The following is a 72,089-nucleotide window of genomic DNA, read 5'->3' as shown; positions in this document are numbered from 1 at the left end:
CCTCAAACTTTTTTTTTTGTTGTAGATTGATAGGTGAGTTTTTCTTACCACCATCAAATATTCTACCTCGCTCATACCGAGAATTATCTGCCATTATGAAAGATATTGGAATGGAGTATCAAACAATATATGCTTGTCCCAATGATCATATTATATATCATAAACAACATGAATTTGGAATAGAATGCCCTGAATGTCATATCAGTAGATATCGAACAAATCAAATAACAAAAAAGGTGCCTCACAAGGTTCTTCGTTATATGCCCATTATTCCACATATGCAATGATTATTCAGGTGCACTAGCTTGGCACAATTTATGGATTACCATGCACGCAATAGAAGTCAAGATGACATTATTCGAATGCCTACGGATGGCTCAGCATTTATGGACATAGAGGAAAAGTGGCCACACTTTAAAGAAGAACCTCGTAATCTCAGGCTTTCATTGGCAGCGGACGGTGTCAATCCATTTGGAGAGTTGAGATCTGTTTACTCGGTGTGGCCTATTTTTGTTATCAACAATAATATTCCTCCATGGATGTCAATAAATAGGGAGCACATAATGTTGGCAATGATTGTTCCAGGTATTTTATCATTTAATAGTCATCTACATTTAATTATAAATATTGCAGTAAAATGGTCATAATAATTATGTAATGTTTTTGTTCATTCCACTAGGCAAGTACCGAGTTAAAGATATGAATGTATATATTGAGCCTCTTATCGACGAGTTGTTGGAGTTATGGAATGGTGTGACCATGTATGACATCTCTAGAACAATAGGACAAAGACAATTTCAATTCCATGCAATGCTTGTATGGACAATACATGATGCCCCAGGGCTAACACATTTTTGTGGTACGTTATAGTGTTCAAGTTGTGCATGATAATTATAATTATAAAAATTAACAGATTTAATAGAATTATACATTATCTTGTAGGTCTTCAAACAAAGGGAAAATTTGCATGTCCAGTTTGTGGTCCAAAGATGAAATCCCGTCATTCAAAAAGTTTAGGAAAGCAAGTGTTTGATGAGTATAGGCACTTCCTTCACAAAAATCATAAGTACCGGAATACTGAAAAACATCTTTTCAATGGGAAAGAGACTACATCAAAGCCACGAAGAATGACTCCTCATTTATGGAAGTTGGAATATAATAGAATTAATCATCAAGGTAATGTCATTCCATCTAATGGTTTATGTTTGGAATTTGAATTTTTCTATCGTGTTTTGTTTACTGATGATGTAGTTGATGATACTGAAGGTCGTCAAGGCATGGATGGCCACCTTCCAAAGGGACTAAAAAGTTATCCCAGATAATTCAGTAGGTTGCCTTACTACGAGCAACTACAAATTATGCATTTGTTTGATACAATGCATATTGGAAAGAATATAACAAAGACATTATGGAAAATATTGGATGGAAGGCGTGACAAATAAAAATTTGTAGTGACATTGTGGAATCCAATCACGCAATGAAAAATGTCATTCAATCAAATAGCAAAGGAGATCAGATTAATATAAGTGCCCTTCCTTGGTTATTAACGGAGCAGCAAATCAATTCTATAAAAGAAGTCATACGAAAAATTTGATTTCCCACAGGATTTGCTGCGAACATAAACAATCTCATATCAAAGAAGAGTGAATTTGGGCCAGGGATGAAAACGCATGATTGGCATACCTTCATTAAGGTAATTTGCGTTCTTGTGTATTTACTATATATTTGTATACTGCGCATGTACTTTTCATTGTATTATGTTAGAAAACAATGAAAAGATCATTTTATAATTATTGCAGTACGTTCTACCTCTATCTCTCCCAAACCACTTTGACAATAATATCAAGCAAGTCATATATGATCTTGGAAAATACATGAGGTAAGTAGTGATGTTTGTTCAACTTGTTGTATAGATATTATATTTGCCATTTATTTTACTTGTTATGCAATATATTTGTATATTATTTTGTAAAGTCTCGTTTATATATTTTTGCGTCTTCAATCTCTTTAATTAGGTGGTTGTCATCTAAAGAAATCCACAAGGAAGATATAAAGTATTGGAAGAGAAAAATCCCTCATCTAATGTGTGAAATGCAAAAGTGTCTACCTTCAACTTTTTTCAATGCACAAGAACACTACCTCATACACCAAGTTGAGGAGATCGAATTGTGTGGACCTGTACACACTAGGTCAATGTGGATGGTTGAGAGGCACTTGAAATTTTTGAAGGCTTTGGTTCAACAAAGAGCACATCCTGAGGGTTCTATGGTGGAGGGATATATGGTATACCAAACTATGGTGTACATTACTGAAAATCTTCCTAAGTTTGCAGCAAAAATCCACGTAGATCACATTTGGGATCCCAACCCCATTAATAAATTTGAAGGGGAGCACTTGATGGGGAAAGGTAGATTGAAGAAAGTGAGAGGTAATTATAAGATGTTATTGTAGTAAATTAATTCTTCATCTTCTAAATAAATCAATTGTAAGTGGTCTATTAATTATTTGTACAGTTGGTCAGGTGTGGGATGCACTACATTTGTATATTGCAAACAATCTTGGATGATGGTGTGGATTGAACGATGCCAACATTCTGGTGGCACATTAACATGGGATGGTGTCGCTTCATTGGTTAAAGAAGCTCATCGTAATGGAGATTCCAATGTTACACAAAGGGAAATTGATTTAGCATATGGTTTAAGAGATCAACAGGTACATATAATTTAATTAATCACCCGTATGTTTATCAACTCATGATGCAATAATTTTAATATGTTAGACATATTGCAGGTCAAACACCACAAGGCTATGTGCTACAATGGTTATAAATTTCACATCAAACAGTTGGATGACATGAAGAAAACTTGTGATTCTGGGATAATTGCAATCTTTGAGGTGACCAATATTTCATCTAGAAATGAAATACATCCTCAAGTGTCTCAAAATCTATACTATGGCATTTTGGATGATATACTTGAGTGTGACTTTAATTCCTTCAAATTAGTTATGTTCGTCATCAAATGGTATAGGCTACGACTGAATATAAATGATACTGATAGAATTGTTATCGAACATGATAATGGATTTACAATGGTTAATACAAGGTCGTTTGAACGAGTTGGGGATGAGCCCTATGTTCTTCCAAGTCAATGTGAGTAGGTATTTTACTCAGAGGTTCCACATAAACCGGGTTGGTCATTTGTTTTTAGACATGATCCAAGAGGAAGGCCGATAATGTATAATGTGATGAAAGAAGAAGATACCAAAGAAGTAGAAGATGATATAGATGATCACGATCGACAGTTACTCGATGATGTTCCTGACGGAAATGTACACGAAGAAGAAGTTGATGATGATGATGGTGCTACTGCTAATGATGATGGTGATGGTGATGGTGATGGTGTCGGTGATGGTGATGATGATGATGATGATGACGACGACGACGACGATGATGATGATGATGATGATGATGATGATGATGATGATGATGATGATGATGATGATGATGATGGTCATGATGATGAGTTGGATGAAGAAGAAGATCAATGACATGAATGAAATGTATGAGATGCGATTATTATATTATCTATTTAATATTAATATCTTGATAGAAATTGATTTGACTTATATGGTTACATAAATAATTCATATGTTTTGAATTCTAATGCCATTACTTAATTAATTCATGATGCACCTCTAGCTATGTGATAGATGGTGATTTAAAATACATATGTGATGGATTACATGCTTATGATGATACATGTGACATTTTTTGAACTTTGTGTTTATTTATGGAATGTGGACTACTTATTAGCTATGTGATGGATGGTGATTTATGATACGTATGTGATGGATTACATGTTTATGATGATACATATGTGATTCTTATGATGCTCGATTACATATATGATGATACATATGTGATGCTTATGATGCTTATGATACTGCAATATTTATTGTTTGTCAAATTACAAATGTAATGCTTATGATGCTCAATTGTTGGTGCAGGAACCTGAACCCCTTTGACGAGGATCCTGCACAGTCTCATGGATCGACAGGTATAAGTCAATACACCTTATAGAAATAATATATTTTTTAAAAATTACAAGAAAAACAAACTTCCTCAGTTTTTCAAACATCAACATTAGCAACAAATCTAATACAGTTATCAACACTTGAGGCCCTAGTTGGACTTACTCAAATTTTAATCTCAACATCAACTTTATGGCTGACTTCTTCATCAATATTACCCTCATTTGCAAAATATCTATCTCATTACCAACTAACTCTCTCATTTGAGGGTGCACAGGTATCACCAAATAGGTATTTGTCAGATGTGTCTTCCTCGAGTGAGGGAAAGGCAGGAATAGAAGAGGAAAGTGAGACATGTAGTAGATCTCAAATAGGGAGATCAACTAGAGGTCAAAAGATTAGAAGAAAATTTAATAAATGCATGGAATTTTTTCTTGCTCAAGGGGGGTCATGTTCTTATGATGATGAGACCAAAGGCGACATTGAGGTGCCCTTGAGGTACAAACATCTACTGAAACAATGTGTACCCAAGGAACTTCCTCCAATAAACACTGATTTTTGTGTTAATGAGAGGATATATCGCATAGCACCTTCGTCGTTACATGGTTTGGGCCTATTTTCCATGGACAACATAAAGGTCTATTACAACAAAGTTGCTGAATTGATGGAGTTTGTTGAACCTTGTTACAATTATAATGATTGGATGCAGATTGCTCAATATAAAAAAAGTATGTGTAGGTATGCACTGTCAGCCAATTATATACAACAAAAAGATAATGATCAAAGTAAATGAGTGGCTGTATACATTGATGGAAGGCTAAAAGCAACAGGGAATATTGCAGGTTTTATAAATAGTACATGACCTAGGTCAACTAATAAGCAACCCAATTGCATATTTGAGGCACGTGAGGGAAATTGTGTGTTTGTATGTGCAATAAAATCAATAAGTGCAAGGGAAGATTTGCTAATCGATTACAATTTGAATCGTATAGATACAAACAAAGTTACTATCATGGGGGTGGTACGTACTATATATACCATTTAAGCCAACTTCCAATTAATGAATCCAATAAACCATTGTATTATTAAGTTTTTTTGCTAAGTCTATTGGTTTCATTTCGCTAACGTTTTTATATTTTTTCTTTGTCACAAGGCCACATGGATCCACCACATAGCATAGATAGGGTTGTAGGTCCCAACACTTCTATGGAGCAGGTAAACCTCATTATAATTGTACAAATTAGATAGAATCAAACTGTTACATTATGATCTTTTCTTGAGTGTTTTGAAGTAATTTTGATAGTGTTAATTATATTCTTGTCACAGATGGATGTTCAGGATAAGGGAAAGGAACCTACAGTACCTTAGCACCTCCATAGGGATGTGGGGCACTCGACAGTGTTATGCGCTGATGACATCGCACTTACCGCAAACCCTATGCAATTTGTACATAAGAATATTAGAAAAATTAGGCAAGAGATTCTTGATTTGGCAACCATAAGTCCTCAGACTGATGAGATAACAAAGAGGGTGCAACTATTGTTGACGACAATGGAAAACTTGCAAGTAAGCAGTAATGAAAGCTTTAATCATAACAAAAGTTCAATAATGGTTTATATTTTTATCTCTTTTATGTCATTAAATAAAATATGTATGTGTTGTTTTTATAGAAATTTATAGGGCCTCATCATCCTGGTGGCGATGATCAGGGTATTGCGAGTAGTTCAGGTGATGACCATGTTCTATATATTAAAACCACTCCTTTGGACTTGTGAACTTGCTTTTTTAATGTTTTACATATTTAATGTATTACTCTTCAGGTGCTGACAAGGGTCCGAGGTCGAGCCCAACTATATTGCTGACTGTAATGTTGGCAACATGTAGCATGCAAACATCGTCTATTGCACCGGCTCGTGTTGACCCACCCACTGGTGGTAGATCCCTCTTCTTCTCTCTCTTTCATTATGTGTTTATTACCCTTGAAGTGTTCTTTCTTGGAGGCATTTCATAGTGGATTCATTTAATGTGGCAGGAGATGCACATGAGGATGCGCCAGAGGTGAGTACTACTGATAACATACCATCATTTCCTGGATCTTCCCGTATTGCTAGTATGGGAATGTTGCAGGCCACATTGGTGGTGAGCGACGAAGAATTGATTCCCTTGAAGATACAAAAGGTTCAAGGTACTTTAAAAATATTATTATATATAGTCTAATTGTAATTTACTTATTGATCACTCATTTTGGACTAATGATCCCATGTTTTTTTTGTAGGAAATGATATTTTTTATAAAAATCTTAATGACATTTCATTGCAGATATTTGGGCCCACCATACGTAAAAGGTGGAACATCATACGTGAACTAATCCTTATCCACTATTTTGATTTCATATCATTGCTAGAATAGTTTTCCTTTTATCCATTTCTTGAACTATATCAAAGGTAGCTTTAGTTTCTTTCTAAATCTAACAGGTTCGTTTTTGCTTTAAAGGTGGAATGACCAAGAAAAAAAGTAAAAAGATGAACTCACAAACTGTATGGTAGGGTTGTTTGGAAATGACACATTCGACAAGAATAAGCTCCTAGAAAAAGCTGGCACATATTTGAAGTATGTGAGGGACCAATACAGGACACATTTAGAGAAGAACGTAAAGTATGAGCATCCCCCCATGATTCCAAAGAGGGAGTGGATGGACCTAATTTTGGATGCAAAGGAGAGAATTGAAAGGAAAAAAGGAAATACACCACTAGATGCCAAAAGAAGGTATGTGATACTATTAAGAATGTGAATATGTACTAATTATTCATTATATTTATATAATCTAACATATCTCAAACTTTTCATAGATTGAGTGACACGTCAAAGGCAACCAAGGCAAGACAAGAAAAGCATGGGCAACACAAACTCGGCTCTGGTGGTTATATGAAACTTGCCACACGAATTGTAAGAATCAGTAAATTAAGTATCACATCAAAATATTTATAAATTGTAAACAATTTTTTTTTTATCAAACAATACAAGCAAAATTCACAATACTAAGCAAAAATGCAGGGCTCTAAATTCAATAGAGCACCCATGGAAGATGACAAGAGAATTGGCTACCAGAAAGGCTATATAGCCGTGGCTGAATGGCTACGAGAATTGAGTGGGCAAACATGAGATTTTGATGCATCTATCACAATGGTAATTAGGCTAAATGAAAATTATTTCAAATTGAATACTTAACCAATAATCTATTTGATGTTAAGTTTCAACATAAAGTGACTTTTTTTTTTTAAATAAGAAAGCAATGATAACACTGTGCGTGACATTGCAATGCAGCATGATAATCGTGGAACAAAACCTGTACATGAAGGTCCGGATGTGCATCCTAGTAGTGGAGGTATTCATTTGCTATTCAAATTTTTTTATGTAATTATTAATACAATTAAACATCTTAAATTGAAAATTAGTGTAGTAATTAATGTAACCTTTATTGTTAATATTTTAGAGCATTTAGTCAGTGGTGACCAAGTGGAGCATGATCCAGGTAGACAACATCAGGAACGTGATGTTCCTCAATCAGGTAAAGAGGACCACTATTATTCCTTTAAACAAATTTAATTGCAATTGGTGTATTGATTAATGTAACATTTCGTATTTCAACTCCAGAGGATCTAGAGGGTTCTCAGCATGTCGAGGTTGAGGCTAGACAAAATGATGTGGAAGATGATGTGGCCCCATCAGGTAAAGAGTGTAATGGTTGTGTTCTTTAAATTAATGAAATACTTGTAACAATAATAAAAAAATGTTTTGAATTTAACCCAATTCTTTGTTATTGCAGAGGACCCCCCTTTGGTTCAGCATCCTCATCCTTTGTATAGGACTAGGCATACATCAAGAGCATGAGAAGAGGGCATAACATCTGCAGATGGGGGAAATGATGAAGAAACCGATGTTCCACTTAGTCTTTTCATAGCTTCAAAAAAAAACAAAGAAAGAAATGATTGTAATCTACCTTATTTGATAATGACTGATTTTTATGTGTAATGAATGTAATTATGTGCTAATGAATGTTCATGAATGATATGTGTTGATGATTATTGATGAATGTTGTGTTTTAATGAAAGTTAATGAATTTTATGTGTTAATGAACGTTATGTGATAATGAATGAATGTTATATTTTAATAATGGATGAAAGAATGAATGAATGTTAGATGTTAACAAGGAATTTAGAGTGATGTTAGGGGGGGGGAGGGGAGGGGCCAAATGAGCTTCCACCTTCACGTGGTTGGCCCTGTTAAGTAGAGAATATTAAACTATTCTCGAAACAAAGCGAAGCTCAATTATAAGATGTGAAATGTTTGAAAGGTGAGAGTCCACAAACAGATGTGAAATGTTTAAGTAGGCCTCCCAATGAAGTGGATCTCATAGACACGAAGAATCCTATATAGAGAATCATTGAGAGCCCTTGAAGAAGAAAATTTGAACTTCGATGAAGCAATACATGATGGAGGAATATCTTGCAAGAGGAAATCAAAGTCATTATGGTGTCATCTAGATCTGAAATGTGGTCTACTTTTCAAAAAAGTAAAGATGCTTGATATGAATGTGTCATTGATTTGACAATTTCTAATGTCTGTTAGATGACTTTGATGCTCTCAAATTGTTCTTGAAGCTTATATGGCTTGGTTCTGATCCTTATAAGCTTTTAGACTGATTTAGGCACTATGATCTCACTGCAAATTTATCATTTATTGGTTGTTCTTTTGTTGATAGTGACATTTATCACTACTTTCATCTAAGGAAGTCACTTCTTGATAGTCAAAAGGTTGCCCGAGGTCAAGTTATATCATGGAAAAATGAACACGGAAAAGAACTTCTATTTTTAAGTAACAAGGTATAGATCTACATTCTGCATGACACTTTTGTAAATCCATGCATATATTGCTCTTATATATAATTTATTTTGTTAAAGAAATGCTTGTTATTATTATTCCAAAGAGGTTTACCTCGGCTGGGCATGATTTGAAGGAAAATCTCTCCCCGCATAGGTAAGGAAAGAAAGCATCTAGATCCTACGTGTAAAACTTATATCCTTTCATAATCATGCAAGCATAACTTTCACAATAAAAGCCAAGTCTTGTCCAAAAAGTTGCAAATTCCCCATCAAATGGGGAGGTAACTCCCCCCAAAAAAGCTCGGCATCATGCCCTCTGAGGGAACTTCATTGCTGCAAACTATATTGTATGCCTTCCATGACCATTCAAGAATCCCTTAATAGTGGCCCACACTAAGAGTGGCAATATATAACTATCTAGGTACTCTAATATTCCTTCCTCCCATCCTAGTACAACATACCAATGCACAAATGACCATAGATTTGTGGATATAGATAATCCACATTCAAGTCATCTCACTATAGCCAATTGATGCAGGGGAATCTTCAAATTCAAATCATGGGATTCTTGAAGAATCAAACTCCTCTTGATTGGTTTTCAAGTTTTGAAACACATAAGGATAGTTTTGGTTTATTTTCATGTTGATGTAATAAGTCAATCCACCTTGTAAGCCTATGCCCTAGGTAGGTGTGTTATAAACCACCTTGGGTATATGGAAATTGGGGTTATTCATGCCTTGAAGGAATTTTTAGTGCATTTGAAGATTTTTAAGTGTCTTAGGGGTCAATTAGTGTCTTGGTGTGTTTAGGAGGACAAAATGTCAAAAGTTGTCAAAAGTTGTCAAGCAACTATGACAACTTTTAACCCAAAATTGCAACTTCCTCCAAACCGCCATGTTGGTTTCCAAAATCAGTTGATAACTATTGGAAGGGTCATTAAAGGTCTAAATCCAACCTTTGGCAAGGTTTTTGAAGGAAAATGAAAGTTTTGTGAACAAAGAAACCAATAAAAATCTATCTTTTTCCTGCATTTTGCTGCTATTTCCCATATTTCGTGCAGTACGGCTTTCTCCAGGGCATAAAACCTATTGAATATTAAATTCACATGTCTTACCTTTCCAATGCAACAATTTTGAGCCTCTAACTCTTCTGGAGCCATGAGAAAAGTGGTTTTTTTTTAAGGTACCCCGGATTTGACAGTCTACCTAGGGTTTGACAGCAAATATGAGTTTTTCTTGCTGATACCTCATGGGATTTGTATGGCCTTTGGGGTGAAGCAAGTGGTGAAAATTTAATTTAATATTTCCAAGACCTTTTGCAGGGAAGTGACAGGTAAAGGCGAGGGTTTGAAGTTTTAGAGGTGGGCATCTCTATGTGACCACCTTGGCTGGGTATGCATCCGACCCCACAAATGATGATAGCAGTGGAACCAAGGGCTATAACTTGGTAATTTATGTTGTATACATGTCCCCCACATGTCTCAAGTCTTACTTTGCCTAGGCAGTAGGTTTTGAGTATACTTCCTTTGTTAAGGTGGCCTAATTAGGGCTATTAGGCCTAGGAGTGAAGTTGGGTTTATAACCCTTAGACATTGGATCTGCCAAAACCCTTTTGGAATCCTTTGGAAATCACTTTAATGAAACAAAATCCACTCTCATTTGTAGAGGTCTTTTGAGAAATTAACAAGAAACCTTAAGTTTTTCAGACCGGCAGGGCTACTAGGCATGACAGGCCTAATTGTAGCAGTAGTACTAATTTTTCTCAATACATCATGTTTGATGATTGGAACAGATCTATTAACCCTATAGGATATTAAATAAAGGTATTTGAGGTCCCCATTTCCTTAGGAAGTGTGTGTCCACCTTTGGTTGGGTGTAGTGGCCTTTGAGTCCTGAGAGACTTTTGTGAGACACTGTGGGATTGGCATTGTCCAGATGGCTTAGTATGGGGAGAGGTATGAAAACAATAAAATTGAAACCAATCCAACCCTTGATGTCTTTGTAGAAGTTGTAGGGTCGTTGTTTGGGATTCTTGAGTGAAGGATCCTGTCTCAACAACAATGGCTTTGCATCACCAATGGGTGGATTAAATCCATACAACTGCGTAACTTGTAGATCTAAAACAATGACGCAAGTAAAAATCATCATCACATCAATAACTTGCAAACTGAGATACAAAGAAATACCATATGTATCTCAAGACAAAGACACCAAATCAACTCCAAATCTGATTTGCCAAACAATTCCACTAGTCAAGGAATCCATCAAGAAAATATTGTAGAGATGATGAGGGACTAATGATTGCATACCAACATCTCCTCAATGAGAAAGTTGCAAACAACCTCCTTGAATCATGCACTAAACATGCATGCAAACCCACAACTATCTTTCATCTAGAACCACCTATTGATGTTTTTTTATGCACCGCGAACACAATAAAATACCAAGGTATTCTATCATCTCTTGAACAAAGAAACTTTGAATGCTAAACAAAGTGATCAATCAAAGAAACTCCAAGGTTTACAATACGAACTATGCAACTTAATTGCATGGGATAGACTTAGTGAATATGGTGTGATTTTGCTAGAATCGCAAGGGGGCTTACATTTTTCTTGAACTCTATCGAAACTTGGACTCTACACTAACTTGCTTGGAAAATAAAAGACAAAAGAGATAAAGGGTTTAGAGATCTAATTTAATCCTAAGAATAGTGACAATAAAGGATGATGATTTGATAGAGGAATTCCATAATCAAGCTTTGCTTTGCCATGCATAAACAAGTACACAAAACTAATGCAATCTTCTAAGGAATAATGAAGGGTTTCATATCATGAACATTCATTCGAATACCCAGAACTAGTGCAATTTAAGTGAACATTCACAATTGAACTTATGCTTGATGAAGTTCAGACTAACCGTACAATGCAACTTACAACCAGCAAATTACAAATAGTATGAACAGGAATTCCATCAAGAAATCATCACATTTCTCCATTGCAATATATGAAATTTATCTAGACTTGAGAAGTAACAAGAAGCCATGCAACAAGTAGAAATTACACATAGAAATCCACCATGCTTCAATGAAGATCATGTATTAAAATCAACAAGTCTTGGCAACAATTCCTTCTTTCCTCCTACTCTACTATACTTGCTATCTAACTGCTATCTATGAACTATTAATTGTTGACTAGCAACTATTAACCTTTACAAATGAAAAGGCTAGGCCTTTTATAGACCCCCATTATAATGAATGACCCAGATTGACTATCAAATCAACAGTCGAGATAATATAGTGAAACCCTAATTAGGGCTTGTTATAACAAACTCCATTCTAGCCAATTAAATAATTACATTGAATAGGACACATGTCCACCTTGAATTCTAACCAATGAGGAAATAGGTTAGGTATGCTTGAACAAACTTTGATGCATTGAAATGTGTCACTAGCTCATTCATTAGATGAATCAAGTACGATGAACTTGGACATATCAATGTGGCTTCACTTGATTAGGTTGACGATGATTGGATGCCAACTCAACTTCCCAAGTCGATCATCACGAAGCTTATGTGATTGAGCGATATCTCTTGATACTCAACGTTATCTAGTTTTCTCAACATGATGAAGGTGGTGGGACATATTCCCAAATTGTATCATCTAGATGATCAAGTCCTTAGCTTTTGATTAATTCTTCTGAAACTATCTACTTGATCATGTTTGTGTCCTTCCATCTTCCTAATAGTTCTTGATCCTTTTATGTGACCGTGTGCTTAATGAAGTATATGTTTGATGATGCTTGGTCCTCCTTTTGTTGCATCTCCATACTGATGATGCTTGCTTCAACTTCATGGTGCATATACTTGACTTGAATGGCTTGCTTTGATGAAATCCTCTTTGAGATTCAAAAATCTACCTCTTTGTGGGGTAATTCACCTTGGTGAATATGTTTGATATAGACTTTGTAATGCCTAGGCTTGATGTAGAACCCACTTATTCTTGATCTATCCAACCTTGATCACCTTTGTAACTCTGACTTGAATACCTTGATCATTGGTGATTGATGTCTTACATATGGCCTATCGTGTTGTAGATCCCTTCATTTTAAAGCAATCCTTATTGATTTCTCCTTATTCTACTGATTGCTATTCTTGGATTTTCGAAGGTAATGCAAGATAGTCTTCTGTTTCTTCCTTGTTGAATCCTCATAATATCTTGATCATCATTTGACATTGTCCTTGTGCCTTGAGATGCTCCTTCCTTTGTATTGCATTGTTGAAAGCTTTGAATAGGTTTAGCTCCTCATGTTGCCATCCTAAACTCGTGAATCTTGGTGTTGATATTGATGTGAAAACCCTCCATGATGTCAATGTCCTCTTTCATGCCTTGAAGCCTCCTTTCATCAAGTGTCTTCATCCTTGCATTGAAGCATGATGTTGGCATGCTCTACGTGCTGGGTAAGGTGTTCTTTTCCTTGTAATGAAGTCCTCACATCCTGAAAGAAAGAAAGAACATATCGTGAATGAAATGAAAAACAAATAATGCATCACAAATAAATTTAATCTGATTTTATACCCTAATTCACAGACCTACTCCCTAATTCTTCTCCTCTTAATTGGTTGCAAATTGAATTTGATGAGCATTTGATCTTTGTTTTATATGCTTCCTTTTTACCTGTGCCTTCATTTCACCTCCATAGGTCGGCCAACCCAATAATTGTTTATTAAATTCATGAATTTACCTTCCTTATAGCTGACTTAAGGTGCTCTTCTCTTGCTGAGTGGGTTTGGACTCCTCTCATGCACAGATTTAGGTGCAAATAACAAGAAGGTTTTCATAGATTGGGGTCGACAATGTAGAAAATTACTGATTTTATCCTTTAAACGTTTGCATTTTTCCTCAAAATAAGGCCAACTTAGGGCTATTTTACCCCCGAGTGGGTTTGAAAGGCTCATATGCATAGACTAGAGGTGAGAGAGAGAGAGAGGGTGAGAGGAAGAGATAATGACCTGGAGAGGGTAGAGAAAGAGAAGTAGAGAGGGAGAGAAGAAGAGAGGGATGGAGAAAGAGACCTAGAGAGGGGAGAGAGAAGAGAGATAGTAGAGAGGGATAGAGAAGAGAGATAGAATAGAGATACCAATGCCAATCTTTTTCTATAATTTTTTTTTTTATGAAAAATTGGCCTACCGTTGAAATTCCGACATCAAAGCATAAAAATTCCGACAGAGGAGTGTCGTCGGATGCACAACATCCTCGTCAGAGCTCTCCTGGAGGCCATCGTAATTCCGACACCAAAGGGTTAAAATTACGATGGCCTCCAGGAGAGTTCCGACGAGGATGTTGTGCATCTGACGACACTCCTTTGTTGGAATTTTTACACTTTGATGTCGGAATTCCGACGGTAGCCCCAGATCGAGACGGTATTCTTTCTGGGTATGAGTATCAATGGTGGCTGTCGGAAAGGATGGGGTTGATGTCGGAATTGCGACAACCACAAGGATAGTCGGAACTTCCGACAAAAAGTTTTCGATGGCTTTTTTTGTCGGTAATGCGACAAAAATCCGTTGGAATTCCGACAATTTGCTGTCAAAATTTTGACCCGAATGTACTAGTGATATTTTATAACATCCAATTCACGTGAAATATGTGGTGGTAGACACGAAAGCGTGAGCCGCCATTAGATGACTAGGGTAGAAGTGTAGCATGATATTAAAACACGATGTACCCTTATAATAGCCAAAATATCGTACTGATAATGCCCTATGATGGACTCTACCGTGCTATGAGCTCAATTAGGATCATGAGGCGTGATAATAAGCTCTAGATGTGGGGGCTCAAGTGGGATGTGCGGCTCTGTGGTAGAAGAACAAGACAATTTTAACATTCATGTGGTATAAAAATAAGCTTTGGGTGGGATGTACAAATGGGATGTGGAGTGCTCTCTTATTAATAAGTTATGACAAGGAAGTGTTAAAAAAGTACTAACCAAGACAAGACTTGAATCATCATTTCTTTTGTACCTCTTTCATTCGAGAATTCAAATTACCCTTTCTTTTTGCATTACAAAGTTTAATAGGGGAGAGTGGTTCTTAGTGGAGTGGGTTATTTTGGAGGTTCACATGGAGTGTTGTGTGAACTGAGTTCTATGGAAAGAAGAAGAAGAAGACAATTTTAACATTCACAAGGTGTAAAAATAAGTTTTGGGTGGGATGTATAAATGGGATGTGGGGCACTCTCTTATTAATAAGTTTTGGCAAGGAAGTGTTAGAAAAGTACTAACCAAGACAAGACTTGAATTATCATTTCCTTTGTAACTCTTTCACTCAAGAATTCAAATTATCCTTTTTTTAATGCATTACAAAGTTTTATTGGCGAGAACAGTTCATAGTGGAGTGGGTTATCTTTGGGGGTTCATGTGGAGTGTCGTGTGGACCAAGTTCTATGGTAAGAAGAACAAGACAATTTTAACATTCATGTGGTATAAAAATAAGTTTTGGGTGGGATGTACAAATGGGATGTGGAGCGCTCTCTTATTGATAAGTTTTGGCAAGAAAGTGTTAAAAAAAGTACTAACCAAGACAAGACTTGAATCATTGTTTCCTTTGTACCTCTTTCACTCAAAAATTCAAACTACCCTTTTTTTATGCATTACAAAGTTTTATAGGGGAGAGTGGTTCTTAGTGGAGTGGGTTATCTTTGGGGGTTCACGTTGAGTGTTGTGTGGATTGATCTCTATGGAAAGAAGAAGACAATTTTAACATTCACGAAGTGTAAAAATAAGTCTTGGGTGGGATGTAAAAATGGGATGTGGGGCACTCTCTTATTAATAAGTTTTGGCAAGGAAGTATTAAAAAAGTACTAACCAAGAGAAGACTCGAATCATTGTTTCCTTTGTACCTATTTCACTCAAGAATTCAAATTACCCTTTTTTATGCATTACAAAGTTATATAGGGGAGAGGGGTTCATAGTGGAGTGGGTTATCTTTGGGGGTTCATGTGGAGTGTCATGTGGACCAAAAATTAATAAAAAATACACCGCCACACTGGAAATTTTCTATTCAACACAAAATTTAATCTCACATATGTGGAACCAATCTATCACATGTACAATCGAACAAGTAAAATAGTTTCCCATTTGGATGGTTGACCAATCTTAGGTCGGGACCACCTCTACTATTGTGTGGCACATGGCAGGTACATGTTCACAATGCCACATTGTGAGCAAATAAATCACCACCTATAACATCCACTTCCTCACATTTATCCTACATTGTCTACTCTTTCCCTCTCAATCATCCACATTAACTACACATCCCTTCCCATCTACAAAATTTTGATGGAAGAAAATTATAATGCATTCAAGAATTGAATGCTTCGCAACCTCACTTATGTCACTCACCCACTCCCCATTTCCTACACACATCTTCTCAATTGTTCATTTCAATAGGCACTAATAGTTGTTCAAGTCCACTCTATGTTCATTTGAATAGGCTCCAATACATCATCTGCTCTACAACATTTTCCACACCTATTATACCTAAGAAATGCTCAATGATGGTAGGTTGCTATAATGCCCCCTTTTGGGATCTTCTCTGATTTTGCAATTTATTGATCCAATTATACTTACAGTTCTTTTGGCTTGATTACTATGTAAGATTTAAATAAAAAATAATTTAAAGGTTATTAATGAGACTTGTAATAACATTAACTACCCTAATAAATAATAATATATCCTTCCTTTTTTTTATGTAAATTTCAATATGCTAATCCAAAAGAAGTTAGTTCTTTCATTCTAATGTTGACTCTAACATGCAATAGGTCTAATAGTTATATATGTTGAATGTACTATGATTATAGAATGACTCATGTTGGTTTGTGAGGGTTCTAAAATGAGAAAAACTTCCCTCTAAGGTGGGTATCATTATAGACAACTAATGGTCTTGATGATATTTTTCTATAATGTTTTTCAATTCAATAATACTTTTATCAATTTTTTCTTCAATTGAAGAAAGGTTTGGTGAGGGGGGGTTTGGGTTTTGACCTTTGTCTACCATTTAAACCTATTTGTAATTCAAAACTCAACAATTAACAATTTTTCACTAATTCCTAAAATTGATAAATGAAAACCTAAATCATATTAAAAAGTTGAATAATTTTAATAAAAATCAAAACCTCAAAAAAAAATGGAAGAAAACTAACTTATCTCTTGACTATGGTTGATTTAATCAAAAAAATTTAAATATCCAAAATAAATATTCATTCTCCTTTTTTTGAATATTTGTTTTGCATCACTCTTCTCATATATTGTGAGTCATTTTGGCAAAGTAGAAGACTTTCTTTTTACTTGTTAACTTTTACAAAATGGATATCCATTTTTTAAGAAACATATATTTATTTCTTAGAAACTTATATCCATTTTTTAAGAAAAGGATATCCATTTTGCTTTGGATTTTATCAAAGTAAAACTCACTTTTCACCTAGCCCAATCAAAAAGTCAAATATCTATTTTCAAATATTAGCTTAGTTAAAATTCTTTTTTAACCCCTATTGTCACTATTTGGCCCATAATGATACTGCACTCACCCTTTTCATTAGGTATAATATGAAGATAGTTAACCTATTGGTGATTAACTTTTAAAATATGTTTACTTGGATAATAAATTGAAAAAGACATTGATAAAACCCTAAACCCTAAAATATTTAAAATTACATTAAAAAGTTTGTCATACATACTTGAAAATTAAGCAAAGCCTATTATGCAGGGAGAAGTTGTAAAAATAATTTAGTAGGCTCTATAGTTATGGTTACCCATTCTAAAGTGCCCTCACCAATTTTCCTTACCATATGAATGCAAGGAATAATTAGCTTGTAATAAAAAAAGATATAGATGAAAGGGCTATGACATAGTGAATGGATTGTCAACCAAGGGGTCTCACCAATCAATCATGTGCATGGTGTGACTCCTTTTCACCTTGTAATTAATATTTTCCTTTACCCCTTAAAAAATACAAATATCAAAATAGTTTGGGACCTCATTGAAGACAAATTCACAACACAGTTTGACATAAATGTTAAGGCACTTCATCATTATTGTATGGGGGTTGATAAAAAATCATCCACCACCTATTTCCAACATTATTTTAAAAGGAAAGACTAATTCTAAATAAAACTAACAAACACTGCTAAAAAAAATCATTCAAATTACTAATCTAAATACAAAAGAGTAAGTAAAAAAATACAATTTGTCTTGCATGTAGATCTTATGTAGAGAAAGTACATATTGACATGAATAAATGATAGCAAATATGTCAAAAACACTCTAGATATCATGATTGACTTGAAATTTATCACCAAAATTGGTTTGAGAATGGGCCTCTCATGTAGAGTGGAATTTTTAAGTTGTACAAAATATTGTCAAAGTTTGCAAGCAAGGTGAATGAATTTAGGCATAGTGGCAATGCTTAGAATGGGTGATATCCTAATTACACAAGATGGCTTATGAAACACACATGGATGAAGAAATGTTAGTCATAAGATGTTGAAGGGAAGATTAACCATTAAAATTCAACAAAATTAAAAATATGAAGATGAGACAAACAAATTCTTTATGGACATTGAACATTGACTTAAAGATATGGCAAACTAGGGAAAGTTTGTGGTTATTCAATCTCTTGGGTACACTACAAGGCATTTTTTGAGTGATGTATCATCATACAATTAGTCTATTAGAGGATCATAACACAATACAAAAGATAAGTATTTACACAAACACATCTTTAGAGACAAATGCTAGAATTTGTGATTGTTGAATCCCACAAGCCTAGTTATCTTCTGCAAGAATACCTGTCACACATAAAGAGAAAATTGAACAACAAAGAAAATTGAAGACAATTAACAATAATTGAATGTATTGCTTTGAAATTGCTTATTGCTTATTGCTTAATTACAATGAAGGATATGACATCTTTATAAAGAAATCTAACTCTAAAGATAGAAATCTTAAATGTTGGAGTCTACAAAATAGAATGAGAGTTAAAATAGAATGCATGAATTAGTCATGTATGCACAAAAAGTATAATAGACTTATTAATGCATGAAACTCTCAAAATTCTAAACATAGTTTGTTTTTCCTACTTTGCATTATGCATGGAGATAAATATTAATTAATTATTCATAATTAATTAATTAACTAACTAATAAATGCCAATAATTAATTACTAACTAAGGCATCAATTATTTAGTGAATTAATGCAATTAAGTGAATAATTAATATCTAAATTATTTATTCCAACACCCCCCTTGAATGCACAACTGGGGGAGAGGCAAAGATATAGGAAAAAGCATGCAAAGATGAATTCATGATGAGTCCCAGCCTAAAGCCCGATGAGGTACCCATGAAAAAGCATGCAAAGATGAATGCATGATGGGTCCCGACCTAAAACCCGATGAGGTACCCATGAACAAACATGGAAGTTTCTCAGATATAGAGCAAAGGAGAAAACCTTGAATGGGAACAAAACTCCTCTCCAAAAGAGAAACAAAAGACAAACATGAAGAAACATGAAGCATGAAGAAGCTACAAACACTGTCGTAGAAAGACTGTTATGATGTTGAAAAAAGAACCTCCAGAAATAGGAATGCAAGAGTGTCGATATGGTAAGTATTCCATCTCACTGAAAAATGCATGGGTAAATAGCCGCGATGCATCTCACAGTACATAGGAATAAATACATAAGTTCTCCATCTCACGGATAATGCAAGGGTAAATGGCCCAGAATCTCCTAGTACATAGGAACAAGTACTAAATACATAAAACACTCCAACACGAAACCAAGGAAATATTAGCACCAATAGTAGAAACCCCCCCATAATGCTGACAAGGGAGAGGTATGATAGGTACTAAAAATCTAAATGTTATTCTCCATGATGCTTAAAAAATAGAGATGTGTGCCAAAAAGATGGAGCTTCGATCATTGGAGGACAAAATAGGGCTAGGGAGTCACTAATTACTTTGGCAAGAAGAGGTAGTGGGATGGAAAGCTATCTAAAAAAATGGACCTGAGATCTGGATAGAGCATTTAATCACCTTTTCAACGCCATCTTGTTTGCGAAAAACAGAGTCTGGATGCACAAGATATACCCTCGGGAGTGCAAACCGCAACTTCTGACTTCAACTGGAAAAAAAACTTGCAAAATGAAAAAAACAGAAAAATACACCTCCATCTCTGGATCGGGCTCAGAAATATCTTTCCAATGGTATATGGTTTTCCCAATTTCGACTCTGTATGACCAAGTTATGGCCAAAACAAAAAAAAACACCTCTTTTAGGGCACAAAGAGGATCAAAGAATGGCCATGCATGCTAACAATACTGCTGATGTCAGAATGATGTCATGCTGATGTCAGCAGCCAAAAATTAAAATCCCTTAAAAAATCCAATGCAAGTATAGGTACGACCGTATGAATTTTCGTGCCTTGAAAAGCATGCCAATGAAAATGTTTGCCCCCAATGCTCCCGTCACCAAAAATAGGAAAATTTGATATCAAAATTCATGGAATAAGCCTTCTGAATCCATCTGTGAGGTCCTTTTGGGCCCAAAACACTCTAAATTTTCAAGTACTCTCTAGAACAGAGAAAAACCTTCGAACTTCAAACCCTTGCAAAATATACTCTGTATATCGGATTTCAGCGAAACGAAAGATCCTAACTTTCTCGAACCTTCTCGAACTAATGGTGAGCTTCAAATTAACGTAAACAATTTTTTTTGTAAATGAAAATAATCTCCAAATAAGCGAACAAGAATCTTCAGATGTAGAGCTCATATACCATGTTAGAATTCGTGATTGTTGAATCCCACAAGCCCAGTTATCTTTTGTAAGAATACCTATCACACATAAAGAGAAAATTGAACATCAAAGAGAATTGAAAACAATTAACAATAATTGAATGTATTGCTTTGAAATTGCTTATTGCTTATTGCTTATTGCTTAATTACAATGAAGGATATGACATCCTTATAAAGACATCTAACTCTAAAGATAGAAATCCTAAATGGTGGAGTCTACAAGATAGACTGGGAGTTAAAATAGAATGCATGAATCAGTCATGTATGCACAAAAAGCACATAATAGACTAATCAATGCATGAAACTCTCGAAATTCTAAACCTGGTTTGCTTTTCCTAGTTTCCATTATGCATGGAGATAAATATTAATTAATTATTCATAATTTATTAGTTAACTACCTAATAAATGCCAATAATTAATTACTAACTAAGGTATCGATTATTTAGTGAATTAATGCAATTATGTGAATAATTAATATATGAATTATTTATTCCAACAACAAATAAGTTATCATTCTATTTATAGAGATGTAAATTGCTCAAGCAATTCTAAAAATAAATAAATCTACGCAATTACATGATGCTTTTCAATTTATATCTAATAACCTAAAATAATCATGTATTCATAACAACTCAATTAAAAAAAAATAACATAAACAATTACTTTCTAAAACCTATTTATTGCTTTCACAATATCTATTATAATCTAATATTTTTTGTTGGTGGATTTGGGTTTGGGTCTTTCCTGTAAAACTCATTTATCTTGATAGAAAACAATTACTTTCTAAAACATTATCTTGTAAAACCTAAAGAAAACAGTTTAGTTTGCATGATCTAACTTAAACCCTATTTTATAAATTAGATTATACAATCTAATTCATATATTGTGAAAATATATGTAAGAATAAAGAATAGATTATTTACCCTTTTATTGAAGGAATGTGATAATATTTAGACCGTATGTTAGAATCATGATATTAAGCTTTAGACTCAATATGAATGGAGAAAAGCCGCTTTCCAGTATTATTAAGTATCACATTCAAGAGTGGAGTTAGAAATAAACAGCAGGAATACAATGAATACATGTAATCACGTTAAAATCCCAAATCTTAACGCTAATACATATTATTATAATAAAATTCAGTAATTTCAACTACGGATTGATGTTCACAGACAACAGTCCTCGCTGTCTAAAGTGATGAAATTGTTCCATTATCCTCGCCACAACTTTCCTTCCTCCTCGATAGTTTTTCCTCTCTCTCCTGAATATGTTTGGTCATTTTCCTGGCATAAAACTCTTTGTAGATATAACGCTGAAACTTAGTTGGATGCTCATCATCAACCAGCCCATCCAGTGGATAAACCACAGAATTAGGGTTTGGATTGTGGAAAGTTACAATGGACAATCGTGTTGTGCTCGAATTCACCACTGCTCGATGATCCGCGCTCTTGAAAATGCCATTGCTTAACACCTGCTCAATCAATCGTTTAATAAAAAGAATCTTAGGGTTAGGATTGGGTTAATTGAATTTAAAAATAATAATAAAAACGAAAAAGCAAAAATCTATTTATTAATATGATTTCAAATGAATCAAGGTATTTAAATCGATATAAACATACATGCATTTGGTCTCCCAAATTCACCACAAATGCCCCCTCAATGGGTTCCACTGTCACCCAAGTTTTGCCATCGTCCTTGGTGACTTGCAGGCCACCAACTTTATCTTGAAGCAGTAAAGTTATGGTCCCTGGATCTGTGTGCCTCTTTAATCCTAGCGTCATCTCAGGTTGTGGGCATTTTGGATAGTAATTGAGGAGAAGCTTCTGTTCTGCATCCCCCAAAGCATTCTCTATGGCCTTTAATTCCACCCCCAATGCTTCCGAGATAAGCTCCAGCAACTCTCTTACTAACTCCACCATAGCATCGCTGTAATCTGCAATGGTCTTCCTAGAATACCCAAAGAGGCATGAAACACTATTTTTAAAACAAAGATAATTTAATGTTGCGATAGTTACCCTACAATATTCAGATATGAAACACTGTTTTAGGTCCTCTTTAAAGGACACAAACTTAGCATTGACTAATACATGCTGTTTCATGTAAGATCCATCCAATTTCATGCATCAACCATATTATTGTATTGTTTCTTAACTACAGCAAACAATTCTTCTTAAAATAAAGATATTTATATTTTAGTTGTTTTTAGATTTGATTGTGTAGTTTTTTTAGCATTAAAGTTTGGGATCACATTCTATGATCTATCATCATCAGAATGTTTAGAAAATTGTAAATTGATGCTTAAAAAAAAAACTACAAAATCAAATCTAAAAACAACTAAAATATTAACATGAAATCTAATGATTTTAAAGAACTATCTCATTCTATTTTCTAATATTTTGATGCAGTAGAGAATTTAAAAGCTTACTGTATGGTGGGTGGCTTAGTGGGCCAGAGATTTGTTTCGCGAGGGAGGCATCTGGTAACGTAAAGCTCTCTCCAATCCATGAGAGGGTCGTCCTTGATAAAGCTGCCATTGCCATAGCCAAGATAGGTTCCGGGCTTCATGGCATACTGTGATTTCTCCTCCAAAGGGAGGGCGAAGAAATCCATGGCGTCCTTCATGATGAGGGTGGTAAGATCCTTGGGAACTCCATGATCTACAACTTGAAATATTCCCAACTCCTGACTGGCCGTTTTCAACTGGGCTCTTATCCTCTCTCTTTCAGGGCCGTGAGAATTTGAGAGGGATATCACAGGTATTTCATTGGTGAAAACATAATGTGGAACTTTGGGACGTTCGTCCTTGTCTTTTATGTAGGTAAAGGCATTTAATGGCTGACTCTGCCATCTGAATAACACTCTCTTCTTCTGGACGTGCCATCCCAAAAGCAATACAGCTCAAATGATCTGTGTTTGCCCGTTTACCAAATTCAAGCCAAGATATCAACAATTATTTTATAACATGCAATTCACGAGATATATCTGGCGGTGGACACGAAAGCTGTGGAGATATGATGCTGAACTCTCAGCTTACTGGGAGATCCACCGTTATATTCACCATGCACCGCCATTCACCGATCAAAGCCTTGTGTTCAATGAATTCGTAGTTTAATATAGTTAATAATTTAGACAGTATGTCTTAACTGCGAGCTCTAATTCTAGCAGTTTTTTTTGTTTTTTTTAAAACTATAGTTAGCTCTTTCCACCGAATAATGCATGCTGTGCATGCTCTTTTTAAGTAGTTAATACTCTTTCAGATCTTTCGAATTCTGTTTTTAGAGGCGCTGAAAACTATTTGTTAAATAGCTCTGTAATCTTTTTGATCAAGTTGCAATAAGTGAAACAGAGTACTCTGCCTTTGTTTAGTGAATTTATCTACGATTCATTGGTGTGTGGTGTAAGTCTGAATCAATGTTCTCGGTTTTTGAGGTTATGAGCTGACTTTAAGAACAGGGGCCGTATTTTAGATTCTACAAAAGCGTGACCCGCCATTAGGGGACCAGGGGAGAAGTGTGACATGATATTAAAAGATGACGTGCCCTTATTATAGCCAAAATATCGGAGGGATAATGTTGAGGATGACTCTACCGTGCTAAAAGATGATAAGGCTTAATAATAAGCTTCGGGTAGGATGCAGAAGTGGGATGTGGGGCTCAGTCCTTCTAAGTACCTATCTTATGGGGAAAAGCAAGAAAGAGTTAAAAATGTACCATCCAAGACAAGACTTGAATCATCATTCCTACATCATAAATTTTAATAGGGGAGAGGGGTATGAGGGGGTTATCTTTGGGGTTCACGTGGAGTATTACGTGGACCAAAAATTAATTAAAAAATACACCTTCATGATTGAAATTTTTTTAATCAACACAAAAAATTATATCTCACATATGTGGAAGCAATCTATCACATGTACGTTACTCATTGGTTGGTCAAGTAAAATAGTTGTTTATTTGGATGGTTGACCGATCTTAGGTTGGGACAACCCTCGATATTATGTGGCACACTACAAGTACATGTTTGCAACACCACATTGTGAGTAGGCAATTCACCACTTATAACAAGATCCACTTCCTCGCATTTATCATGTGTCGTATGCTCCCTCCCGACAAGCCACATTAACTACAGATCCCTTCTCATATTCTGAATTTGATGGTGCCAACTTTTAATGCAATTAAACATTTAATGCTTCACCACCTTGCTTATCTCACTCACACACTCCCCATTTATTACACGCATCTTCTCAACTATTTGTTTCAATAGGCACCAATAGTTGTTTGGTTGCACTCTATGTTGATTTGAATGGGTTCCAATACATGTTTTGCTCTGCAACATTCTCCACACCTCTTTAGCCTAAGAAATGCACAACAATGGTGGGTTGTTGCTACTCCCTCCACATACTGTATGTACTGTCAAAAAGTAGTTGTCGTTGCAAAAATAGTGGGCAATGCTTGTGTCTAGAGGATGCAAATAAAAGGAAAACTTGGAAACAATACGATCGAAAAGTTTAACATCTTTTATCTCTCTGATTTGTCACCATTTAAATTCATTAAATATAAAATAGTACAATGTGTAGGTGCAGTAACTTTTGTCATGTAATGCCCGTCAAAATACCCTAGAGAAATTAAGCAACTAACATTCTAATGGAGATAAAAAAAAAATTTAAATAACATCTAATGCAACACATAACATCATCGGTGAAGTACATCCATTAATATCTAATTACTAAGTACATGAAACATATCACATACATTCATAAACCGATTACACAAGCAGAAAATTAAACATAACATCACTACCATCTTCCTAGGGCATCTCAACCTCATTACTTACTACCGACTTAAGCAACACAACTACTCTTAATCATTGCAACACTTAAGATTTCCATTACCAATGCAAAAGACACTATTTCCTAACTTCCATGATAGATGTCTCACTATCTTCTATGCCAACATGCTATGATATTCTTCCAATGCAACCCAATCCATTACTTAGTCCATTTATCAACTAATCCCGATGATCCTAAAATCCATAACCATTCCCGAGTAAGTGCACCAAGATGGTGTGCAAAAAGGGGGTATAAGTGGACACTTTTTTTCTGAAATCAGGTAAACCTGAACTTGGAGGAGAAAGTTGAGAGCCATCCACTCAAGATATGAAGATACTCAAAGAACAAAGATTGTAGTACTCTGAATCTAGTTTTCAAACAACTAATTTTTTTCAAAATTAGATAAAATTAAGGGGGTCAAATCCTTCGCACACGAAAAACATACCCTAATTTTTTTTGAAAAACATAACATAGTGTCTGACGTGCGCATCAAAAAATTCATAGTTATATTTAGTATTTTGACAAATCCTTTGGCAGAAAGATATAGAAGAGTGAGCACTAGAAGTTGTGTATTTTTTTGTTGAGTATTTGTTTTTATTATTTTTCCAATCGAGCATATCCTGAAAATTAGGTACATGTTTGTGCGCGAAGCATAACTTGCACCAAAACAACTCAAAATGCAATTTTTTTTTTAAATTGTAAAGAATCAAGTGAAATACAATAATATATAAAGTTTTTTAAATTTGGATAAGTAGATCAAAAGTTATTAAAAAAATGGTACACGTATGTTTCTGAGAACTATGGAGACACTGGTAAAAGAAATTCAATAATAATATGTTATTGTTGTTCAAATTTAAAAAAAAATTATATGGTTGGAAAGCTCAGAAGATGAGTGAAAATATGGTGGCAATTTTAGAAATACCCACTTGATGAAGTGTAAACCTGATGATGACAAATTCGAGAAACCAAGTTCATAAAACAAAACAAGTCAAAAATGAGGGAAATGGAGGGAAATCAAACTTCCAAACCACAGCTTTGTCATCCAAGCTTATTCACAAGCCTAAACAAACAAGAGAATGTACGGGATTTCTTTTGAATAAGAATTGCGTACGAGATTTTTTTTAAATAAGCAGTGCGTACGTAGTTCTAAGGAGAAAGTATCGTGTGCGCGGTTCTACCTATGATACTATAACATAAATAAATTAATGTGTATGTTTAAAATGTGTGTGTGTGTGTGTGCATACATATATGTATATGTATATGTATAATATGTATATATATAGATATTATATATATAATATGTGTATTATATATACACACACATGTATGTATATATATATATAATATGTATGTATGTGTATTATCTTTTGATATTTTATGTGTATTATATGTATATGTGTATGTACATGTATATTGATGTATATTGTCTTTTGATATCGTATTGTACAATGTATTCCTCTCTCTCTCTCTCTCTCTCTCTCTCTCTCTCTCTCTCTCTCTCTCTTTCTCTCTCTCTCTCGCAGGACCCCACATAACACTTAATGTCATCATGTAAGGTCCCTTAGCACACATATGACCCCTTAAGACCATATGATGTCCTAAGGGGTCATATGATGTTCTAACACATGTGCGGCCCCATTATGACCCTATATGACCCCCAATGATGCCATATGACCCCTTCAGACCATGTATGCTATCTTAAGGGGTCATATGATGTCTTAAGGGGTCGTATGGTGTTGTAACACATGTGTGGCTCAATTAGGACCCCACATGACCCTTAACGACATCATGTGACATCTCTTCCTCTCCCCTCATCTCCCTCCCTCACTTTTTTATTCTTCTCTCTCCCCCCTTCCCTCCCTCCCTCCCTTCCTCCCCAATCTCTGTCTCTCCCCCATCTCTCTCTCTCTCTCTCTCTCTCTCTCTCTCTCTCTCTCAGGACCCACATAACACCACATGACCCTTTAGGAGCATATGATGTCCTAAGGGGTCAAGATGGCAAGATGGCATTACGATGTCGTAAGGTGGAAAGATGAACCATTATTACAATATAAAAAGAAATACCAATACTGCTTACAAGAATAAGAAACCGGCATGCTCTCCCTCCCTCCCTTCCTCCATACCCCATCCCCCTCTCTCTCTTCTTCTCTCCCTCCCCACTCTTTCTCTCTACCTACCCCCTTTATCTCCCTTACTTTCCCATCCCCCTCTCTCTCTCTCTCTCTCTCTCTCTCTCTCTCTCTCTCTCTCTCTCTCTCTCCCTCTCTCTCCCCCTTGTGACCCCTTAGCACACCACATGACCCTTTAGGATCATATGATGTCCTAAGGGGTCATATGGTGTCCTAAGGTGGCAAGATGAACCATTATTACAATATAAATAGCAATACCAATACTTCTTATAGAAATAACAAACCAGCATGGTCCCTATCTCTTCCTTCCTCCATACCCCATCCATACACAAATTCAACTTGGTAAACAACTTCTTTATCTGAAAATTGGCTGCAAGCCTCACAAGTTGTTTATAATTGGTAAAAATTTCATTATCACTCACTTTTCTTGTGTAGAGAAAATTCAGAAACACTTTTAATTTTTCTCTTCATACCTCCTCCACTATCACTTCTACTCTTTCGTTCTCCATGAAACCTACAACCTGAAACACAATACTTTCTCCTCCCACCTCTTTCATCACTATATTTTGTTTACCCATCTCGTTATATACCACTTGGAACATAATAATCTTATCTCCCACCTCCTTTTTCACAGTCACTCCTTTCTTTTGAACCATAAGATCCCCTTCAAACATGGCCCGAAAAACATCTGACCTGTTCACCTGCCAATATATTATAAAATAAAAGACAATGGAATGTCCTTAATCTAAGATCCTCTCTCTCTCTCTCTCCTATTGAACACTAGATGTCACTAAGAGGGGGGGTGAATCAGTGATTTCCCAACTTTTCCCTTTTCTATCCTTTGTGTGTATATCGGTTAATAGATCTAACATAAAGCAGACATATCGGTTAGATGGGAGACTAACACAAATACAAGCACACATAAAAGGGACATCACATAACACCGGATGTATGAGGAAAACCCAAGATGGGAAAAACCTCGGTGAGAAGTGTTGTTGGAGACTACTGCTCTAATCCAGCCTCACAATGAAAACCTCGGTTACAACATTTAGGGCACCAACCCAAGGAGTACCACTCCTGCTTTAGGGCACCAACCCCTGCACTGAGCTCCAACTCAGTGTTTACAAAATCATATTTTGAATACAAAAGTTATCTTCTTGTTACAAAATAACTTTGTAACTCTCATGTATGTCTCTCCATCGGTTCTCTATTCACCTTTTCTATGTGACAACCTTATCTCCTAGTGCAACCCACTCTATGTTGCACCTTGCTTTCTATTGCACCTTTGCTAGTTCAGCCTCTTCTTCTCCTCTGTTGGTTCTTCTCTCTGTCAGTTCTCCAATCTTTCTATCATACCATTGTTGGCCACCTCCAGTCTAATTTTCTCAGTCAGTTGTCCGCTATCTAATTGTTGTCGATTCTTAGTTATCTTTCTCTGCAATATTTTGTAACCCTTCTCTATCGGTTCAGTCACCACCAGTGTACTCCTCTCTCAAACTCAACGGCTGGCTACCAGTTGCCTCATTGTTGTTGGTTGAACTCTTCAACCCGTTTATCACTCACACACTCAGTCTCTTCTCTAATTCTCATTGAGCACTTGACTTATTTTCTCTCACATGCAGCAACCCCAACAACATCTTTGGCTCACACTCTTATAGCAATATTTTCCCGCCTAAACGTGAGTTTGAATATTGGTACGCTATGGTTTTCGCCACGCACTGAATCTGCATCCGATTAGATCTCTGATCATCATGACATGTCATATCTAATCTGATATCATGTCCTCGATTGATGTTCAACACTCAATCAATGAGCATTGCCCATCTGTTTTCCTTCCAAACCACGTCTTCTCTCTTTTGTCGTCTGTAGCATGATTTTTGGCATTTTTTCTGGTCAATCATGTGTGTGATGCGGTTTCCTTCATCCTCTTCAATCTGCAAGATCAGTCTTTTCTGAATCTCTGTTGTTTCCTTGATCTCGACCTGCAATCCTCTTCCATGCTTGCTTGAGCTTCGCAGTCACCATAAATGTTGGACCAATCACCAACGACCTCACTGACAAATCACACCGACCTGTACATGCATGCCACTTCACATCCACGTGGCCCCTTTGTCAACATCCACCTTTTCTAAGTCTTCTATGTCGGTCCAGACAAGATCATCGACCAACCACTCAACCGGGTTCATCTACTGGTTCACTAACTTTATCAGTTATACCCTAACAGGTTTTCCTTCACCCTTGCACTTTGCTTCTCTTTCGGTGGAGCACCCAAATCGGTCAGCACGCCTTGCAACCTACCTCATGCACATCTTCATCAAATGGGAGCCTTCTGCATCTGCACTTTGTCAACATTACCGGTGGACATATTTACCAGTAAACACCTTGATGACATCATGTCATCAACCTTCAACATACTCCATCTGTCTGCATCTGCTCAAACTTGCCTTCTTCATCAATAGATCGGTTCTGCTATTAACATGTTTGTCAAAGTGACAACCATATCCTTCAATCTTTGTACCAGTAATCCATCATTGTCTACCCAGCTGATCCGGTGCATATCTCTAATCTCATGCACCTAAGGCAACTTAGTGTTTCACCAGTTCATCTAGTGTGAGCCTTCAGTCATATGCCTTTAACTCTTTTGTCTTATCTCAAAGGGCTATGATACATTCCATGCATAATAGGATATAAGCTCCACTTACCGGTGGGAGTGGATCCTTGTCATCTACACCCTGCATTGCACCAATGTGGCTTCCCTATTTGAGCATGCATATCTTCAAACAGGCACATGTGATTCGGTTAGGCACATTCACTGTCAGTCATCTCTCCAAATGGTGACTGCATCTTTATCCGGTGGGAGTCCTGTTGTTTCACATCCACACAACATACCGGTGGCCTGCACTTACTTCACCTTCAGAATTGATGTGATTTAAGTAACACTCACCCTCTTCATCACAATCAACAACCCAACACCTTGCTCTCTTATTGGTTGCCAACTATGCACTGCCAACATGTCACTTACTGGTTTGCAGTCCTTATGTCTTCAACAAAAGTCAACACTAACTTGTGTACCGGTGACTCCAATGGCCATTAAGCTAGATGAAAAACTCTTTCTTATTGGTGACCTGCTATGCTAGATGACATCAATGGCACCATTTCTAGTATTCATCAATGCCAGCATTTCTCATCAATCTCCCATACCGGTTGTCATCCTATACCGGTTGACATCATTGACAACACAATGCCAACACATCCCTCTCCCTCTCCCTCTCTCTCTTCCTCTCCCCCTTTCTCTCCCTCTCCCTCCCTCTCCCTCTCCATCCTCTCTCCAGCCCTCTCTCTCTCTCTCTCTCTCTCTCTCTCTCTCTCTCTCTCTCTCTCCCTCCCTCCCCCTCCCTCCCTCCCTCCCCCTCCCTCCCTTTTCCTTCACATTTTATTTACTACAAGTAACATGTACGGGGTACTAGGAATATGGACATTGGTCTACTAAGCTTTTTTAGGGACTAAAAGCATGCACGGGGTTACTGAACATACCACATATGCAGTTATTGAACATACTTTTAGTTGCCTAACAACCTCAATGACATCAAAAGAATTTTTTGAGGTCGTTGAAGGCCCCACTGCAACTGTTATCACGCTTTTGTGATAGTTTTATATGTAGAAGTAAGTGAAATTTTTGTTTTGAATGATTTCAAATGATTGAATTATTGTTCTTAATAGTTTGTTCAATGTTATTGTGATTTTTTAATAGTTTTGATTTAAGAAAATAATGATAATGCTTAATTTTATAGTTATTTGATTTTTTTAAGAACTTTTGTTTATATATATATATATATGTGTGTGTGTGTAAAATGATTCTATTTAGGACAACCAGTATTAACGATGGGAAAGAACAAGTGAGAAACAATGGAACAATGAGAGAAAGGAAAGACAAAGGCAACGTATGAAGAAATTACGTGACATAAGAGCAATGGGACAAGAAGGTTCGTCATCCTCAACATCTCAATTCAAATTACCAAATGAACATAATGCAATTGAAGAAGAGATCACAATGACTAATAAAACAAACGAACATACACGCAATGATGAACATACACCGGCTCTATTTGATGCGATGAATGTACCTAATGCACACAATGCACCGATGTTAACACCTCCTAGAATCATTCGTAGGAAACCAAAGTATCTAATTGACATCGATGAGAATATTTTGAATCCAATGCCCAATAAAATGAATGAACGAACTTGTAGGAGAATGGTTAAAAGAATATGGCAAAACTATTTTGAAAACTTAAATCAAACTACAAGATGCCAATTAATTGTTGAAATGATTAAAAATTTGAATTTTAGAGAGACAATGAAAATTCTAGGCCTAAGATCATCCAAAAGTAATAGCAAAAGAACTATTGTGAGAAATCTATTTGATGCATATCAAGCTATTGGTTCCAAATCATGTACTAAAGATTATAATGTTACTAGACGTGTTATTACATCAACCATAATGAATAAGAAAATAAAAAAAGATTGTTTGGTAAGAAAAACAAGTAAGTCATTAAACATAAGTAGAACAACATTACGTAAAGCATTCTATAGGCGAGAGAAAATAGAGGATCCTAACAATAATTCTATTTGGGCGTTGTCGGGTAGACTACCACGCAAAGACAAGGTTGTTCTTGATGCACTAAGAACATTAATTGAAACTTTTTGGCACGATAACACAAGGGTTTCACCTAACCAAAGAGATGTTGTTAGAACGCAAATTGGATCTAGAAATCATGAGCCACATGCCAAACACCATTTGGATATGACGAACAAAATTTTATGAAAGATTCCTTCAAATTTTTCCTCAAATAAGAATTAGTCAAAGATTTTTTGAAATGGCAAAACCTTTTTATGTTAAGATTAATCATGTATGCACCATGTGTTGTTGTAGGATGCATATTGAATTATCCATGCACTATGATATTTATCATCATATATGTTGTACTTTGCACACTAACGATGTTTTGCAGGAATGCAATATACAACCACCTCCTAAGTCACCAAGAGAATTTATTTCAAGTGTGTTATGTAAAAGAGATGATGGTTGCATTTATTATAAGATGATGTGTTTGAAAGGTTCTTGTGCTACGTGTGGTGTTTTGCAACATTTGCCAAGATGTCTACATTTGGATAGCACACATGAAATTAGTAAGAAACTAGTATCTTTTGGAAAGTACAAGACAGTGACATATGGGGTTAAAGATGGAAAAGAATTGAAGAGATGTGAGTTAGTGAAAAATGATATATGTGTAGTTGATTTTATGAGAATGTTTAAAGAGAAACTAGTTTATGAGTACATAATGCATACACATGGAGCTTGGTGGTTAGATGAGAAATTCAAGTTATGCAAGGACACATTTCCTCTTGGTACCATTGTCTCTATAGTTGATTTTGCTGAAAATTATACACTACAACCTCAAAATGAAGTGCAATCTATGCATTACCATTCTACACAAGTTTCTTTTTTTGTACACATAGCATTCATGCATGCAGATGATAGCACAGAAGAGGATAGAAAGGTTGCAAGAGAGTATCACTTCTACATAAGTGACAATCGTACACATTCATCAGAGTTTGTGAAAGGATGCTTTAAAGTTTTCTATTATATTTTAAGGGAAAGGAACATATGATACAAGCAACACATAATATGGGCAGATAATTGCACCTCGCAATTCAAAAATGCAAGGATGTTCTATTGGTTGAGTAGGATGCATGTGACAAGTGGTTACAACATTTTTTGAATTTCACTGAGGCTGGACATGGAAAAGGAGAGCACGATGGTGCAAGAGCATGCGTAAAAAGAGCCCTAGATAGAGAAGAATTGAAGTACGAAGGTGGTGCTGAGTTGATAGATGCAACAACAATTGTATGATGGTGTAACTCTACAATGGGACCAGGTAATGCAGGTACGTCAATGGTTCATAGATATTGTTTGTTGATCACTGAATCTAACATTGAAAACTATCAAGATTGTTGTACAGTTGCAGGTTCCAATGACATGAACTCATTTCGAAGTTCAAATGCAAGTTCACCGGTAATTTATACTAGACAGATTGTATGTTTTTGCTCTTTATGTATGTATTTTTTGTGGGAAGAGTGTGAATCACAAGAGTGGGTTGACAAATAGTCTTGTAGACCGTTGCTTCCCATTGATACCTATCAAATTCCCAGAGCACACTAGTTGAACCAGATGGAAGCATCAGTTGATTTCGATCATGTATCTGACCTAGTGGAACCAGGTGATTTTTTGGGTAAATTTTTTTGGCTCATTTTGTTACATCAAACATTATTTTTGGTATTAATTATCATTATATAATATGCAAGTCATGTGTACGCAATTGTTAAAGAAGAGAACAATGAAGAAGGAACAAATTACTTTTTATGTCGTTGTATTGAGCCTAAGAGAAAATTGACAACCACAATCATTGATGGAGAGGGTATTGAGTATCCAATAGGGTCTATTGTCATGACAGGCACATGGCTTAGGAGATACCCTATCAAGAATTCTGATGTTTGGTTGTTCAAGGACTTTGAAACACATAGACATATTCTTCATTTCTCCAACCTTTTTGTTGCAACAAATATTCATTTGATTAAGTATCATGGTAGACCTCATAACAAGATTTTATGGAAAGCTCATGAATCTGACCACAAGGCAATACTTGACACAATACAGGTTAGAGTCGATCCAAAAGTCTCACTTGATTGATTCTACGGTTCAGGGTAGAATGATTTTGATAATTTTTTATATATCGTTGGCGAATAGTTCTATATTCATTTTTTGTATATATAAATGCCCATGAGCTGATTTGTACATATTTAGGGGCATAATTTGTATATTTAAATGGCCATGACCTGATTTGTACATATTTAGGAGCATAATTTTGTATATTTAAATGGCGATGACCTGATTTGTACATATTTAGATACCAAATTTTGTATAATTAAATGGCGATGAGCTAATTCACACATATTTAAATGCCAAATTTTGTATATTTAAATGGTGATGAGCTAATTTGCACATATTTAAATGCCAAATTTTGTATAAAAGCCCATGAGATGATTTGTAAAACATTTTTTGAATATATGACCAGGAAGATAACTGAGATAGGTCATTGTAGATGAGACTCATGTGACCCTATAGGTTCAAACGGATCGATCATATGCATTTTTTGGACTCGGGACACTTAAGAGATCGCATTGGTAGTGTATGGCTCTCAACGTTCTAGTGCATTGGGAAGCACAACAAGAGAATTCCTAGTGTAAACTTACCCACACAGACGTGCTCGTGATGTTGGTTTGTGCCCACGACGAATGGAATCAAATCTAGCCTATCTTGCAACTTTGCATTGCATGCCACTCACAGTTTTTGCAGTAGGTGAAAAATGCTACAATTTGAAAATGCCTCTTAGTCATTAGAAACTAAGATAGGTCATTTTAGACAAGCCTCACATGACCCTATAGGTTCAAATGGATCAATTGTATGTATCTTGGATTACAAAAAATTGTCCGTCAAAGTTTGACAATTTTTTGGACTCAGGGCACTTGAGAGATCGCGTCGGTAGGGTATGGCTCTTGATGTTTCGATGCATTGGGAGGCACAATAGGAGCATGCTTAGTGTAATTTATCCCACCTTAACATTCTCATGATGTTGGTTTGTGCCCATGAAGAACGGAATCAAATCTAGCCTATCTTGCAACTTTGCATTACATGCCACTGACGGTTTTTGCAGCAGGTGAAAGAACACTACCATTTAAAAATGGCTCCAATTCGTTAGAAACCGAGATAAGTCATTGTAGATGAGCCTCATGTGACCCTATTGGTTCAAATTGATCAATCGTATGCATCTTGGATTGCAAGAAACTATCCGTCAAAGTTTGACAATTTTTTGGACTTAAGGCACTTGAGAGATCGTGTCGCTAAGGTATGGCTCTCGACATTTCGGTGAGTTGGGAGGCACAATAGGAGCATGAATAGCGTAAAAATACCCACCCAGATGGTCTTGTGATGTTGGTTTGTGCTCACAATGAACGAAATCAAATCTACCTTATCTTGCAACTTTGCATTGCATGCCACTGACGGTTTTTGTAGCAAGTGAAAAAATGCTACCATTTGAAAATGGCTCCGAGTCATCAAAAAATGAGATATGTCATTGTAGATGAGCCTCACGTGATCCTATAGGTTCAAAAGGATTGATCGTATGCATCATGGATTGTGATAAACTATTCGTCAAAGTTTGACAATTTTTTGGACTCAGGGCACTTGAGAGATCGCGTCGGTAGGGTATGGATCTCGACGTTCCAGCGTATTAGGAGGAACAAAGGGAGAATTCCTAGCGTAAACCTACCCACCCAAATGTTCTTGTGATTTTTTTTTGTGCCCATGACGAACAAAATCAAATCTAGCCTATCTTGCAACTTTGCGTTGCATGCCACTAATGGTTTTTGCAGCAGGTGAAAAATCGTTACCATTTAAAAATGGCTCTGATTCATCATAAACTGGGATAGGTCATTGTAGACAAGTCTTACGTGAACCTATAGGCTCAAATAGATTGATCGTATGCATCCTCGATTGCGAGAAACTGTCTGTCAAAGTTTGACAATTTTTTGGACTCAGGGAACTTGAGAGATAGCACCAGTAGGGTATGGCTCTCGACATTCCAGTGCATTGGGAGGAACAACAGGAGAATGCCTAGCATAAACCTACCCACCTGGATGTTCTCTTGATGTTGGTTTGTGCTCACGATGAAACTTTGACAACATTGACAACTTTGACAACAACTGAGCAACTTTGACAACAACTAAGCAACTTTTACATCTTTTATCCAAATCACCCCAAACTTTCATAAATGACTTCAAATGATCATTAATGGTCCCAAATCACCTTATTTAGATAAAACAAATGGAAAACAAGACAAAAACTAAAATTTGATGAAAGGAATCAAAAGCATCCAGTGACCATTACCACGGATCAAATCTGGCCATTGCCATTGAATTTCATTTTGATTGAGACAAAGAGTTTTGTAGGGTTAATTCAATATTTTATAAAGCTTATCAAATCATATTACACAATTTCAATGCTTTATATCATAGATTTTTGTTATTTATATTCATATTGTTGATTACATAGGCAAATATTCATTTAACTTTATAAAAGGGCAGCCACCAAATACACCGAACAAATTCTTTATAAATAATCATTTATATATATCAAAATGCACAGTAAGCAACACAATAAACAAATTCTGTATGTATCGAATATACCTATAAATATCAATGAAATGCACAATAATGAACACAATACATATTTATTGGATCGAATATCAATATTTACATATATCAAAAAGGCATATATGCCAAGTCAATACAAGTTTTACAAAAATATGGCATATGCCATGTCCAAATCGATATACAATAAAAATGTAGAATATATCTACATGTATTGGTCATTCAATGACCATAACTAACACTAAATGATCATATACTTATGGTGGATAATCAAAATTGAGCATCTTTGATGCAATACGCGGCTCTGTAGATGGTTGCACAACCACAATTCAAAAGCCAAGTTAGAATCCCTTTGTAGAAAATAGTTCACAATTATCAACATAGCTATGCATTTAACCATAATTTCTTTGCAATTGAAATGTAGATTACCTCATCTGATGATCTAGGATCTATTGTCTTCTTTCTCTTCTCCTTGTCAGTCTGAGGAGTTTTCTTGAACACAAACTTGAAAGGATCCAAGTTATGGCCGAACCGCGTAGGGGCCTATTGTAGATTAAATACAATTAATACAATGTACTAACATATATAGATCAAAAACACTAAAAATCTATAATAGAGGGAACAAAAGTGTACCGAAGCCTCAGATGCTTCTCCAGTAGTCTGAGGAGTGCTCATTGATGGAGCAGTTGTGGCTATTACCTATACAAAAAATGATTAAAGATTAAATACAATTAATATAATGATAAGTATTGTAGGTTAAATACAATTAATGCAATATATAAAACAAAAGTGTATCAGAGCCTAAGATGCTTCTCTAGTACATGGAGGAGGGATCGCCATTGATGAAGCGGTTATGGATATTTCTTGTATGAAAAAATGATAAGATTATAATTTATCACAAGTTCACATGTACACGTGCATATAATCATCAAATCAAGAAAATAAAGTAGAGATACATACCTCTGCCCTCTTTCAATCCTCGGGCATATCAGGTGCATTCAACAAATCTACAAAGCCCAATAGTTGTTGTATATAAAACAAATAAAAAACACGAACCAATCTACAAATTCCAACTAAGACAATTTCAACCTTTTCAAACAATTGTACAATTAAAAATGTGTTCAATTACCTTCTTCCCATGTTTAGGCATCGTCGAGGATTTCTTTCATTGAGGACGAGGCCTAGACACGGAGGGGGTACACTAAAACAAACAAAATTAACACAAGAGATATTAGTAGATAATAATAAACATAATTTAACAAATCTAAAATTAATTTACTCGCATATTCCATCAAAAGAAAACATAAAATAAGGTGTACAAAATCTAATACCGCATAGCTTTGTAGGCCAAAATCGATCATTGAGAGTGTGACATCATCAATGTGGGACATTTGGTCCCCTGTCAACACCTACAAAACAAAAAATTGTCAAGCCTTAAAGAGAGTTAGTATATCTTATAATTTTTTTTGAATTCAAAGTATTATTCTATTTTAACATGTTACAAAATTTATACCTTAGGCGTTGAAGTTGCAGCTGCAATAACTGCGGGAGGAATATCAGATGGTTTATTAACACCTGTTACTACATCCCAAAATGCATATTATTTATATCTATTTAAATCGATCTATAAACAAAAATTCTTTTACAATTACAATTTTTAAGTGATTGATAAATAAAATGTTATGAATTTAAATCAACACACCTATGTCTACTGCTGACTACCAAACAACATGTCCATCAATTCATCTGTCAGCACCATATCCTCGGTCATGTGGGTTTGACATCCGCTCCCGCAAATTGTTCATAGATGGGACATGGAACCATCTGCACTGACCTTGACATCCATCCCTATGGATATGCCTAAGCAAGTGGGACACACATGCTCAATGGGCTGACCAGCGCCAACTACCTCATCTAATGGATCATCGTTCTGGCCAAGAGGGTGTGCTAACTATATCCCATTTTGGATGATTACATCAGTCAATGTTGTGGCCATTTGAAGATTTTGTAGCTCCATCGACTCTTTTAGGGCTACTAGGACCGTCACACACACCTTGGGTTTGGGTGCCAGGGGTGACAACTCTGTGAGTCTAATACCCTACAAGCTCCAGGTCTATCTTGATAAGAGCTGCCACCTCTACCATGGAAATCTCATATCAAAATAATTAGGCCACTCATTGAGGAAAAACTCACAATATACTTTCCTCAAAAAATATAATGGAGCCTCAAAATTATTTCAAGGAGGTTCGTCAAAGACCATCCACCACCTATTCCAAAAATGATTCTTCATCTGCACATTGATACACCAATGTATGGGAAACCTCTTTGCATTAAGAGGTAAGGACTCACCAATTCTAGGATCACCAAAAAGAGCACATATTTGTGCTTTACTTATGTTTTTATTTTTCACTACATCATATGATAACCCATTAGCATAATAAGTGTGACACCTATCCCTATAGTTTCCCCATTTTGTAATCTAACTCAAAACTGCATTGGCACCACTAGCCAATGTTTCTAGGCTAGTAGCAAGGGATAAATGATGCTCAAGCTCAGATGTTTTCAATCTATTAATCAATCTAGTTATTTTAGCAGTGTTTTTCCCTAACTGATTAAGCAATTGCACCTATGTAGCTATTGTATGGTCTAAAGGAGGATTTGGAGGTGTATCTTGAGGGTTTTGATGTGGATTTGTTGTGGGTTTTGAGGTGCATCTTGTTGTGGTTCTGGATTTTCAGAATCTGATATTGGTAACAAAAAATTTAAAAGACTAATTAAAATCAACGAATTTAAATTGAAAATGTAAATAAAATTTATCAAATCTGCACGAAAAACAAAAAAATGCATAACTAACCTCTTTCCATGGTGATTGGGTGTGAAGAAATGGATTCCATGCATGGTTTTGAGGGTAAAACACATCCAAACTCACTCTCAGCTGCGGGGTAAAAAACTTACAGTCAAGAGTTAAAAATAATAATTTATTAGCAGGGACCGCGTACGCGGTCCTTTAGGAACTAAGACCACATACGGGTTCCTAGTTCCTAAAGGACCACGTACATGGTATTATTTCTTAAAGGACCTCATACGCGGTTTTGGCCCTTTAGGCTTGGCCAAAATGAACCTAACCACGTATGGGGGTATTTTGAAATATTAAAACCGCGAATGCATTTGTTGTTTTTTCAAAAAGAAATTGGTGTGTGTCCACTTTTTTGCACACGATCTTGGTGCACACACCCTCCCTATACTAACATGATCTCATACCATCTATTATGATTATCTACTAATAATGTATAAGCTATAATTCATTCTTTAACCAACACGATAAACTAATTTTCTTATTTCTTTACTTAAGCATGAACAAGCACAACATCACAATAATTCCTTCAATCATAGAATTCATTTATTAACTTACACACATATAACAATAGAAATCCATTTCTTTTAATATAGGTACATGACATTCATCATATACAAGTCATATCTATTTCAAATATAAATCCATTTCAGAATCCAAGAACATGAAACCATCTCTTGCCATATACACATACATCTCCAACATCTCATAGCCACTTTTACAAACTATGACAAAATTCCAAATACCATCTACAATCTACTCATAATTTGCAATTACGTAATAATACATCATGAGCTTAGCTCGTCCTAATACATGATCCCATCTACTACATACAAGATATTTCATTACATAGAGCCAAGATATCCACTACATAAATCTACTACAAGGTACATCCATAAACCATCATAAAGAAGAATCCACATCCAAGCACGAAGATTCTAAGAGAACATCCCAATGGCTAAAAAGCACCAACCACCAGACCATGTGGAACCCAAGGAACCACCCATGCTAGGAGATGACACAAGGTCCCAACACACACTATAAACCTAAGCTAGCACCTATAACCAAAGAGACTAAACCTCACGTGGACTCTCATGCAAGAACCAACTACAACATAGCAAGAATAAACTCCTAGAGGCGTACAACCCATCAAGATATGTAAGCAACCAATAAGGCATAAACATAAATTATCAAGGGAACACATGTAGGAGTGGAGTGTCATCACATGCTATCCTCCAAACATTGCCAAACGACACTACAACATAACATCACCCAATAACATGTGGATCCATTTTCCCTATGAGACAAGCATGGGAGTATGACTTACCACCACAGTGGCCTTCCCATGCCCATCCTAAAACATCCTCCCTAGGATCAAGTCATGGGGCCCAAAATATTAATTATCTTGATTAATGGATTTTCCCAAACCCATTATTTTATTATTAATGTTATCACTTGTTTAATAATAAGGAAAAACATCCATGTGCCCTGGCAGTCTAGATGGAAGGCTTATCAACTTAACTTCCTATCTCTCGTGACTCCAATCATCACATGAAATCCCACTCCCCCTAACATGGCCCAAAAAATAAATGCAACAAGAGGCTCATATCAACAATTAAATCTAAAATCATTACCATCATACAATCATACACATGCATGGTCATCCAAAGGTCATAAAGCCAAATAAACATCAAGGAGCCTCATAGCATAGAAATGCATCAATAAGATAATCAAGTATGCTCATCAAATAAAATAAGTATCAACAACAAGGAACATCAACTTGTTGGGCTGAGCACAATAAACAACTCTCTCTGCCACGGCTTCTCAACATGATAGAGGCACAAATCCAAAAATGCAGAGTCGTGCGGTCACGGCAAACCAAACCAGCCAATAGAAAAAATAGTATTTTTCCCAAGACCTATAGTTCAACTTTATATTAAAAATCTATGCACATAAATATTTCTCCAAAACTATAGTCCAAGCTATATAATAAATCTTTTTCCCCAAATAAAAACCATAAACAAAAATTTCTGCAAACACAGAGAATATAGAGAAATATAAATCTTTACGAGAGACAAGAGCTCCAACCTGGAAATAGAAGTTATGGAAGAAATTTGACAAAGAGCTCCAAATCCAAATCCAAACCACAAGCTCCAGCAATCCAAGCCAAAAACAAAAACGAAATCCAAATGTTGCAGAAAAACTTCAATAATGGTAACCCGACACAAAGCTCAGGCTACCGAATAAAAAGAATTTAAGTCCAGAACACTAGCCTCAAACTGACCAATCAAAATAATCCTTAAAACAATACATATCTTACCTACCCATCATATATTATATTTTATTTCCCCAATACATTCGCAGCCAATAAGAATAAATGGTTGGTAGAGAATAATATAAAACTTATCCACATGTATAATAGAATATATTGCAAATATTATTTACCAATGTATAAATAGAATCAAGACCACATAAAATAAACTATGGGTTATTAATTAAATATAATCTCATAAATAATCAAGCCAATAGCATTTAACGGTAGGTGGGAAATATAATAAACTCATTTACTCTTGTAACGAGAGAAATAGCTAAAATTATATAAAATGTTATTTACCAAGTAACAAGAGAAATATAATAAGATATTATAAAGTATTTATTACCAATGCACAAACAATAATGACCATGCCCTATTAAATATCTAAGGGTCATTTAAAATAAAACCAATTAAATAATTAAATACAAGTTGCCAAAGCTAATAAAATCAAAGCCAACTAAATAAATCAATAAATATAAAATAACCAAGGCTCAATAAATAAATTAAAAGTCACCAATAAATATTAATCAGCATTAAAATATAAAAGCACTATTAAACAATAAATAATAAATAAATAAATGCCAATTAAACAATAAATCAATAATAGATAAATAAACATTAAATACCAAATAAATAATTAAACCATAAATATTAAATAAATAATTAATTAAATAATTAAATATTAAATAAATAATAAAACCTCAATAAAGATTAAACAATAAATACCAAATAAATATTAAAATCACACAATATAAATAACCATAAAATATCAAATAATTAAATACTCAAAGCCAATAAATTAAATACATTAAAATAAGCATTATTAATTATTAAATCACACATCAAGGACCACATAATTAATCTAAACATAATCAAATAAATCAACCATCTCTAAACATACTCACAATACTGAAAAGATCAAACTCACTAACTGACGTGGCGAATTACGCCAAGACGCTAACGACACATGGTGAACATCTTAGACCTAGAGTATGTGAAGGGAACTCATGTCATCTCCGAACCACATAAGCCATTGGAATTGAAGACACACTCAAACATATGAAGCCAGGTGGAGTCTATGTTTGGTACCTGCAAGGTCCTGCAACCACAAAACGATAATACAACATATACAAATATATCATAACAGGCAAGTGATGGAGAGTCATGATGACACATCCCGTTTGCAATGAGTGATGTGGAATCGTCTCTATCACGAAGAGAATCAAACAATAGTCAAACACATCTCATAAGCATCTCATCAAATTTAATCATGAAATAGGGTTAGTGTAATCATAGTCAACATCAAATCCATGATCAATATAATCTTTCTATAATCTATCACATAGTAAGCATATAGTATCCATCAAATCACATGATCAATAATGATAGTATCAACATCGTATAAATCATCCAAAATAGCATATGCCCAATAATGTCTATCATCACAATGCTTAACTAAAACACATGAATAATCATCATCCAAATCATCATAAATAATCGAGATAAGTCTATCACGCATAGAATAAAATTCAACTCTAATCAAGATAAGTCAAGTCAAGGGTGGACACTACATCCTCTCCCCCTTAGACTTGACTTACTCCTGGAAGTGGTAAGAGTTAGGGTGACAACTAGCACACATTAATCAAAAGCTTCCTTTTAACATAAAAATATTATAATATTTTCTAGGTCAAGCAAGATAATGACATTAAAATTTCCTCCTTATGCTTCCATTATTTGACATAAACACATTACCCAAGAGGTAAACGAATCACCAATTCTTGGTATTTATAATACATATACTTAAATTGATAAAATATTTTCAAGGGAACTTCATTTTAACCACACTTTGCAAAACAAACTATAATTTGTCACTGAGTTAAACATCAATAAGCAAAAATCATTATATTTCACACCAATAATCATAGTAACACTGCTTTGACATCTAGTTGCACACAAACATATATATATATATATATATATATATATATATATATATATGTATGTATGTATGTATGTATGTATGTATGTATGTATGTATGTATGTATGTATGTATGCACATATTATATTATTGAATAAATCATATCATAAGCCTAAATGAGGGAAAATTTCTCAAAAATAAGCCACTTCAGGTCAAATATATTCAAGACATCACATGATAACTAAACATATATAACCCATTTACTTAAAAGAATGAGATTCATAGCATTCGAATGTCCTAATTTCCACCATGCTTCCATTGCGCTACTCTTGATACAAAATTAGGTGTAACCTTTATCCATAAAATCATTCAAAGCCATCCTTAATATATTATTTATACATGATATATACACAAAAGCTTTTGAAGGCAAGAAATCAACAACTTGTTTTTGTTTAACTATTCCATAAATTATAGACTTTACAATTCCAAAGAACTTCTATCTACTATAAAATTCAGAAAGTTACCAACACATTTCATCTTATTAACACCTTTCATTTACTCAGCTAATATCAACATTATCTAAGTGTTCGCTTAGTCTAGTGCACTTCTTTGTGGTGTCCTCCCTTGCACACACTATCAAAGGTTCAAAATGAACATGATAGAGACAACACTTGACTCAAGTTAAGGGCTCACAATACTTCAACACTCAAAATGACAACCATAGACAACAAAATAGAAAGTCAAAAGGAAATATCCTCAAATCAATTCATTAAATTACGGGAGAAGAAAAGTTGTCAGCGAAATCAATCAAGAAATTAAGTGTGACAAGCTCCACCACAAGAGAAAAATAAAAGGAGAACTCAGTGGTCATCCCAAGAGTAAATAAATCTCCAAAAGCATATTAATCCCAACAACACATCGCACAAATCACAAAATAACTCAAGGCAAAATAAATGACTCATCCAATCTACATCACGAGGTGACCAATATTAGCCACACCAAAGGGAGTAACCGTTGCACAACATCCAAGGGTACAATGCCCTGAATGTGTTAGAGAGTGCACACCATATATTTAAGACCTTTATTTTATTCATATGCCCATATCCCTTACATCATCTTTAATGCAATGAAATCTTTTATGAAAGTCTAGACAATTACTCTTTATGAAAGATGACATATTCTAGGAAGAGATAAAGTGACTAATGTACTCATATACACACAAGGAATTACACTCACACTATGACTAGTGTTCAAGATATCTCATCTATGCCATGATCATATTTACCAAGTTATAATAGAAACAAAGGTTATAACTTCAATTAATCACTTGATAATAAACTATAACATACATCATTTCTCTCTATGCACAACTAATAGCATATAGAAGATTAGAATGTCCTTCATAAAGTCACTAAGAAATTTAGTCAATCATATATTTAAACAAGAAAATAAGTCTCATTACTGAAGCCAAAATTTTAATATAAATTTCTACTCACATCCATACCTCTTACCAATACCAATCTCATTATCTAAATTAAGGATATCACACCCCTACTTGCAAAAAATTAATTTCCTCTTTCATCTAATGTCACATAACTTCCACAAATATATGCATCATTCTATTAAAAAACACTTCCTATCATTACTTGATTATTATCATTCATAGACTGTGTATTTTCAGCATTTCAAGGAAAATTTGACATTTAGAAACCTGATACAAATTCATACAACTACTTATCATTTTATCTCACTAGAATTTGTGAAGGAAGCTCTTTCTTAAAATTCAAATAAGGTAAGGAAATAGCATCCTTTCTTAATCTTTTTGTTTAATCAGGCACAACATTTCTTCAAGCCACACAACTCCTACACAAAGCTAAAACTTTTATCTTGCCAAACCAAATAAAGACACTATGGTATCATTTCAACTTCTACATATTAAATACACCAATCCTCACTTCAATATGATGAACAACAAATACCCTAACTGGTACTGAGAGGGGGGGGGGGGTGGGTGGGGGGGTGAATCAGTACAAACAAAAACTTCTCTACAACTTATCAAGTTAAGACAATGCTAACCGATTGTCTTCACTACTGGACTTAACCATGGCAATACCAATTAAACATAGTAAGACTTTAGACAACATAAACCAGTAAAACTGAACACTTCAAATACATTCAATACTTGATAACTACTTCACCCATAAACATATGCATGTGGTATATCAATAATACCATAACCATTAGCTCTGCATGCATAATCACTCAAACAAAGATTACTTAATCATCACATGAAAAATGCACAACTCATGACACACGGATTTTTCATGTGGAAACCCAAATGGGAAAAACCACAGTGGGGATGAATACCCACAAGCTTATTTTGAACTCTTTTGAAGCTCACTTTGTTAGGAGCCTAGTTCGGTTAAAGACTTTACACTAAGGTTCTACTAGGAACCAATCCTATCAAAGATCACCCTATTAAGGGATGGCTATATACCCTGTTAAAGGTTGAAACCCTATTAAAGGTTACCTTTCTAGAGGATTTAAAGAACTCAATGAACTTGAGTCACCTAGTTAGAGGATTTATAATAAGCCTGTTAAAGCTACCCGGAAAAGGGATTTTCCTTCTGTTGAAATGGTTAGAAGACAATAGGTAAAACTCTAATCTAATAACAACACTATATGCTAAGGCGGATCCTTTTCAGTTCCTCTACTCTGCAATCACACTCTGTAGTTTTCACTCACTGGTCTAGCAAGTACCTCATCACTCGAATGCATACACAAATTTTTCCAACAACCTACAATAACAAACATCATCGACCTTATAGACAACAATTAGGTTGGTAACATAAACCCTAAACCCTAAGCATCTTAGGTTTACAATTACAAGTTGTCCAATCCTGACTGTCCAAACACATTACATAGAATGAAATAATCTCAAACAGAGCACAAGTCATTCTGCATCGTCTGTTTTCCACCACACATAGAAACCAGTTTTTCCATCACGCTTTCTTCTCATACCACTAAGAAGAATGTTCATTACCGAGGTAGACATTTAATGCAGTCGATCTTCATATGCAAGATCCTCAAGGAAATCCTTCACGTGCACAAAAATGATGTGGCATCTTGATCTCATCCTTATTTCTTAGCTAACTCATCACATAATATCATTGGTTGCATCGTACAAGCTAGATTGCCAAACCGGAAACCCTAGAGCTAAGACTACCAACCGGTAGTCACACTTAGTGAAACCCTGACACCGGTTCACTACATCTCTTCATACCGGTTCACCAATTTCTTCCAATCTTCATACCGGTTCACTTGCATTTATTGACATCAATTACAACATACATTATCATCATATCATCATACTGGTTCATCAAATGCCAACACAATACACATATTTATATCATCTAGTCTTTTAACCTATTATTTTTGTGAAAATTTCCTATTTTAAATGATGAAATATTCTATTTAATCAATTCTTCCCTTTTAAAGAACAAAGATCATGAATGCAATACTTAAATTTCAATCTTCGATGCAAATTTATCCATCCAAACTTCTCTCTAATATGTGCAAGGTCATTCCACCAACAATGGTTTCAATCCTTTTATTTAATATCAACAAACTCCTAAGTATTTGAATCTTTTACCCCAAAAGAGAGAAAAGGAAGGAATGGACATTGCCACACGATCAATACACACACAGATTTATGCATACTCAGTTTGAATTTCCTAGTCATGTCAGATGCAGCTACTTACATCACTTTTTGTTGGCATTTTGCATAACTGGTGCATATCAAGTCATGTAGTTGAAGTCGGATGATTGCACCGGTAAAGGATAGAAGTCTATTTGTGATCAAGAGATTGAGATTTTATGAATAGATGACATGATCAGTTATTTATGTTGTCATTTCTAGCAACAAATGTTCTTGATGTTTTGTTTTATCATCTAAGTGATTTGGTTTACCAAAAGATAGGGTTTACCGACAATGATCTAAAGTTTGTGAATTAGGACTTTAACCGATAAAGCATAATTGTTTTGATTAGATCAGCCGATTGGCAATGGTTGGTAATTTGTGGTTTAGATGGTGACTTGTATGATGGAAAGATGTATGTGACCAGAACCAGAACTTGTGATGATTACCGAAAGGCATGGTTTCAATTTCTTATGAAGTTTTGCTAAGGTTTTAGTAGGTTTTAAGGACGGGTGAAGAAATCTTCAAACCGGTAATGATTTATGTTATGACGGTGATCGACAAAGAGTCTACTTAAGTTGGTAACACAACACAACCCGCATGAAAGATTTAATAGTTGTTTTAGCACGATTCAAGAAAGATTTTCTTGGAAACTAGCGAAATGCTTTGGAGAGTGTTTTGAGGATACAGATCAGATTTTCGTGATGAGTTATGATCAATCAACAATTGATATTGCATTGTAATTTGTTGATATTATTTGGATAGCGATATACGATGATTTTTTGTGATCTTATTGTAAATTCTTGATGTAATTAGGTTTTGTGACCGAGCTAGTTGAGATTACTATTTATGTAGACACAATTGATGTTTATTGAGTCGGTGGTCTTAGAGAATGTGTTAAGTCGTCCAAGTGAAGTGTGTAATTTGCTTGATAGTTGCAGAGTGTTGTGTATAACTAGATCTGATTAAGCAAGAAGAGAAGTGGAAGAAAATAGATAATTTTCTTACTATTGTTCCCTAATAGTTGCAGCAGGTTAAATCCCTTGACCGGGTAGGTTCTAATAGGCCTTAATCATTTAAGTCCCCTAATAGGGTAATCTCTCAAAAGAGCCTTAAATACTCTCATGAGTTTGATCCTAACAGATCATCAAGCTCCTAGTCGAGTTTCAAGGCAAATCCCCTAATCGGGTGACTCCTGACAGGGTCTTCTCTTAACCGGGCATATTGTAAGCTTCTAACAAGGTTAAGCTCCTAACAAGGTGTACTTCGAAAGAGTACAAATATTTGTGGGTGCCAACTCCCACCATGGTTTTTTCCCTATTTGGGCTTCCACGTCAAAACTTATGGTGTTGATGAATATTTTTTATATGATGTTCTTGTTTATATTTCATTTCATGCATTATTTTTTAGAAACCGGTTATGATGTTTTATCAAAGGTTACTAGTACGGATAAGAAGTTGTTTGAGAAAGTTTTTTATTTTGTTGATAAGGTTAATGAATTGGTAATTAATCAAGTTTATATGATTACTTTGGTGGTGAAAGTATTGGTAAATGATTTGATTAATGTGTTAAGCAAATTTGGTAAAGAGGTTATTAGATCTGATTACCGAAGTTGAGATATTTTTCAGATATGAGATAAGCTGAAATAAGTTTGATTTTGATTTTAAGTTGAATTGGTCTTAATACTGATTCAGCCCCCCTCTCAGTATTAACTGGATCCTCGTAGGATTAACAATTGGTATCAGAGCTTTAATCCTCTCTGTGTAGAAAGCCTAACTGCTTGAGGAAAATATTCTGAGGAATTCAAGATGATGAAGAAAGAGGGTCCCAAGTTCAACAAGGATAACTACAAATCTAGAAGGACAGGATAAAGATCTACATTAAATTTCTTGGTGCACAATATTGGAAGCAAGTTGAAACAACATATGTTGCTCCTACCACTACTCCCTTGACACCTGATGAACTTAGAGAATAACAAGATAACATCCAAGCCCTAGAAGCTATTTTAAGTACTTTAACTGATTCAAAATATATTGATGTTCAAGGATTGGAAACTATAGGTGAGGTTTGGGAAAAACTAGAGACAATCTATGGAGGAGATGAGCATGTTCAAAGAGATAAAGAGGAAAGCTTGAGAGGAAAGTTTGATGACATGAGAATGCTTGAAGGAGAGAATATTGGACAGTATGGTTAGAGAATCAAAGAAGTTGTTGGCATCATTAAGAGTGATAGAGGCAAAATAGAAGATGATACAATAGTAAGTAAAATGCTCAGAACTCTTCAACCTCAGTATGCTATTAGAGTATCGACAATCCAAGAAATTAGATCTATTGCAAAGGATAAGGTAATTGTTGATTCATTGATTGGTAAGCTTGCAACTTTTGAATTAAATAGTTTTGACAATAGTGTGACAAAATCTACTAAATCTGCCTTTAAAACTTTTGTTACCGGTTCATTTGCTAGAAAAGGAAAAGATATATATCAAAATCATGAGTGCAATACAAGTCATTGAAGTAACCAGGGAGATGAAGACAGTGAGATCAAGTGATGGAACTTGAAGCATTGTTAGCAAAGAGATTTCCAAGAGGCATTGGTAAGTATAGAGGAAAGTTACCTTTGAAGTGTTTCTCTTGTAATAAAATTGGTCATATTGCTGCTAACTGCCCTAACACTGATAAGAAAGAAAAGTTTACAAGATTCAAAGGAAAGGGAAAGAAACATTGTTATTTTGCAGTAGATGAAGGTGTGACCGATGAGGAGTCAGAAGAAGAAGATGATAGTGAAGAAATTGTGTTTGTAGTTGTGAAGGAGGAACTGTCTGATAAAAAGGCACTAGTATCTCATATGGAGAATAGTGATGAGTGGATTATAGATAGCAGTTGCTCACACCACATGATCGGAGACAAAAGTAATTTCATAACCCTTAATGAATTTGATGGAGGTGTTGTTAGATTTGGAAACAACTCTCCTTGCATGGTGAAATGTAAAGGTTCCATCTCTCTAAATGGAAAGAGTAATGTTGATGATATATTTTGGGTTGATGGTCTTAAGCATAATCTTTAAAGTGTTGGTCAACTCAATGATAAAGGTTATTTTCTTGAATTTAAGAGTGGAGTCTGTAGAATTCTTGGAAGTTATGGTGAATTTATTTCTACAGAGAAGCAAACTAGAGGTAACATTTCATTTGAACAGTAATGTTAATAATTGTCTGGTTGCAAGAATGGAGGACAATTGGTTATGGCATAGAAGATGTTGTCATGTTAATTTTGATAATCTGATTAAGATAAGTAAGTGTAAGAGGATTACCACAACTTGTCAAACCGGATAGTATGATATGCAAAGATTGTCAAATTGGTAAGATGACCTCTATTTCTTTCAAGAGCAAGAATGGTATTTTTGAGAATGTTTTAGATTTGGCATATATTGATCTTTGTGGCCCTATGATAACAAAGAGTTATTATGGTGATAGGTATTTCATGATCTTCAAACTATGACTATTCTAAAATGATGTGGGTAACATTTCTAAGAGAGAAATCATAAGCATTTAATAAATTTAAATCATTTAAAGCTCTCGTTGAGAAGAAAACAAGTAATAACTTGAAGCGTTTAAGATCAAACCAAGGTGGTGAATTCAAATTTGATGAATTTGTTAAGTATTGTGATGAATAGGGTATAAAGAGACAGATGCTAGCTCTGAGGACACCACAACAGAATGGCATTGCAGAAAGAATGAACCAAACAATAGTTGAAGTTGCAAGAACTATGTTATTATAGAGTAATATATCCAAAATGTTTTGGAGAGAAGTGGTCAGTACTATTGTATACACTCTTAACTAGAAACTGGTAAAAAGAGGTAACAATAAGACACCCTATGAGCTATAGTGTGGAAAAACTCCTTGTGTTAGTTATTTTAAAATCTTTGGAATTCAATGTTTTATCAAAAGAGATAACTACATTGAGAATGCAAAGTCTGATGAGGGATTTTTTTCTTGGTTACTCTTCTAAGAATAAAGTATATAAATGTTACAATAAGAGGACTGAGAAAATCATTGAAAGTGCTAATGTAAAAGTTGATGATTTATCTGATAAGTCTGAAGGTACAAGTAGATCTGAACTTGAAAAGGATGATAATGAGGAAAATTTTGTGATCATTGAACTGGAAGCAAAGAATAATGAACAATCGGCAAATGCAGAACTAGGTGCTCAACAAGTGAGCGATGATAGTGAAAATGAAGAATTTGATGAAGAAGATGCATAGCCGATACAAGCAATACCTAGATATGTCAGACTAAATCATTCACAAGAATAGATAATTGGTGATAAGAATGCAGGTGTGCAAACTAGGAGAAAGATCAGAGATAATTCATGTTTGATATCTACAATTGAACCCAAGACAGTTAAGGAAGCACTAAAGGATGATGGTTGGGTGAAGGAAAAGAATGAAGAATTAGATCAAATTGAGAAGAATCAGACATGGTCACTTGTTTCTAGATTGGAGGATAAAAATGTAATTGGAACAGAATGGGTCTTTATGAATAAAATGGATGAAGAAGGAAGGATTGTAAGAAAAAAGGCAAGGTTAGTCTGCAAAAGGGTATGCTCAAGAGGAAGGTGAGGAATGTGGTGAAACATTTGCACATGTTGCTAGATTGGAAGGTGTAAGAATGCTACTAGTATTTGCTGCATATAAAGGATTCAAAGTCTACCAAATGGATGTCAAGTCAGCCTTTCTAAATGGGATTCTAGAAGAAGAAGTATACATTGAACATCCTGATGGATATTCCTTGACCGATGATAAAGACATGGTGTGTAAATTGCACAAAGCTTTGTATGGTCTTAAGCAGGCACCTAGAGCATGGTATGAGAGATTACATGCACATTTGATCAAGGTTAGATTCCAACGTACCAGTCAGGATAGAAATATTTATTTTAAGACTAATGGAGACAAGATGTTGATAGCAGAAGTGTTTTTTGATGATATAATTTTTGGTGGCAATGATGATATATGTATGGACTTTGCTGATATAATGAAAAAGGAATTTGAAATGTCTCTAATCGGTGAAATTAAGTTCTTTATTGGCTTACAGGTCCAACAACTGGATGGTGGTATCTTTATTTGTCAAACCAAGTATATCAAAGAGGTGTTGAAGACTTTTGGCATGGAAGACTGCAAACTGGTAGGTACACCAATGATAACTGGTTGCAAGTTGTCAAAAGAAGATGATTCCCCTACTATTAGTGAAAAAGAGTACAGATCTATGATTGAAAAGCTACATTATGTTGTCCATAATAGACCGGATATTGCTCATGATGTTGGATTAGTTGCAAGATTTAAAAAAGAGCCTAAAGAAAGTCACATAGTGGTTGTGAAGAGAAATTTTCGGTATCTCAAAAGCATAGTAGACTATGGTTTATGGTGTCCCTATAAAGGTGATTCTACTTTGAATGTCTTTACTAATGTTGATTGGGCAGGTAATGTTGATGATTGGAAAAGCACAACCGATGGATATTTTCTACTTGGAGTAAGATTAGTGGCATGGACGAGCAAGAAACAAACTTGTGTTTCTCAATCTAAAGTTGAAGTTGAGTATGTTGTTGCATCCATGAATTGCACAGGCAATATGGATGAGACATATGCTAGAAGGATTCAAGATAGATATGTCAGAACTGGTGACTATCTATTGTGATAATACAAGTGCAATCATTATTTCTTTAAATCCTATGTTACATGCTAGAACCAAGCACATTGAACTAAACTATCATTTCATAAGGGAAAGAGTTCAAGATAAGGAAGTGAAGATGGAATATGTGAAGAGTAAAGATGATTTGGTTGATATTTTTACTAAACCCTTGCCGAAGGCTACTTTTGATTTTCTTAGAGGTAAACTAGGGGTTAGACCTCTACACCGAAAGAACTAGAATGATGAAGATCCATCAATCCTATGGATTTCTTGTCTATTTTATACTAAGGATTGATGAAGGTATAGGTTACTCCTTTGGGAAGCAAGTCTGATGTAAAATTCTGATTTAATACTCTATTATAATTTTCTAATTTATGTAGCAGAGATAGTGAAAGAGTCAGCAGCAAAATTAATGACAAGTGATGCATTTACATCTTTGGCATTTTTGTCAAAGGGGGAGAAGAAATGAATAGAAATCAGATTTGGTAGACACGTGAGAAGTTGAAGATCAGATTTAGTGGAGCATTGGTTTAGGGGGAGATGTAAAGGAGAGAACATGTGATATCGGCAAAAATGTTGTTGTTGATGATGATGATGATTGTATTCTGATTGTGTATCTGATTACTGTTGTTATCAATGCCAAAGGGGGAGATTGTTAGAATTTGGCATAACTGATGCAGATCAGGTCATGTAGTTGAAGTTGGATGACTACACTGGTAAAGGATAGAAGTCTATTTGTAATGAAGAGATTGAGATTCTATGAATAGATAACATGATCAATAATTTGTTGGTATTTTGGTTATGTTGATATGGTTTTTCCATTGATGTCAACACCTATTAACACTTATCAACTCTGGCACTTTGGAGAATTGGCAATGTTCACTAGCAAGCAAGTGACTTATGCACAGTCACTAGTATCTGGTACACTGACAGGATATATTATTCACCGACACTTGGAATGACATAGAAAACACTTGGTTATGTCGAAGACATCATTTGGACACTTTGTCTTGGAGAATTTTTCATTGATATATTTGTATTTGCATATTTGTTGTTATCGGCAAATAGGTCCAAAATAAGCACTGGCAGGCTTATCTATTCTAGATCAGCACGACACGCTTTGGAGATGATTTTGTTGTTATTGTAAATGCATTAAGCTGACATGTTGAATCAGATATTGCATCGGTTATTGATTTAATTGTAATTGATTTTATTGTAATATCTTTTAGAGCCGACCTACTAAAATTGGTCTTAGGTTATGGTATATATGTAAGATCTTATTTGTAAGATCGATATGCGATTGGAAAAAGGATTTGTAAGAAAGTATATGTGAGAATAAGTAGAGCTATACACACAGACATCATTTGAAGGTGAAGCAAGGTTTTTGTGAAGGCATATCAGAACTACACTGGTACTGAATCTAGCATATGAAGATGCTATTTTGAGTAGTACATCATTATTGGATTTAACCATCCAGTTGTAGTCAGTGTGACTCCTATTTGTGTTTGAGAAGTGAGCTCTAGGTGCTTGGCCTTTTTGCATGTGCAGACCCCATTTGTATACACATACTATCTGCAGTAGTATCATCTGATTCTGGGTAAGGTTTCCCACTGTGGTTTTTCCCCTTACAGGGTTTCCACGTATAAATATTGGTGTTATATGTTGTGGATGTTATTGTCTTTCTGTTTCATGTATTAATTTTTACCGGTACTGTAATTAATTGATAAATTGTCTACCGGCATAAAGTTTGGTTTATCGGTATTAAGCATTAAGGTTGGTTAAGTTGTTTTTGGTTTAAATTTATTTAACAACTGATTCACCCCCCCCCCCCCCCTCTTAGTTATCTCTAGGACCTAACAATTGGTATCAGAGCTTAGTCCTCTTTTTGCAGAAGTTTAATAGCTTGAGGAGATCCAATGTCTACTAACTATTTCAGGAAGGACAGTCCTAAACTTGAAGGAACCAACTATGGCATATGAAAGATCAGAATGGAGACACATATAAATTGCATTGGAAAGGACATCTGGGATGTTACAAAGAATGGCTATATTGCTCCTACTCAAAGTCAACCTAATCCACCTATCTCAGGAAAAGATGAGGAAAATGATTGCAAAGCAAGGGAAGCACTTTTGAGCGCATTATCAGATCAACAAATCATGGGATTATCAAATAGGTCTATTGCTAAAGCTATTTGGGATCATTTGGAAACATTGAATGAAGGAGATTCCACACTCAAAATTGCAAAAATTGAAAGCTTCCAGGTCAGGTATGAAAATCTGAAAATGGAAGAAGATGAAAGGATTTCTGCTTTTATGGAAAGAGTTAATGAAATTGTTTTGGGTATTAAATGTTGTGGAGGAACCTTAAGTGAAGATGAAATTGTTTCAAAAGTTTTAAGAGGATTTCCACTGGCATATAAAATGAAAGTTATTGCTATAAATGAGTTGAGAACAATGCCTAATACATCAGTAACTAGGGACACACTGATTGGAAAACTTTCAGCTTTTGAAATTAAGGAATTTGGTCCTATTGCTACTATAAAGACAAATTTAGCTTTTAAGGCATCAACTTCATCTGCACCATCATTTGACAAATCTGATTGGAAAGACTTTTATGCAAGAGAACTTAAGGAAAGCAGGAGAGAAAATGAAGAACTTGAAGCACTATTTGCAAGGAAAATGCCTAAAGGTCCAGTTGGAAGTAAGTATGAAGGTAAAGCACCCTTTAAATGCTTTAACTATAATAAGATTGGTCATATGGCTTCAAGATGCCCTGATAGACATGCTAGACTAAGAGAAGAAGCTAGAAGAACATACAAACCTAACCCTGAATATCAGAGATACAGATTTAAGAAGAATAAAGATAAATATTGTTATCTTGCTGATGAAGGAGTCACTGATGATTCTGATGAGGATCCGATAGATAATGGATGGGTCTTTGTTTCTATAACAGAAGATCAACTAACACCTACTGTTCAACCGGTAGAGCAGGCCTTGGCAGCTAAAGTTGAAGTTAAGGATGAATGGATCATTGACTTAGGATATTCACATCATATGACTGGTGATAAAGGTAAATTCTTGAACTTTCAGGAGTATAATGGAGGTCTGGTAAGATTTGGAGATGATAAAGCTTGTTTGATCAAAGGAAAATGTACTATATCTCTTGATGGTAAGCATAATACTGACAATTTTTACTATGTAGAAGGTTTAAAGCATAATATTTTGAGTGTTGGTCAATTAGTTGAGAAAGGATTTCAGTTACAATTCAAGAATGGAAAATGCAAAATTATGAATAGAACTGGTTTGGAAATTGCAACTGGTAATCAAACTAGAGGTAATATCTTTCATTTGAATAATAGTGAAAAGACATGCTTGATTGCACATATTGATGAAAGTTGGTTATGGCATAAGAGACTTTGTCATGTAAATTTTGATTGCATGGTAAAAATCAGTACTACTAAGGCAGTTAGAGACTTACCTAAGATTGTTAAACCTCACAATTCAGTATGTAAGGAATGTCAATTTGGAAAACAAATTAGAGCATCTTTTAAAAGTATTCCAGAAAAATCCAATAATGCTCTTGACTTAAATCACACTGATTTATGTGGTCCAGCTAGAACTAAAATCTTACAAGGTGATCAATATTTCATGCTAATCATTGATGACTATTCTAGAATGTGTTGGGTTACTTTTCTCAGAGAAAAATTAGAAGCACTTGGGAAGTTCAAACTATTCAAGGTAATGGTAGAAAATGAAACCAGTAAGAAAATCAAATGTCTGAGATCAGATCAAGGAGGTGAATTCACATCTAAGGAATTTAAAGCATTCTATGAAGTGAATGGAATTAGAAGATAGTTATCAGCACCTTGAACACCACAGTAGAATGGAGTTGTAGAAAGTAAAAATAGAACTATCTTGGATGTAGCTAGAAGTATGTTATCAGAAGCAAATCTACCACATGTATATTGGAGAGAGGCAGTAAGCACAACGGTCTATACATTCAACAAAGTTCACATCAAAGGTGAAACCGATAAGACCCCTCATGAACTATGGTTTGGCATTACTCCTACTCTTAAATATTTCAAAATATTTGGAAGCAAATGCTATATTAGGAGAGATGAGTATATTGAAAAATTTGATCCTAGAAGTGATGAAGGAATATTTCTTGACTATTCATCTAAGAGCAAAGCATATAGATGTTTTAACAAGAGATTGCAGAAAATTGTTGAGAGTACAAATGTGAAAATTGATGAACAGTTCAGAGGAACTTCAAGGTATATAGACTCTGAACCGGCAATAGAAATACTGACAAATGAACCTACATTGAATCCACTGGTACAGAATGAAGATCCAGTTACACCGGTATCATCTAAAAATTCCACTATAACTGAGGAACAACAGCAAACGAAGACACCCTAGTATGTAAGATTGAACCACTTGGAAAATCAGATAATTGGGAACAAGTATCAAGGAGTTATGACAAGAGGAAGAATGGAAAATGAAGAGGTATGTCTTATTTCTCAAATTGAACCATCATCAATTAATGAGGCATGTGAAGATAAACACTGGATTAAAGCTATGGAAGAGGAACTAGAACAAATTGAGAAGAATAACACATGGACATTAGTTCTCTGGCCTAAAGACAAAAATGTGATTGGAACAAAATGGGTATTCAAAAACAAACTTAATGGTAAGGTAATTAGAAATAAAGAAAGATTAGTGTGTAAGGGATATTCTCAGAAAGAAGGAATTGATTATAATGAAACCTTTGCACCGGTAGTTAGAATCGAGGCAGTCAGATTATTCTTGGCTTTTGCAGCACACAAGAACTACAAAGTATATCAAATGGATATTAAATGTGCATTTTTGAATGGAGATCTTGAAGAAGAAGTTTACATTGAACAACTTGATAGATTTTCTTTGACATATAACAAAGATATTGTTTGCGGGTTAAGGATGTATGGGTTGAAGCAAGCTCCAAGAGCTTGGTATGCTAGATTGCATAAATATCTTTTGAAGATTGGTTTTTCCAAAGGTAATGCTAACAATAACTTATACTATAAAACGACTAATGATGACATCTTGGTTATAGAAGTTTTTGTTGATGATATAAGCTTTGGAGGAGAAGATGGATTATGTATAGACTTTTCTATTAAAATGCAACAATAATTTGAAATGTCTATGATTGGAGAGATAAAATTATTTTTAGGATTGCAGATTTCACAGACTGATAAAGGTATATTCTTGAGTCAATCCAAGTACTTGAAGGAGTTACTAGAGAAATTTGGGATGGAGAACTCTAAATTGGTAAGCACACCTATGACTACAAATGACAAATTATCACTAAGGGATGGATCTACACCTGTTAATCTGACTAGGTACAAATCTATGATAGGAGGTTTACTATATTTGACACAAACAAGACCTGATATTATGAATGCAGTATGTATTGTTTCAAGATTTCAAAGTAATCCTAGAGAAAATCATGAATCAGTAGTAAAAATGATTTTCCGGTACTTACAAGGTATTACAAATCTTGGTTTATGGTATCCTAGAGATGAAAAATTTGAATTATGTGCATACACATATGCAAATTGGGTAGGAGATGTGGATGACAGAAAAAGCCCCACCAGTGGAGCATTTTTTCTTGGAAGCGGATTAATTACTTGGTTGAGTAAGAAATAAAGTTGCACATCTTTATCAATAGTAGAATCAGAATATGTTGCAGCAGCAACTAACTGTATATAGGAATTATGGCTTAAGCAAATATTGAAGGACATAAAGGTAAAATGCAAGGAACCTATAACTATCTATTGTGATAACACTGCAGCAATTGATATATCTAAGAATCCGATACTACATTCTAAAACTAAACATGTTTCTATCAAATTGAATTTTTTGAAAGAGAATGTTGAAGCAAAAGAAGTAAAACTGGTTTATGTGAATACTAAAGAGAAGATTGCAGATATTTTCACTAAGCCTTTGCCTAAGGAGACTTTTGAATATCTCAGAGATGAGCTTGGGGTCATACCCCCACCAATAGAGACTTAGATAGTTGATGTTTGTCATCAACCGTTAGAATTAGCAAATAAATCTTTTACTCCATCTTTGATGAGGAGAGCTACTTGTCAGGGGAAGTAGTTGGTATACTGAATTGGTTGGTATTTTGTATTTCAACCTAGCTTTTGTATTGGTTTTGGCATTTGATGTCAAAGGGGGAGAGATTGATATGGAAAAACACAAGGAAAACACATGTTACTCTCAAGGGGAGAGATTGCTACTTTAGAAGAGATTGATTACTCTTTGTATCTGAATTTTGATTTCTGGTTATGACCTCTTTTGGGAGATTGTTGGTTTTTGGTATTTGGCATTTCTGTTTTGGCACTTTGATGGTTTTTCCATCTTGTGTTGCCATCAATACCAAAGGGGGAGATTGTTGGTATTTTGGTTATGTTGATATGGTTTTGTCATTTATGTCAACACCTATTAACACTAATCAACTCTACCACTTTGGAGAATTGGCAATGTTCACCAGCAAGCAAGTGACTTATGCACAGTCACGAGTATCTGGTACACCAGCAGGATATATTGTTCACTGACACTTGGAATGACATAGAAAAAACTTGGTTATGTCGAAGACATCGTTTGGACACTTTGTCTTGGAGATTTTTTCATTGATATATTTGTATTTGCATATTTGTTGTTAATGGCAAATAGGTCCAAAATAAGCACCGACAAACTTATCTATTCCAGATCAGCACAACATGCTTTGGAGATGATTTTGTTGTTATTGTAAATGCATTAAGCCGACATGTTGAATTGGATATTGCATCGGTTATTGATTTACTTGTAATATCTTTTAGAGCCGACCTACTAAAATTGGTCTTAGGTTATGGTATATATGTAAGATCTTATTTGTAAGATCGATATGCGATTGGAAAAAGGAATCGTAAGAAGGTATATGTGAGAATAAGCAGAGCTATACATGTAGACATCATTTGAAGGTGAAGCAAGGTTTTTGTGAAGGCATATCAGAACTACACTGGTACTGAATCCAGCATATGAAGATGCTATTTTGAGCAGTACATCATTATTGGATTTAACCATCCAATTGTAGTTAGTGTGACTCATATTTGTGTTTGAGCAGTGAGTGCTAGGCGCTTGGCCTTTTTACATGTGCAGACCCCATTTGTATACACATACTATCTGCATTAGTATCATCTGATTCTGGGTAAGGTTTCCCATTGTGGTTTTTCCCCTTACAGGGTTTCCACGTATAAATATTGGTGTTATGTGTTGTGGATGTTATTGTCTTTCTGTTTCATGCATTAATTTTTACTGGTACTGTAATTAACTAATAAATTGTCTACTGGCATAAAGTTTGGTTTATCGGTATTAAGCATTAAGGTTGGTTAAGTTGTTTTTGGTTTGAATTTATTTGACAATTAATTCACCCCCCCCCGTCTTAGTTGTCTCCGAGACCTAACATAATTTGTGTTGTCATTGCTAGCAATATATTTTCCTGATGTGTTGTTTTATCATCTAAGTGATTTGGTTTACGGGAAGACAGGGTTTACCGACAGTGATCTAAAGTCTGTGAATTAGGACTTTAACCGGTGAAGCAGAATTGTTTTGATTGGATCGGTCGATTGGCAATGATTGGTGATTTGTGGTTTGGATGGTGAATTTATATGATGGAAAGATGTATGTGACCAGAATCGAAACTTGTGATGATCGTCGGAAGGCGTGTTTTCAATTTCTGATGAAGTTTTGCTAAGGTTTTAGTATGGTTTAAGGACCGATGAAGAAATCTTCAAACCGGTAATGATTTATGTTATGAACGTGATCGACAATGAGTCTACTTAAGTTGGTAACACGACACAACCCACATGAAAGATTTAATAGTTGTTTTAGCATGATTTAAGGAAGATTTTCTTGGAAACCAACGAAATGCTTTGGAGAGTGTTTTGAAGATACAGATCGGATTTTTGTGATGAGTTATTATCAATCAATGATTGATATTGTATTGTAATTTGTTGTTATGATCTGGATAGCGATCTACAATGATCTTTTGTGATCTTATTGTAAATTCTTGATGTAATTAGGTTTTGTGGCCAAGCTAGTTGAGATGGCTATTTATGTAGACACAATTGATGTTTATTGAGTCGATGTTCTTAGAGAATATGTTAAGCCATCCAAGTGAAGTGTGTAATCTACCTGAGAGTTGCAGAGTGTTGTGTATAACTGGATCTGATCAAGGAAGCAGAGAAGTGCAATAAAATAGATCATTTTCTTTCGATTCTTCACTAACAGTTGTCGCAAGTTATATCCCTTGACCGAGTAGGTTCTAACAGGCCTTATCATTTAAGTCCCCTAACAGGGCAGCTCTCAAAAGAGTGTTAAATCCTCTCACAAGGTTGATCCTAACAGATCATCAAGCTCCTAATCGAGTTGCAAGGCAAATCCCTTAACCAGGTGACTCCTGACAGGGTCTGCTCTTAATCAAGCATATTGTAAGCTTCTAACAAGGCTAAACTCCTAATAGGGCGTACTTCAAAAAAGAACAAATATTTGTGGGTGCCAACTCCCACCATGGTTTTTTCCCTATTTGGGTTTCCATGTCAAAAACTTATGGTGTTCATGTGTGGAATGTTTTTCATGTGATGTTCTTGTTTATATTTCATTTCATGCATTATTTTTGAGAAACCGATTATGATGTTTTATCATAAGTTTATCAGAGGTTACCGATATTGATAAGAAGTTGTTTGAGATTTTTTTATATCTTATTGATAAGGTTAATGAATTGGTAATTGATCAAGTTTATATGATTACTTTGGTGGTGAAATTATTGGTAAATGATTTGATTAATGTGTTAAGCAAATATGGTAAAGAGGTTATTAGATCTGATTACAGAAGGAGAGATATTTTCAGATCTGAGGTAAGCTGAAATAAGTTTGATTTCGAGTTTAAGTTGAATTGGTCTTAATACCATTTCACCCCCCCTCTTAGTATTTACCCCAAAAGAGAGAAAAAGAAGGAATGGACATTGCCACACGATCAATACACACACAGATTTATGCATACTCAGTTTGAATTTCCTAGTCATGTCAGATGCAGCTACTTACATCCCTTTTAAGATATGCAAATTCAACCTTCCATAAGGTCTCCTAATTATTACAAATGCAACTGTAAATCCCAAATTCCTTGAAAGATATGATTTTCTCAAACAATCTTTTCTTACATGCATAATCACACATATACAAATGACCAACAATTCTATTGGGTACCCATATGTCACTAGTTAACTTCATTACATTTCACATAGGAGATTAAAATAAGGGAAAGGCATAATTAAGCTACTATTATATATGCAGATGCATCACATAAAAGTTCTTCAATTTCACCTCATGATCTATAAAAAAATATTCCTAAATACATAATACAAACACTTAGTCTTATTATTTGTAGGAAGTTCAACATCACAGGCTAATTTTATGAACATAGTATTAGTTAAGAGGATACACACAATCTTTTCTCATTCTACAACATATTTATTTCTATATAAGGATAACAACCTTTATTATTCAAGTAAGCACTAGAAATTTACAAATCAAGCAAGATCGGATAGGATCATATAGACATTCCTATCATTCTAGAGACATGCATATGAAATGAATACACATTTTGCTTAAAATTATGATTCCTAGAAGGGATTAGAGAGAAACACAAAGCATAGACATCTAAGATTCCCAAGGTTCCAATGACACTTCTTCCAACACAAATCTCAAAGAGTAACTTAATTCAAAATAACATCAAAGCACATTCACAAGACTAAGAGAAACAACCTTAACCAAAGATCCCGGTGTTTGCAACATGGGCTCTGATACCAGATGTAATACCCACCAAAATACCCTAGAGAAATTAAACAACTAACATTCTAATGGAGATAAATTTTATTTTAGATAACATATAATGCAACACATAACATCATGGGTGAAGTACATTCATTAACATCTAATTACTAAGTACATGAAACATATCACATAAATTCATAAATCTATTACACAAATGGAAAATTAAACATAACATCACTACCATCTCCCTAGGGTATCTCAACGTCATTACCTTCTATCGACTTAAGCAATACAACTACTCTTAATCATTGCAACACTTAAGATTTCCATTACCAATTTAAAAGACACTATTTCCTAACTTCCATGATAGACATATAACTATCTTCTATGCCAACATGCTATGCTATTCTTCTAATGCAACCTAGTACATTACTTAGTCCATTTATCAACCAATTCTGATGATCCTAAAATCCATAACCATTCCCTATACTAGAATGATCTCATACCATCTATTATGATTATCTACTCATAATGTATAAGCTATAGTTTATTCTTTAAGCAACATGATAAATAATTTCCTTATTTCTTTACTTAAGCATGAACAAGCACAACATCACAATAATTCCTTCAATCATAGAGTTCATTTATTAACTTACAAACATATAACAATAGAAATCCATTTCTTTCAATATAAGTACATAGAATTCATCATATACAAACCATATCTATTTAAAATATAAATCCATTTCAAATTCCAAGAACATGAAACCATCTCTTGCCATATGCACATACATCTCCAACATCTCATAGCCACTTTTACAAACTATGACAAAAATCCAAATACCATCTACAATCTACTCATAATTTGAAATTATGTAATAATACATCATGAGCTTAGCTCGTCCTAATACATAATCCCATCTACTAGATACAAGATATTTCATTACATGGAGCCAAGATATCCATTACATAAATCTGCTGCAAGGTACATCCATAAGCCATCATAAAGAAGAATCCACATCCAAGCACAAAGATTCCAAGAGAACATCCTAATGGCTAAAAAGCACCAACCACCTGACCATGTGGAACCCAAGAAACCATCCCCCGTGATAGGAGATGACACAAGATCCCAATACACACTCTAAACCTATGATGTCACCTATAGCCAAAGAGACTAAACCTCATGTGGACTCTCATGCAAGAACCAACTACAACATAGAAAGAATAAACTCCCAGACGCGCACAATCCAACAAGATATATAAGAAACCAATAAGGCATAAACATAAATCATCAAGGGAACACATGTAGGAGTGGAGTGTCATCACATGCTATCCTCCAAACATTGCCAAACGACACTAGGACATAGCATCACCCGATAGACATGTAGAGCCATTTTCCCTATTAGAGAACCAAGGGAGTATGACTTACCACCGCAGTGGCCTTCCCATGCCCATCCTAAAACATCCTCCCTAGGATCAAATCATGGGATCCAAACTAAATTAATTATCTTGATTATTGAATTTTCCCAAACCCATAAGTTTATTATTAATGTTATCACTTGATTAATAATAAGTAAAAACCTCCATGTGCCCTGCAGTCTAGACGAAAGGCTTATCAACTTATCCTCCTATCTCTCATGACTTTGGTCATCACATGAAATCCCACTCCCCATAACATGTCCCAAACAATAAATGCAACAAGAGGCTCATATCAACAATTAAATCTAAAATCATTACCATCATACACATACATGGTCATCTAAAGGTCATAAATCCAAATAAACATCAAGGAGCCTCACAACATAGAAATGCATCAATAAGATAATCAAGTCTGCTCATTAAATGAAATAAGTATCCATAGAAAGGCACATCAACTTGTTGGACTGAGAACAATAAACAACTCTCTCTACCATGGCTTCTCAACACAATAGAGGCATAACTCCAAAAACATTTCTACAACAACGTAGAAGCGAAAACCATAAAAGATTCATCAAATAGAGCAAATGCATAATCTAGAAATCATCATAAAATATCCAAAAGGCCTCTAGTATGAAATCCAAATGTGAAAATGACATCACAAATGACAAACTAGAAAGATACTAAAAAAAGACAGTTTAGTGCATATGTTCATTGTTTTAGCGCATACGTCAATTCTTTTACCGCGTTTATCAGTTTCTAAAGTGCATTTGTCCTTTGTTCTAGTGTGTTTGTTCACTGTAGTAGCGCATTTGTTAAACAAATTAGCGCATACATTAAGTCGTTTAGCATGTTTGCACAATATTTTAGCACATTTGTTCCAGAGAATAGAAAATACAAAAAAAACAACTAAGTTTCAAACTTAAATTGAAAATCACAGAAAAATAATTAAGCACTTAAATCAAATAGCTCAAAGTCACCTTGAAAAGACTCAATACCAGTAACAAACAGAATACAAAATTATTAACTTAAGAAGGAGAAATTGAATCTCGATAACCAAGAGCTTCCAACTCAATTCACAGAGTGCTCTGAACCAAATAATGCTCATTCCCAAATCATAGTTTCACTCAAGGAGAACTAGGGTATCCCTCTAATCAAATCAAAATAAGAAAATAACAGAGAAATCTTCAAAAACTCCCTCACAGCAAAATCAATCAAATCTCTTCAAATCTAATACAAACTCTCCCAAAATCTCTACTGACAAACATATCTCCCTTTATCACTCAAAAGATAACATTCGCCAAAGAAGAGATTCAAATCTTCACAAAATCAAAATGATAAAAAATGCAGAGTTGTGTGTTCAAGACAAACCAAACCAGCCAATAGAAAAAATAGTATTTTTCCCAAGACCTATAGTTCAACTTTATATTAAAGTCTATGCACACGAATATTTCTCCAAAACTATAGTCCAAACTATATAATAAATCTTTTTCCCCAAATAAAAGCCACAAACAACAATTTTTGCAAACACGGAGAATACAAAGAAATGTAAATCTTTACAAGAGACAAGAGCTCCAACCTAGAAATAGAAGTTATGGAATAAATTTGACGAAGAGCTCCAAATCCAAATCCAAACCACAAGCTCCAACAATCCAAGCCAAAACCAAAAACGAAATCCAAATGTTGCAGAAAAAGTTCAAGAATGGTAACCCAACACAAAGCTTAGGCTACTGAATAAAAAGAATTTAAGTCCAAAACACTAGCCTCAAACTAGCCAATCAAAATAATCCTTAAAACAATATATATCTTACCTACCCATCATATATTATATTTTATTTGCCCAATACATTCACAACCAATAAGAATAAATGGTAGGTAGAGAATAATATAAAACTTATTCTCATGTATAAATAGAATATTGCAAATATTATTTACCAATGTATAAATAGAATCAAGCCCACATAAAATAAACTATGGGCTATTAATTAAATATAATGTCATAAATAATCAAGCCAGTAGCATTTAACAATAGGTGGGAAATATAATAAACTCATTTACTCTTTTAACGATAGAAATAGCTAAAATTATATAAAATATTATTTACCAAGTAACAAGAGAAATGTAATAAGATATTATAAAGTATTGATTACCAATGCACAAACAATAATGACCATGCCCTATTAAATATCTAAGGGCCCTTTAAAATAAAACCAATTAAATAATTAAATACAAGTTGCCAAGGCTAATAAAATCAAAGCCAGCTAAATAAATATAAAATAACCAAGGCTCAGTAAATAAATTAAAAGTGATGTGAGGAAATTTGTTGAAACATGCACTATTTGTCAAAAAGCCAAAGGCACTTCCACTAATGTAGGTTTGTATCAACCACTACCCATACCTACAAGGCCTTGGGAAAGTTGTAGTATGGATTTTGTAATGGGATTGCCTAGGACTAAAAAAGGCTTTGATATCATCTTTGTTGTTGTAGATAGGTTCAACAAGATGGCACATTTCTTGCCATGTAATAGTACAAGTGATGCAACCTATGTAGAAAATTTGTTTTTCAAAGAGATTGTAAGGATACATGGGCTTTCTCTAACAATTGTGTCTGATAGGGATGTGAAATTCATTGGCCTTTTTTGGAGAACCTTATGGAAGAGGTTGGGAACAAACTTGAACTTTAGTTTAGCCTACCATCCACAAACAGATGGGCAAACTGAAGTTGTGAATATGTCCTTGGGAAACCTATTGAGATGCTTGACAAAGAAACATGGAGAGAAGTGGGATGTTGTACTTCCAAAAGTTGAATTTGCATTCAATGATTCTGTGAATAGGAGTACAGGAAGGAGTCCATTTTAGATTGTGTATGGGTAGAATCCAAGACACATCTTGGAGTTGAGAGACCTTCCACATGATGGGAAAACAAGTGCTCATGGTGAACAATTTGCTGATAGCATGAAGGAAGTGCATGATCAAGTAAGGCTAGCCCTCCAAAACAGTTCACAAAAGTACAAGGAACTTGCTGATAAGAAGAGGAGGGATGTACAATTTCAGATTGCTGATATGGTGTGGGTGTACCTGAGGAAAGAAAGATTACCAAAGGGGAAGCATACAAAGTTACTCATGAAGAAAGTGGGTCCTTGCAAGGTTTTGAAGAAACATGGGTTGAATGCCTATGAGATATATCTTCCCTCTAACCTTGGTATTTCTCCTATCTTTAATGTATGTGATCTAACACCCTATAAAGGGCATGTTGTTGTAGGTACAGACTTTCATGTGGAGGAGATTCAAGAGGACATTGCTGATATACCTCCTCATGCACCAAAGAAGCTTGAAAAGATCATTGATGAAAGGGTCATCAAGAAGACCAGAAATAAAGAATACAAATAATATCTTGTGAAATGGGTAGGACACCCTATAGAAGAGGCAGTATGGATGAATGAGGCATAAATTATGAAGCATGGTACTTCATTGGACCAACTTATCTCATGTGGAAATGAGATCAGCCCACCCCAGGAGTATGGTGCAGGGGCACAAGCCTAAAAATTCATCATTTCCTCTTTCATTATTTCATGTTTTTGTTTCAAGGTTTTGTAAAGGATCTAAGAATCCTATGTTCATGTTTTGTTTTGAAAATAAAGTCCTAATAGTCCATTTTGTAAGACCTAGTGGCCTAGGGTGCATTATAAACCCTATGGTCAACTATGGTCAAAGGGATTTGGGATGTGTAGATTTAGTGAGTTATGTGTATTTTGGTATATTTAGGTCCAAGATAATATGTTTAGGCTCCTAGGTCTATGTTTGAAGTTAATTTGTTGGCAAATTGCAAAATTGTCAAAAATTGACAAAATGTGCCAACTTGGTGAACAACTTTTTGAAAAGTTGTTAAAATCAGTTCCCAACATTCACAACCACTTTGTTTAGGTTGGAAAATGTTGAAATGGCTATATAATTCCTAAAAAACCTCTTTTAAGGTTGTTGTGTGTGGGCATTTGTAATTTGACATTTTGAAGCAATAAAAAAATACTGCATTTTCTTGCAAATTTGTTGTTCTTTCGGTTGGTACGGAATTTCACAACCTCAAAACTGAAAAATTATTTCATGGGGAGTTAGAGGGGTGAAATTTATTTCTTTTGAGTCTAAATAGAGCTTCCAAGGTGGAGTTTTGAGTGAGTTATTGTGTAACAATCCAAAACAGCCTGTGAAAGGGCATAAACCAAGGGTTTCACCTTTTCTTTCCCTTTTCTTCCAATTTAATCATGGAAAAAGTATAAACTTGGTTGGATGGAATATTTTGGAGTGTAATATGATATTGAAGAGGTTTTAGACTAGGATAATGTGGTTGGAGAATATTTTCTTCAAGTTTGAAGCCAGGCATCCCCATGTGACTGGCATATGGTGGTGAAGAAGACTTTGGCATTTCCCCATAATTTTTTATCAGATGCAAACCAAGACTTGTAACTTTTTATTTGGTGATTTTTTGAGTTCCCCAAGGTGTTCCAAATTGTGACCTTGAGAAATTTCCAATTGGAAGGGTAGTTCCTTTGTTAATGTGCTCATTTAGCCTCATTTAGCCTAGTTGAGGGTTTACTACAAATGGTATTTGTATGAGGTTCCAGATCAAACCCTTTTGGAAAAAGTTATGTCCTAGTTTTTTAATGGTGAATATAAAATAAAATTGCTTTGTCCTTTGTATTTTTTGGGAGAGAAACCAAAAAGTCACTTATGAGGGCTAGTCGGCTAGAATAGCCATTTTGCACTTTGACCCCTTTGAGACTTGATCAACCCAATCTGAGGGTTGTTTACCATAATTGGAGGTTTTTGGATCCTAATAAACTTTATTTTAGTCTTTGTGGACTTTTAGAACCATTTTGGAGGGGTGTGAGCCATTTGAGCAACTTTTGAGCACTTTGCCTGTGGGGTTGACAAACCAAAGTTGATAGCCTTTGTAAAATGTCTCAGTGGGGGGTTATGGGGATGAAAACCACGAGCCAAAGGGTTATTTATGGTGGTGATAAGAGGTTGTTTTCTCAAGTGGTGGGCGCGGGAAGCATGGAGACATCTAGGGCATCCGTGTCTTTCAAACCAACGGGCACTTTGGAAATTGCTGGCAAGGATACGGTGAATACGGCTAATAAGGTCCACTCTCTTTCAAGTCTGGTAAAAGGTAAAAGGGTTGTTGAAGCCCTAGTGAAAGAAGTATGGTTTCCTCTTCCGTGTTTTGATTATAGAGGTTCTTTTTTGGCAGAAAGGGCTTCAAGGTTACGCTCTGTTGCACTCTTGGGGGAATTCTGGGGTCCTCAAACTAATTTGTCTAAGTTGCATTCTAAATTGAGGAAACGTTGGTCTGCATTAGATTATTTTCAGTTATTATCAGTGAATTCCTTTGTATTTGTCTTTAACTCCCCTCATTTTAGGGATGTACTTGTGAATCCGTTTCATTGGTTTGGTAATAATTTGATTATGGTATCTGCTTGGAAGCCTTTTTTTGTCCTAGAATGGGTCAAGCCTAAGAATATTCTAGTTTGGTTTGGGTTGCCTAAACTACCCTTCGAATTAATGGACCCAAAAGTTTTGAAATCGATAGGAGATAATTTTGGGAACTTTTTGACATCTAAATCTGATTTTGTGGAAGGGAAGGTTCTGGTAAAAATTTGTGTGTTGGTTTCCCCTACTTCCGTGTGTCCGATTTCATGTAATATCAAGTCAAATGAGGGTATTTGGAAACAATCTATTGACAAGTTGGATAATGACCTTATTCAAAATACAATTATGGTGGATGCCCCTTTGTTCTTGGATTTTCATAATAATTCCAAATCTGTTACATATACTAAGGGTGGCTTTGATATCCCTGTGAATCTTATTCCTACTAAAGCTCCTTCTATCCATGTCTCTTTTGATTCTGATTATCAGTCAAAGGAGGGTCCCTATTGGTGTAAATAATTATTCATCCTGGATATTATTACACTTACTTAAGTTTACTTAGGATAATGCATTTCATAGTAGTTTGGATATGAGACACTTGGGTGTTTGTGCCACATTGGGATAGTGTGTGTACGAGAAATTCCACCTTTTATGGTGTTGATCTTGTTATTACACTATCATATCCACTTATTGTGGAGTGATAATTCCACCTTTGGTGGGTGATCCACCTCATGTGGAATATTATATTATTTCTCCTACCTACCCACACCTATTTCCTACCTACCCTTGTTTCTTATTGAGCCACATGTCATATTTGTGTGCTCATACATATCCCTAGCCTTACCTATATAAGCAGGCTCTTCTACATTGTATGTAGCTATGTTATTGATCATTTCTATTGATGAGAATACAGTTTATTCTTGTCCCATATTATGTCTCTATTTTGTACATTTCATTGAGCTCTTGATCTTGGAAAAATCCAACATGGTATCAGAGCCATTGGGGCTTCATTGATTCGTCTTGAAGAGGCATTATTGCGACATCAAGAGGCAGATTTGAGGAGCAGCATCTTTTGGAGGCGTCCTAGACCAGATCCGACCCCGCCATTGCGTCCAGAAGGCCGTTTCCATGAATTTTGGTTATAAAGTTGGCCTATTTTGGTGAGAAATTTTTTTTCTCCAATTTTGCTTGTGTCGTACGGATTTTCGGAATATTATTGTATTTTTTCGAAAAAAAAAATTTCCTTTTTCTGAAATTTTTTTTTCAAAAATAAAAAAAAATAAAAAAAAAAAAAAATTGAAAAAAAATCATCAAAAAAAAAGAGGAAAAAAAAAAAAAAAAAAAAAGCATTTGTTTGGGGGTCCGCAGACCCCCGTACCCCCGTGACCCACAGGTTGTAGGTTTCTGCGCACCGTACCAGCTAACACGTACCTGTCTACAGGTCTGCGCACTGGCCGTACCCTGTGCATCGTCCCAGCCGACCGTGCCCGCAGTCCCGCTGGTACGCTGCACCGCCGCCACCAGCGGCACCCGCCACGCCGCCTCTCCGCGCTGAAGCCCGCACCTAGCGCTGGCCCCTGCTAGCCCTCGCCTCCGCTCACCCATCACCGTCGGCACCGCTCGTCCGCAACCGCAGGCTTCCTCTCAGGCAGTGCCTCCTCCGCCACGCGGACTCCAGGCCGACGAATCCATGCCCACCACGTGGCAGAAGGCCACTAGCCCATGGACATACAAACACAGACACGCAAACATCCATACAACCCGAACATTGTGCCACGTCAGACTTTTGTACGCACAGTCATCTTTCCGTACAGTACGGAATACATAGTCAGCCTGCCACGTAATCTGTCCGTACAGTACGGACGCTCAGTCAGCAAGGGTGACGTTTTTGCGATGGTCATACGGCCGTCAAATTTAACCCTGTAAATTGCTGATGTCAGCACCACATCA

General features: G+C 35.2%; 1 protein-coding gene across 1 annotated transcript; it reads right to left on the bottom strand.

The window, feature by feature from the left end:
- Positions 1-21,752: 21,752 nt before the first annotated feature.
- Positions 21,753-71,744, bottom strand: LOC131073613 (naringenin,2-oxoglutarate 3-dioxygenase). Its single transcript, XM_058010089.2, has 4 exons — positions 71,531-71,744; positions 23,183-23,654; positions 22,377-22,704; positions 21,753-22,228 (listed from the first exon to the last, which is right to left on the bottom strand). Exons 1-4 carry the CDS (start codon positions 71,742-71,744, stop codon positions 21,947-21,949), a joined length of 1,296 nt encoding a protein of 431 aa, XP_057866072.2. The 3' UTR covers positions 21,753-21,946.
- Positions 71,745-72,089: the final 345 nt, after the last annotated feature.

The sequence above is a fragment of the Cryptomeria japonica genome, chromosome 11 (assembly GCF_030272615.1).
Source record: "Cryptomeria japonica chromosome 11, Sugi_1.0, whole genome shotgun sequence".
Classification (NCBI taxonomy): Eukaryota; Viridiplantae; Streptophyta; class Pinopsida; order Cupressales; family Cupressaceae; genus Cryptomeria; species Cryptomeria japonica.
This window is presented reverse-complemented; position numbering and strand designations above follow the sequence as displayed.

What these genes read in the sequence shown, in the direction of transcription:
- LOC131073613 (XM_058010089.2), bottom strand. Translation starts at nt 71,744, where the DNA reads ATGGGTGAGCGGAGGCGAGGGCTAGCAGGGGCCAGCGCTAGGTGCGGG. An exon ending in ACTAAGCCACCCACCATACA is followed by an intron (nt 22,705 to 23,182) that starts GTAAGCTTTTAA and finishes TGGGTATTCTAG; the next exon opens with GAAGACCATTGCAGATTACA. An exon ending in ATTTGGGAGACCAAATGCAT is followed by an intron (nt 22,229 to 22,376) that starts GTATGTTTATAT and finishes TTGATTGAGCAG; the next exon opens with GTGTTAAGCAATGGCATTTT.